At 46.2% G+C, this 71,732-nt stretch overlaps 1 protein-coding gene across 6 annotated transcripts; it reads right to left on the bottom strand.

Moving 5' to 3' along the window:
• Positions 1-39,191: 39,191 nt before the first annotated feature.
• Positions 39,192-69,185, bottom strand: SENP1 (SUMO specific peptidase 1). 6 transcript variants are annotated; one of them, XM_039513876.1, is made up of 19 exons: positions 69,042-69,185; positions 67,154-67,298; positions 66,718-66,767; positions 65,172-65,302; positions 63,941-64,025; positions 63,278-63,440; positions 61,011-61,170; positions 60,329-60,432; positions 59,986-60,236; positions 58,517-58,571; positions 56,831-56,869; positions 55,215-55,299; positions 53,758-53,910; positions 52,933-53,064; positions 51,864-52,067; positions 51,262-51,341; positions 41,116-41,200; positions 40,285-40,380; positions 39,192-39,504 (listed from the first exon to the last, which is right to left on the bottom strand). In XM_039513876.1, exons 2-19 carry the CDS (start codon positions 67,165-67,167, stop codon positions 39,442-39,444), a joined length of 1,950 nt encoding a protein of 649 aa, XP_039369810.1. In that variant the 5' UTR covers positions 67,168-67,298; positions 69,042-69,185; the 3' UTR covers positions 39,192-39,441. The 6 variants fall into 6 exon arrangements, 5 of the variants coding, with proteins under 5 accessions (XP_039369810.1, XP_039369811.1, XP_039369812.1 ...); XM_039513877.1 differs by having other exon boundaries at positions 63,941-64,010; XR_005591172.1 differs by lacking the exon at positions 39,192-39,504 and adding an exon at positions 47,567-47,633.
• Positions 69,186-71,732: the final 2,547 nt, after the last annotated feature.

Here is a 71,732-nt window from a genome sequence, read left to right as displayed (position 1 = left end):
CTATCCAGGGAATTGTCATTACGTTCCGGCAGGGAGACAAGCTGACGGACGGGGTCTCTGGGAAAAAGTCTATAAGGAGATAAGGATCTGGGCCTAACGGGAGGATTTTTGTCAGAGTTAGGCACCTAAATATCTTTAAGAATCCGGGTCTTAATCCTTCCCGGGATCCCACAAGATACAGGCTAAGTCGGAGATGCATGCAGGCTGATTTGTTGTTTGACAGTGTTTGCTCTGAAATGCTTTGGTTCTAGCACAATGACACTCCGCTTTCAAGAGGCCGTTTTGGTCACTGGTTACCACAGTCATTGCCCTGGAGGGACGAGAACTGCAGGGCCTGAGCCTACGTCGGACCAGCTGAGGCAATCACGGCCAGTGCCAGGGGACGGCAGCCCAGGCCCTGATCTGGGGGTGGGAATTGGGTGATTCCACCCTAAGCCAGGCGACGACTGGAGATCTGAGATGGGGGTACATCTAATGGGACCATGCAGGGCCAGTTCACTCTGGAATTGTAACAGGATGTTCTGTCCCTTCCCCCTACCCTGCATCTGCCTTGCCTGCTTGGGTTGTGTGCTCTTCGGGGACAGGGAGTTTGCAATAGAACCTTCTTCATGGCTGGTCCCTGGAGGCTACCGTAACACACACTGTGCTGGGGTGCTGCACAGATCCAGACCCTGCCCTCAGGAGCTCACCATCTAAACAGACAAGGGGGGGACGGGGACAGAAGCCCAGAGACTTGCCCCAGGTTAAGCAGCAGGCTAGGGGCAGAGCGAGGAATAGCACCCGGGTGGCTGGATGCTTAATCTGCTGCTAAGCTACACTGCACCTTAGTGTGAGCTCTTTGGGGCAGGGACTGTCTTTTTGGTCTGGGTTTGTACAGGGCCTAGCGCAATGGGGTCTTGGTCTATGTCTGGGGCTCCCAGGCACTAACACGACACAGCTAAATAACAATAGTAAAAGAACAGGTCAGGCTTGACAAAGCCCTGGCTGGGATGATTTAGTTGGGGATTGGTCCTGCTTTGAGCAGGGGGGTTGGACTAGATGACCTACTGAGGTCCCTTCCAACCCTGATATTCTATGATTCAATGAACAACGTACATGTAATTCCCTAGCCAGGGTGTGTTATATGTGCATGAGCCACAGAGGATCTGTCACAGCCCACGACGACGAAACCTGGCTCTTCGGGGCAGGCTGTAGCAGTACATACTGTTTGCACCAAAGATCCCCGGGTCACGTCCTGGTAGTAGCCAAGAGGGACAAGTGGAAACAGCCTCACTTTGCACAGGTGCACATGGCAACTCACCGAGCAAGGCAGGTGAGAATTAAACCTCAGTTGTGCAATGCACCAGCCAGCCTCTGGTCCAGCAGGAAGCTTAAGAACAATAGCAGTAGCAGCTGGGAACTGGCCTGGGTGTAGGGTTTGTTCCTGCATGGGGAAGGGTTTGTTTAACAGATCAGCTTGTGTTTGGGGATCTGTTTACAGCTCAGGCAGTAGGAAAGTTCTCATCCTTCTTTAGGTTTTTTGTTTGGTTGGTTTTTGTACAAAGGAAGGAAATCAAGTAGGGAACGGAGCTGGGTTTGCTTTGGGAGGGTCCACCCAGGTAAACTCATGGGCCGAACCAGAGAACTGGCTCTGTCCTGGCTCTGGAAGGTTATTGGGGGTGGGAGGAAGGGAGGGGCAGTATGGGAGGATTATAGTGGGGAGAGCAGCTGTGGGGGGGATTTGATTCCAACACTCCACTTTCGTCACCCTTAGAAAATCCCAAAATATCAGCATCACGAACCCCCCGAGGGAACAAGGAGCAGAAAATCTCCCCGTCAGACTGTGTTTGAACTAGAGTCTGTCACTTCCATTTCAGCTCTGGGAGTCTGCTTCTGCAACAGCTCCAGGCAGCTGCAGAGCATCCATGGAAAGCCAGGGACGCACACTGTACCCTTTGTTCCTTGGGAACCTTGTCAGTCTGCATGCTTGCTTTCCCTCTGACACCCGCGGCTGAGTAATGCCGAGAGGAAACAATGCCACGGGGTGAGGTTTTTCAAGAACACCCAAGTGATTTAGGGGCAAATGTCTCATTGTGCTCCTAAGTCACTTAAGCACTTGCAAATAAAAAACCCCACCCTTAGGAGCCTATGGGCTTGTCTGTAACCGCATAGGTGCACTGCTGTAGCATTTAAATGTTTGTTGGGGTTTTATTCAGGAAAAATGCCAATTTGTCTAAACCAAAACTTTCCCCAGAAGTGTGTCAGTTTTGATTAAACTTTTGTTGGGAAGATTTCTCAGGTCCAGAATGAAAGCTGCAGTCAAAGCTAGAAACCTAGCCCGTAGCTAAGTGGCTATTCCATGTACTGGGGATGGGGGAAACTCATGTTTAAATCTCTACGCTGCTAGATTTAGGCCTAGGACTTGAACTTGGGTCTCCCAGATGATCATAGAATATCAGTATTGGAAGGGACCTCAGGAGGTCATCTAGTCCAACCCCTGCTCAAAGCAGGACCAATCCCCAACTAAATCATCCCAGCCGGGGCTTTGTCAAGCCTGATCTTAAAAACCTCTAAGGAAGGAGATTCCACCACCTCCCTAGGGAACCCGTTCCAGCGCTTCACCCCCCTCCTAGTGAAAAAGTGATCCTAGCCACTGGGCTGTTGGAAAGCCTTTGTTTGAAGTGTCACTGGAATGGAAACAAATGTCAAAACCTCACCCTCTTTCACAAAACCGAAATTTTATTTTTCAGCCAGCCCAACGCAAAATCACTAATTGTTTTTTGAAAATCTGAGCCTGTCCCCTTGACTTGGAATGAACCTCAGGCTCCTAAGTGCCCCCGTCACAAAGCAGGATGTAGGCTCCTAAGTGACTTAAACACATTTGAAAATTTTACCCCAGATTGTTGACGGGACTTGGAAACTGTGGCCAGATTTTTCAGCAAGATTCGGAGCGTTGGGTGCAGAAGCTCTTAAAAATCTCCCTGCCCTGGGTATCACATCAGGAACTGCTGGGTGCTTGAAAAGCTGGCCATTATTAGGTGTCTAAATGAGAGCTGACCCCTATTCATAGATTGTAGGGCTGGAAGAGACCTTGAGAGGTCATTGAATCCAGTCCCCTGCACTCATAGCAGGACCAAATACTGTCTAGACCATCCCTGATAGCCATTTATCTAACCTACTCTTAAATATCTCCAGAGATGGCGATTCCACAACCTCCCTAGGCAATTTATTCCAGTGTTTAACCACCTTGACAGTTAGGAACATTTTCCTAATGTCCAGCCTAAATCTCTCTTGCTGCAGCTTAAGCCCATTGCTTCTTGTTCTATCCTGAGAGGCTAAGGTGAACAAGTTTTCTCCCTATTGGAAACTCCAGCCCCAGTTGTGGGTGCTGAGCAATTGGAGATCTGGTCTAGTATATCCCCTAACTCAAAAGATGCACAGGTGGAGGACTGGGAGGAGGTGGATGGGGTGGGAGGTTTATTACAAGCAGAATTCAGAACATAGGAACAGCGAAGCAGCTTCGCGCAGTAACAGTGGCTGATTGATTAGTGGTCCATGGCTAAGATCCTGCTACCTACTGGATTTGGAACTCAGCTATATTCAGACCTTGTCAAGAAGAGCCAGAAGTATTTATTTCCTCCTAGGATGGTTTGGGAAGATTGTGGCACAAAGATCACTGCTTGGTTGTTTTCTTTTTAATTTATTTCTTTGATTTCACTCCAATTCTTTCCAACTCCCAGATTATTTTGTCTGCAAATAAGAGAGAGTGTGAAAAATCTTCCCTTCCCTAGCCAGAATTCTGGAGAAAATATCTGAAGTGCCCTCTCCTTCCTGTTGTTAAACACCTCATATAATCATTTAATTGTGTTTTCTGTTGTTGTGGTTAATTCATATGTAATCAATGTGCAATGAATAGATTTAAGTTGTAGGTACAAGTGTGGGAATATGTAGGATAATATTAAAAAAGTATAAGATTGAGAAGCATATATTGTTGGTAAGATATTAAGTGTTCAGTAAGTACGGTAAGGCTGTGAAGTAAGGCTGAAAGGCCTGTCAAATTTCAGCTAAGCCATAAGTAGGCCTCAGGCCTGAAAGAAGTTAGGGTGACCAGACAGCAAGTGTGAAAAATCGGGACGGGGTGGGGGGTAATAGGAGCCTATATAAGAAAAAGACCCCAAAATCGGGACTGTCCCTATAAAATCGGGACATCTGGTCACCCTAAAAGAAGTTGACATGACTAGTTGATCCCAGGATAACCCTGTTCCAGTAAAGTTGCAAGATTACCATAAAAGATCTTTTAGACTCATAGACTCTAAGGTCAGAAGGGACCATCCTGATCAACTAGTCTGACCGCCTGCACGTCGCAGGCCACAGAACCTCATCCACCCACTCCTGTAATAGACTCTGAACCTCCGGCTGAGTTACTCAAGTCCTCAAATCATGATGTAAAGACTTCAGGTTACAGAGAATCCACCATTTACACTAGTTTAAACCTGCAAGTGACCCATGCTGCAGAGGAAGGCAAAAAAAAAAAAAAAACCCAGGGTCTCTGACCTGTGGGGGAATTCCTTCCAGCCCCCAAATACGGTAATAAGTGATGTTGTGGAAATGATGCCATAATGTGCCCGTCAATACCATCAGATGTCCAATTGTAACATCGTGGGAAATTCTGCAGTGACCACAAGTTACCATTGATGCCAATGTTAATGAAGATAAGGGGAACTAAGAGAATGGCCTACGAAAAGTGAGGCTTCCCAACATTTATGGGGTGTGGCAGTCCAGATAAGGGAAAGGGGTTGGATCCCTCATGCGTATGCATAAAGGTTCTGGGCATGAGCATAACAGGATAAGAGGGGGGGTCCCCATCATGAATAGGGAGGAGGAATCCATCAGGAGATGCTCCACAGATGACTACCTGTGGAGAGGTCCACTCATCACCATGGTACCCTAGGGATGTGAATGTGAAAACACCGATGCTGGACATTTTATGGTATTCCTCCATCTTCGCTTGGGTATCTATAACTGTGGCAGTAATTATCTGTGAGGTAAGGCTTTTAATAAAGGGAAGATTGATACCTATCGTTCCTTGTGTGTTCCTAGAATCTCCAGACCGAATGATATTTCTCGTAGTGTTTCTCACCCTGCTAATTCTGATACTATAGCCCAGGGGTTGGCAACCTTTCAGAAGTGGTGAGCCGAGTCTTCATTTATTCACTCTAATTTAAGGTTTCGTGTGCCAGTAATACATTTTAACATTTTTAGAAGGTCTCTTTCTATAAGTCTATAATATATAACTAAACTATTGTTGTATGTAAAGTAAATAAAGTTTTTAAAATTTTTAAGAAGCTTCATTTAAAATTAAATTAAAATGCAGAGCCCCCTGGACCAGTGGCCAGGACCTGGGCAGTGTGAGTGCCACTGAAAATCAGCTCACGTGCCGCCTTTGGCAGGCATCCCAGAGGTTGCTTACCCCAGCTGTAGCCCTTAGGGTGCATGAAACTTTGGCACACGTTACTATGGTTTGAGTTATCACTGGTAATATCAACTCCTTAATATTATAAAGGCTACATTTCCCACCTGGGCATGAGCCAACCTGTCTGCTTCATCCTCCAATCCATCTAGCATTAATTACTCATCTCGGATTTGGACTCGCAGGCTGCCTGGGCCCTACCCTTTGGAGAAAACTGCCTATGAGTCCCTGCGTGAAACCGTTGTGGGTTTTTAATTTAGTTGGATGGTCCAAAATAAGGCTGTCCGGAAAAACTCCTCTCTGAAAAAGCCTTCCCTGTTGTAAGCTTCCTAGTTCACATCCCAGAGAAGGACTTTCCCCCTGCACAGCATTAAGGATGCTCATGGCTCCTTGCAGTACCCTGCCCCAGTGCCTATCTTCTCTAGCAAGTCTTTAGACCCTGGTTCCTTCATGACTCCATTAGCATCAGGCTTGGGGTCCTACTGCTGCCTCCATCAGATCCCAGGGCCATACTCCTATGCACCTCTACCCTGGACGCCCGCATGTTTCCACTAGTACCGCAACCTAGGACTCTAAAAGCCCCCTCAGAGCTGTACCAATCTCCTGTGCCACCCTAGAACCCGGCTGTCCCCTCAGGACGTCCCTAGTCCATCCTGTAGGGCTGCAGCCCCAGATCCACCACCCCCCACCCCCACTTCTCTAGAAGGGTCAATGGCCAGGCAAGACACTCTGCTGATTAGGGACCTAGACCTGGGTTCTGTTCCTGACTCTGCCACTGAGCTGCTGCATGACTTTGAACAAGTGCATTTCCCTCTCACCTGGCTTGCCTGGTTGTCAGCTCTTCTCAGCTCGGCCTGTAATGGGGCTCCACTCATCACAGGGGCATCTCCTCAGGGCTGGGGATTAGCTTACACCCGCTCACCCCATGTTCCCTCTCTCCCTGTGACTCCAGGTGCAGCATCTTCATGATTCGGCCCTCCGGCCAGGTCACTATATAGTCCTTCTGGAATAACAAAGTCCCACCAGACAAGATGTCCGGACACTGTCCGTCTTCCATTCCAAGTCTCCAGGGCCTATGCCACTTTCCCAGTGGCTGGTAGAGGAGCCCAGGTCCACCCTCTACATTGGGTTACTGCCCAGGTACCCTATAGCCAGCAGCCAAGCTCTCCCCAGTCCTACTCCTTGCTTCTGTTCCCCTTGGCTTCTTCCCACCCAGGCCTTCTTCACTGTAAGTCCTCTGGGTTCACCCTTCTTTCAGGGCTGGGATCCCAGGGCTTATTCTCTCCCCTGTTCCACCTCACCACCTCTCTGCTCCCAGAGGGTGACAGCAAACTCCCTCCCTGCAGCCCTCTTCTGCTCTCACCTTCCTGGCTTCATACTAATCCTACTGCCCCAGCTGGTCTACATGGCCAGTTAAGCCTGGATCTCCCATCAGGTGCAGCCAGGTACCATAACTGGCCTCTTGGGCCCACATTAACCTCTTCAGGGCCTGTGTGGTGTACCCACCCTACTACATGTTTGCACAGCACCTGGTACAACCGGGGCCCAAACTCAGACAGGGGCCATTAGATGCTACTGTAATACTAACACCCATGATGGCCACCCCTAGTTCTTCCATGGCCCCGCCACAGATTAAACTGCTCTGAGACCAAAGGTGTTTTAGAAAGATTTCAGCTAAACCCATGGAAGAACAGATGGATAATTAGTTCACATGGGGAACTAATCCAGTATTCCTTATTTTACTAGATTCGTAGAGTTTAAAGCCAGAAGGGACTACACAGTCATTTAGTCTGCCCTCCTTTACATCACAAGCCATTAAACTTTCATCCCAGCTACCCCGATATTGAGCCCAATGGTTTGGTTATAGCTATGCCAGTCAAGTTCCTTGCATAGACAAGGCTGAAGAGGCTATTTCTTCCATCTCTTCCACGTTCCTTCTGAAACATCTAGCACAGGCTATCATCAGAGAGAATCTACTGGGCTAGACGGACCATTGGTCTGACCCAGTACGGTGGATTCTCCATCTCTGGAAGTCTCTGGAAGTCTTCGAATCAAGACTGGATACTTTGCTTGAAGAGCTGCTAAATAACACAAGTTAGCGGGCTCAAGCAGGAGAAACTGGTTGAAAATCTATGGCCTGTTTTATCCAGGACGTCAGACTAGAATGATCCAATGGTCCCTTCTGGCCTTGAAATCTACAAATCTAGTAAAAAATCTGTCTAAGCAGAGCTCAAGGGGGGCTGCTGGCTACATATGTGTGGTCTCCTTCATTCCTGCTTTTGACTTTATTTAGAATCGTGGGCCTGATTCTGGTCTGCCTCATGTTGTTTTTACTCCAGCCTAACTCCCCTGATTTCAGCAGAGTTAATCCCAATTTACATTGGTCTCAGAGAAAGCAGGATCCAGCCCTATGCATTTCAGTGGTGAAGGCAAAAATAGGGGACAAGGACGTTTGTGTTCAAAGGGAAGTATAAATACACACACTGCAAACTAGGGCTAAAGGAACCCACTTGAGGTTAAACAAACTGCCGGGCTGGAAATAGAAGACCTGATTCATCACTGTGTTAGCTCCAGTTCTGTCTGTCTCCTGCTAGGGCCCACCTCACTGTAGGATCTGAACATCTCAAAATCAATAATGGCTAAAACTCACCAGACTCCTGAGAATAAGGGAATGGGTTTTAGGCCCAGGGTAGATGAATACGGCTGGTTGGGGATTTACTGACAAAATGGTTCTTCGTCGGAAAATGTTGGTATGTCGAAACTGAATTTTTTCACGGGCACGTTCCAGTTTCAACTCAACTTTTGTTGGGAAAGGTTTCTCAGCTGTAGGATGGCATTTCTGGCCAAAAGCAAAAAGAGGGTGAGTAACCCCAGGGAAGCCAATCGCCCCGTGGCGAGGGCATGCGCGTGGGATGTAGGAGTGCCAGGTAGTTTTTGCTCTACCCAATTCAGACCTGGAATCTGAATCCCGTGAGTTCCCTAACCACGGGTGTATCAGCTGTTCCGGGGCGGGTCTCTCGGTCGCTCCTGTTGGAGTGCTCCCGCTTGGGATAAATAACGAAATATTCATTGGGCCAGAAAGAGAGAGAGGCCGACTCGGCAGCCCCAGGGCTATGGCCCTCCCTGTGATGTTGGAGCCCTAGGTGCAAATAGTGGCTCAGATATTCTCCCCCGTTCCAGGGGGGTGCCTCGCCTATTCCGGCGTGGGTCTCACTCATTGCTTTTTTTTTTTTTTTTTTTGGCAACAAACGTCAAAGTGTCTCCGTTTCATCCTGATGCAGAATAGGAAACATTCTGAAATCTCAAAAATTGTCACAGGACCGAAAACCCACTTCCCGCCCGGCTGTGTAGATTACACGCTCCCAGAGAAAGCCTGTGGCTGAGTCAAGAAATAAACCCAGGTTCCTTGAGCCCCAGTGCACTACCCACTAGACCTGCCTTCCTATCCATTCTATACTATTGGCGCTCATTTGCTATCTGTGTAGCCACAGCACCGCGCAGCGGTGAATCCGGCCCCGGGAACAGGGAGGGGACCATGAAAAGCTGTAGAGTCAGCAAAGGCTGCAGGGAAGAAATAGGGGAGGTTCCCAGCTGGCCTTTGTTTGGGGGAAGACATTAAGCTGCCCTCATGTTAGTGGGGAGAGGGGCAGTGGAGACCAGCTGGCCGCGGGGGCTGGATCAGGGAAGAGGCTGGTAAATGAGAGGATAATCAGGACCAACTAGTCTGATCGCCAGATGTTCTGGACACCCTCAGTTCCCTCCACAGCTGATGGGAGGAGAAGACACTCAGCACCTATGGGAATCAGGCTGGATTTGAATGGGAATCGGGAGCCCAAACCCCTTATGCGCTATTGAAAATCTCAGCCGATGTCTGTAGGAGTGTTTTACTGGGTGTGTCCTGGCCCCTGGGTATGCTCTGTATAAGGGAACCTAACTATCACAGGGGCCATTCATTGCAAGCAAAGACAGGGAGCTGCCTGCAGGACGGGCCAGAGTCCTGCCTCGTAACCAACACGCCTGCTGAATGGCAGAGAGCGCAAACATTCCGCTAGCTGGAATAACATTGGAAGAAGCGACTCCACGTTGTTATTGGAGAATCAGGGTGGGAGTGAGGTCGGAATCGCACATCTGCCCTGGCATGTAAACAGCAGCGCTGTGTGATCCTGCTAAATAAGTCCCTGAATCGGATTTGCTCGGAGGAAGGGCAAGGCACCGTGCCCAGTTCTTCCTAGCCAGCCAGACATGGAAGCCTCTACTTGCTGCAAAGTCGGTATTCAATACCTGCTGAGGGCAGCCGCAGGAAAGGGTACGAGAACCTATGCGCCTCTGCTAAGCAATGCTTTTCCTATCGGTGGGATTGAACCCTCCATCTAAACCTGCACCCGTATTCTCTTAGCGCAAAGATGCTGGGCCATGCACAGCAGAACACACCTAAAGACATCAGCTGAGATTTTCAATAGCATCTTAGAGATTTGGATACCCAGGGCCCATTCAGATAGGACTTGAGTGGTGCCTGGGCCTTGGGCGAATTTCCCCCGTCTTACACACCTGCGATAGTCAAGGCCATGTGCTTTCTGTGCTGCTGCCGCTGTGGAGTGTGGTGTATTGAAAACTGTGTAAAAAATTGCAGGTTGTCACTTTAAATCCTAAGGGTTTTCCTGGTCCTGCTTGCAGGCTAGTGGGGACTCCGTAGAGAAGCGTGGGGTCTGGAGTTTTCAGCAGTCAGCCTAGAGCAAGGTGGTTAAGTTGTGCTGCTCTGCCTTAGGGAGCAGCCTGCTTTGTCCCTCTCTGGTTTTGTTTCTGGTGTGTTAAGGTTCTGGATTTTAAGAAATAAAGTAATGTTACATTGCTCTTGAGAAAAGAGTATTTTATGTTTGTATCAAACTTCTGTTTGTATGCCCTGAATATAACATGGAGTTTATTACAGAAAACCCCCTTCACCAGGGAATTGTGCTCAAAGTTTCATTTAAAAACAAAACTGGCCAGATTCTGATCTCGCTTTCCCAGTTTTAGACCATAAAAAAATGTGTATGTGTCTCCAACATTGGGACTTTTAAGGATGTCTCCAGTTCCTTGCTGAGACCAAAAGTCACTGAGCTAAATATATACAAATAATACCTAACTCTTATATAGTTCTTTTCATCCATGGATCTCAAAGCACTTTACCACAGAGGTAAGTATCATTATCCCCTATAGATGGGGAAACAGGCACAGAGCAAGGCTGTGACTTGTGCAAAGTCACCCAACAGGTCAGTGTCAGAAATGGGAAAAGCAGCCTTCCCTCTTGAGTCACAGTCCAGTGCTCTAACTACTGTATAACACTGCCTCAATGTAAGTTTCACCAATAATTTAAAAAATAATAATCTCCAAATTCCTCTGATCTACATTTGAATACTATTCATTATTAGCACGACAGTCACAACTAGAGGCCTCAGCTAAGACCTGGGGCCCATTGTGTCAGGTGCTGTACAGACCTGACAGAGACAGTCCCTGCCCCAAAGAGTAAGGCTGATCAAAAATTTTCCACTGAAACTGGGTTTTGAGAGAAAGTTGGGTTTTCCATTAAATGAAATTATTTTGTGAAAATCACCTGCCTTCCGTAGAAAGCGTCATTTTTTCACAGAAACATTTGGGCCCCAAACCAAAAGTTTTCAGTCCAAAACTGAAGATGAGTCCTAATGCGGGGGCAGATTATCCCACATCGGCCTGCAGCAGGGTTCTTACACCTTCCTCTGCAGCATCTGGTTCGAGACACTGTCGGGGGCAGGACACTATTTTAGAGCTTGTCTACATGGGACACGCCGGAAAGTTAATCCCAATTAATTTTCCAAAGTGGATTACTTAAACCACATTAGACCCTAGTGTGAACACTCTTTTTTCAGAATTGGGGCTTATCTACCTGGCGCTATGGTGTGGCCTAGGGGAGTATGAGTTCTAGTGCACTTTAACTGCTCCTTGTAGCCCCTATTGGCATGGACTAAAAGGTACCCGTTTCTTACAGGACTATGCTAACACACACTAGGTACCTTTAAGAGCGTGCCAGCAGGGTCTCCATGGGGCAGTGAGAACGCAACACGTTAGAGAACTCTAGAAATCACACCCTTGTAGTCCACACCACAGCGCTATGTAGACAAGCCCTTCAAGCGACCTTAATTCAGTTTCAGAAGTGAATTAAGCTACACCGAATCCCGGCCACCTATATGCTGAATGAGAGCATCCTCACAGGGGTTTAATGTGATTTAACTAATCCACCTTAAATTCACACCCTCAGTTAATTCGGATTAATTTTCCCCAAGTGTCCCCATGTAGACAAACCCATCCAGCACAGAGCTAAGATGCAATGAGTTCCTTTGTGTCCCTAGTGGCGAGCTCAACGTGTTTTGGGCTCTCAGTTCCACTGGTAGAACGGCTCCCAGGGGAAGCACCCACTCCCTGCTATTCCCATGCAGCTCAAGTGGCAGGTGTCACCTTCAGCTCCGCCTAGTGGTGGGACGCCAGCCCTTGCCTTGGCAGATTGCCTGAATTCAGCACAGAGAGTATTACTCTTCAGGGAGCCGAAGAACTAAAAAAAGGACGTCCCCCCCCCCCCCGATGGTTGGATGTTTGAAATACTGAGCTATTCACTCTCTTCTCTGAGCTCCACTTCCAGTCCCTTTAAAATGCCATTTCCAAAGGCCACCTATTTGTGGTGGAAAAGGGCCAGATAACTGGCAGCTGGAATGCTCCCAAGGCCCAGACTGTGGTGTCCTGACCGAGCACCGCTCGCCCCATGAGTTCACACAAAGGCGCCTTCTGTGTCTCTACAGCACAGGCTAAAGAATGCTGCAAAATGCGTACAAGCCAGGGCCACGGCGGAGCCAGCTCGCGGAGGGTCCCGCGGCTTTAACGGTGACTGGGCTAATTCGAAACAAATACTGCTGCATGACGCAGCAAGATTCTGGAGGGTGAGAAGACAGTGTCTGGGGTATGGGGGAGGAGAGCTGACAGGGTAGGGGTAAGGAGAGCAGGATGGATTTACTGGCATATTGGAACGTGCCGGCTGCATAAAGCAGGGAAGGTGCACCGCTACAGGTTGGGGATTGAGTGGCTAGGCAGCAGTTCTGCAGAAAAGGACCTGGGGATTACAGTGGATGAGAAGCTGGATATGAGTCAGCAGTTGCCAAGAAGGCCAACGGCATATTGGGCTGTATTAGTAGGGGCATTGCCAGCAGATCGAAGGAAGTGATTATTCCCCTCTATTCGGCACTGGTGAGGCCACACCTGGAATATTGCATCCAGTTTTGGGCCCCCCACTACAGAAGGGATGTGGACAAATTGGAGAGAGTCCAGCGGAGGGCAATGAAAATGATTAGGGGGCTGGGGCACATGGAGAGGAGAGGCTGAGGGAACTGGGCTTCTTTAGTCTGCAGAAGAGAAGAGTGAGGGGGGATTTGATAGCAGCCTTCAACTACCTGAAGGGGGGTTCCAAAGAGGATGGAGCTCGGCTGTTCTCAGTGGTGGCAGATGACAGAACAAGGCGCAATGGTCTCAAGTTGCAGTGGGGGAGGTCTAGGCTGGATATTAGGAAACACTATTTCACTAGGAGGGTGGTGAAGCACTGGAATGGGTTCCCTAGGGAGGTGGTGGAATCTCCATCCTTAGAGGTTTTTAAGGCCCGGCTTGACAGAGCCCTGGCTGGGATGATTTAGTTGGGGTTGGTCCTGCTTTGAGCAGGGGGTTGGACTAGATGACCTCCTGAGGTCCCTTCCAACCCTGAGATTCTATGATTCTAAGGTGTTTGCACCATGGCAAATCAGTTCCTGTTTGCGCAGTAGATGAACCTGGTAGGACCAGAGGTCACAGAGAGGGAGAGATGCGCTCAATGACCATGCAAGGAGCAGAGAGGAAGGTCACACGCTTCACTCGGAGCACAAAGATAGCATTTCTCCCCGGAGCGTGGCCATGTGCCGGAGCTATTTTGTGCTTGTAGGAGACGCTCTGGCACAACAGGGTGGGAAGAGGCAACAATGACTAAGCCACCTTTGTGCCACCTGAAGCCAGGGTTGGCTGGGGCCGGTGCAGCCCCGGTGTAGATTAGAGCAGATATGGGCGGCTATTGGGCTCCTGCCCAGCCCAGAATCTCCATAGCTCCACTGTGGAAACACCCTGCTTGGCTCCCTACAAATTTGGACTCATTAAGGATGCAATGCTAATCCCTGCAGCCCTATACCTTGTCCCTCACGGTGCCTACATAGACCAGAAGGCAGGTGCGCCGCACTTTCTGAAAATCAGGTCCCTTTAAGGCACTTGAAATCAGGTGTCCAGAAATTCAGGCACCCAATGACTTTCCCACTCTGAAAATCTTAGCCACTCTGTTTAAAACTAGGCCCCGCCAGGAATCCTGAGGCCTGAAATACCCACAGTGGTGTCTTCTGCTCTTTACACAGCAACAGTATTATAAAAGAGCCGCATACGCACAAGTGAGCCCAGACATCTGTGTTTACTAAGCATACACAACATGCCAGGACCAGCTACGTATACATGCTACTGCTTTGCTGGCTTCTGCAGCAAGGGAGATTTAGGTTAGATATTAGGAAAAACTTTCTAACTCTCAGAGGAGTTCAGCTCTGGAATAGCCTGTGGAATCCCCGTCATTGGAGGTTTTTAAGAACAGATAAACCCTGGTCAGGGATGGTCTAGGTTTACTTGGTCCTGCCTCAGGGCAGGGGACTTGATGACCTCTCGAGGTCCCTTCCAGCCCTACACTTCTATGAAAATTCAGAACACGGTGAGCGCCACTCAAGGGCTCACAAATTATTTAAAGGGATACTACCCAATTCCCATATTAACCCAACCGGCCTGGCCTCCACTTAAGACTTAGGTTGATACTCAAGGATGTGAAAAATCCATACCTGTGTGACATAACTATGCCAACCTAGTGTAGATGCAGCTAGGTCAATGGAAGGATGCTTCTGTCGACCTAGTTACCAGTGCTCAGGGAGATGGAGTTCCTACAGCAATAGGCGTAGGATATCTCCACACTATGGGGTTATGCTGGCATAGCCGTGGTGATGTAGCTATGCTACTATAGTTCCCATAATGTAGACGTAGTCTTACAGACGAGGAATTCTTGTTTTCTAGGGTACAAGAGTGTTTATTGGTTGTGTCTACACCAGAGAAATATGGTGTAATAACCAGAGTTGGTTTAAATTTTTCATGTAAACTTTTTTTGGACAAAAAATGTGGGTTTTCCCCCCCCCAATCAAAATAAACCAAATTGTCCAGAAGCTGGAAATTTGTCAGTATAAATGTTGAGGTTTTTGTTTAAAAAAAATAAAAATCAGGTTTTGGTTTGGGACACTTTTTTTTTAAACCCAAAACAGTATTTTGAAAACTGAACCTTTTTTGGTTTTCAGATAATGGAAAATTCCCCCTCACTCCCGACCAAGAACAATGGAGACGCTCCACCCCTCCCTCTGCTGAAAGCACATGAGTAATCTGTTCCCACTCCCACCACCCTTCAGAGCAATGGCAGCTGCTGGGTGCTGAGTGCTTTAAAAAAATCTGACCACGGGCCTTGAGATTCTCAACCCTGAGTCCCGCCACTGGACCACGCTACTGTCCTGAGAAGAGCAATTGCTCTACTGTCTCTGTTTTCCTGTTATTTTTGTCTTGCACCAAGACAGTACCGTGATAGGGTGGAGGGATGGGTGGTAATCCCAGTTTTCCCATGGGCTAACAGACTTAGGAAAAATAAGGAGCATTGTCCACAGCTAAAGCTGGTTGGAAAATGTTTGTCAAAACAAATTTTCCACTTGAAAATGCCATTTAGGCTAAGCTGGCATTTTTCTCTGAAATTTTATTGATTTTGATGAAATTTCATTTTAAAAAATATTTTGAAGCTCTTGAAACATCCCAGAATTACTTTTGTTTCTAAACGTGTTGCATTTTCTATGAAAAAAGTAATACAAAAAGGTCTCCGTTGAAATGAAATGTTTCAAATGTATCAAAACAGAAGATTTCAAGTGACCCAATGTGATTTGATTCGATTTTTTTTTTTAAATTTGTTTCATGAAAAATTTAGAAATTTTGGCTTCGGGATCTAACAAAATCTCAAACTTTTTTTACAAGAGGGAAAATCTGTTTTCCAGCCAGCTCTAACCCCGGCATTAGCTTTACGACCTATCCCTGGTTTGGCTTTCTCACTGATGAGTTATTAGCCTGGCTCCTCCCTCCAATAGGTGCAGGATTTTCCTCCTCTCCAGCCCTGCAGCCTAGACCAGCTGTTTGGAATGTGATCAAATAAGTCAGCAGGACGGTGAGTCCTAATGAACCCCCATCGCTACAACCTGAACCAATTAGGAGCAAGTTGCATTGCCTTGGCAAATCTATGGGGTTTGGATATTTTCTACATCAGACCCCCGGAGGCAGCCCTGCAGATTTTGAGGGGTCTGGGATCCTGGCCAGGCATGACACTTTGCAGCGGCCTGGGGAGAGGACTTGAGCTGAAATTATAAGGTTGCGCAATCCATGAAGAAAGCCAAGGGGGAAATAATTAGGAATAATTACAATCAAAAGCTCCCTGGAGTGTGTATAGTTCCTTATTGGAAAACAAACACAGGGATCAAGTTAGATCCAGGTAAAATACTGTTTCACTAACATAATGGATGTGACATGAACCAAGAGAAGCAGAATTTCCCAGGGCCAAACTATCTATTATTATGGTGGTATCAAGAGGCACCAACTGAGATCAGGGCTCCATTGTGCCAGGTGCTGCCAAGACACAAGGCAACTGCCCCAAAGAGCTTGTGCTGTAAATGGACATGGCCAATGGAGGGGAAGTAACTCACCCAAGCTCACACATCAGCACTGGGATGAGAATCCAAGACTCCTCAATCCCAGCCTGTTGCCCCATCCAGTAGACCACCGCCTGTAACTCCATGATGTCACTGTGCTACCATCGTCCCTGGGGGTTCATGTGGGCGGAGCCATGGAACCCCTCCCATCGCCGCCTCAAGCACCGCATGGCGGGCCCTGCTGGCTCTGGCTGTTGTACAGGTATCGCAGGTGTTGCTCCCCACAGGTGTGCCGCAGAAGAGGCCTCCACAGAGCCCAGGTTGTTTTACCAGTCGGTTCTTCCCTTCTCTCTGTGAGTCTGTAAGCGAAGCGACGGTTTTCGTTGGTGGAAGTTCCTACCTGACCAGGCTGGAACAGATCTGCAGGGACGTGGCCTTCGGGCTGCTCACAGGTTCCATCGGGTTATTCAAGCTCATGTCCCATCCCTCAGCCAGGCTCGTGCTCCCTCGCCCAAAACTGAATCGCTGCCAAGTGCCCCAGCCTGCCAGATGGCGTCTCCCTACGCACACAAACACACACCTTCCTACCCACACGTATCGCACACAGCTGCATGTGCACACACAGGGCCACCTACCTAGCCTCAGATGCACACTGCACATCTACACACCCACCCACACGCACACACTCACCCTCCCTTCGTTCATGCACAATGCCCAGCCTCCCAAAACCAAAACGACCCAGCTGAATACATTTCCTTCCATCTCCCTCACAGAAAGCACCTGCGAGCGGTGAAGGAGCAGGAGAAAAGTCCGGCCGGCAGGCGGATTGTTCCTGACAGTTAAAACCCTTAAATCAGGGGCTTAGGAAAAAGTGCCCTGACAATAGGGCTGAGTGCACTCACGCAAGGACGCCTAACAACTGCAAACCTCGGTGAGGACATTGCAGAGCCCAGAAGGACGGTCTCACGCGAAGGATTCTAATCCCTCTCTGTGGCGACATCTGCTCCAGCAACACACTGACCTGTACCTCCATAGGACAGCCTCTGAGCACCTCACAATCTTCCATGTATTACCAGCCTCCCACCCCTGGGAGGTGGGGAAATGGTGTTATCCCTATTCTACCAGGCACAGACACCCCCGTTGGGGCACCCAAGATCACACAGGAAGTGTCGGGGAGAGCAGGGAATTGGACCCCCGTCCCCTGAGTTGCAGGCTAATGCCCCAACCACTTGGAAATCCCACCTCTCTGGCACTACAGCAGCTCTCTAGGGAGGGTGTGGCAGCTCCTTCCCTGGAGGTTATCAAAAGGAAGCCAGATTGGCTGGCTTAGACACAAGAAGGAGGGATAGCTCAGTAGTTTGAGCCTTGGCCTGCTAAACCCAGCATTGTGAGCTCAATCCTTGAGGGGGCCACTTAGGGATCGGGAGCAAAATCAGTACTTCTGCTAGTGAAGGCAGGGGGGCTGGACTGGATGTCCTTTCAGGGCCCCTTCCAGCTCTATGAGATTGGTAAATCCTGCATTTTGGCAGGGGGTTAGACATGACCCTTGCAGTCCCTGCTAACCCTATGACACTCCAACCACTAGCACACATGCTATAGGGAACAGCCCTGCAGTGCTCCATGGCCCAGATGTACAGCACCTGACGTCTGTTTGGTATGTGTAACAGCCTTGCCTGCACTCAGTCCCTCCAGTGCTAATCCATGGCAGCTTGAGGGAAAGTTCTAAGGTCCAGATCTTTAATGGTCGTCTAGGCTCCTAACGTCCAAAGAAATCAGTGGACGTTAGGAAATAAATACATTACCTTGAGGAGCTGGGTGTAAGTCCTCCTAGCTGGGAGCTGTAGCAGACTTGTGTCCTCTGTGGATCAAATACGGGGCCGGGGAGGACAAGAAGCTGCAGAGGGGTTAGAATTTGTTTGCAAAGTGCAGACCCGTGTATGGACCGGGGCAATTTTGTGGATGCACCAATAGAGACCAGGTAGTAGAAAAGTTTGAAATTTACCCCTGATTGGTTAAGAAATTGAGCACCTCCAATTATTTTTGTTACCCTGCTGCTTCCCCCGAAGCAGGTTGGAGTGGGTGTGTTTCCTTCACCCGATACAGCTTGTCTTTTAGACTAGGAGCTCTTGGGAGCAGAGACAGTTATTTTCTGACCCAGCTGGCCTCTGGGAGCCACCACAATTTAAATGTTCAGGTCTTCTCTCTCTTACATGCTCTCCAGTGGGCTCCCTTAGCGTCTTCCCTTGTGGACTTCTCTAGCACGTCAGCTGGGCTTGGGACAGGTTTCCCTAACCCATCCAGTGTTGCCAACACTAGTGATTTTCTCAGCTGCATTTGGGAGATTTCTCAAAGCCCCAGCTCCTGGACTCCTGGGATTATGCAAGACTCCCAGCTTTCCTTTAAAAATAGGAAGTTTTTAGCCCTTGTGGTTGCAGAGGAGAGCTTGGAAACGCAACTCCTAAAGGTTAAAAAAAAATATAGGACGCCCCTCCCCAAAAAAATCATTATACAATATATTTTTTAAAAACTCATGGTTTTTAAATGCCTAGTCTTTACAGCGCTGTATCATTTGTATTATAGAGGCACCTAGAGGCCTTATTATGCGGGTCCCTGCACAGACATTCCCTGCCCCCAAAGACCTTTCAATCTACACAGTGGAGAGGCAGGGAAACTGAGGCACACAGCAGGAAGAGAACCCAGGTCTCCTATGTCTGTGCCTTTCCTACTAGACCACATTGCCTATTAGTTTGCGGTTAGCTAGCATCTGTGAGCAAATGACAAGTGGCTTGCACTGAATTCATACAGAGCTGACCAGCGGAGGAGAAATACCTCTGGAAAAAATCAAGTTCTGGCCAAAGAGCTGAATGACCTCTTGATCCTTACAGGGGACAGTTGGGGAGGAGAAATGGATCTATCAGGTGATCCTGCATTCCGGGCATTCCAGATGGTGGGGACGGGGGTCTGGAAATGCCATGCCTGTGCAGTTATCTCACCATTGCTCAAAGAGGCACTGTGGTGTGACATGCCAAGAAAAGGGCTCTGAGACAGAGGGGCTACTGTCCCGCAGCCCCTGAAAGTCAAGACGCAGCTAATTAAGGCCCCAAGAGGTTCTGTAATGCAGAAGGAATGGGAAGCGCGCCGTCTGCTTTTCGCATTCCTCACTAGCCCTGGCTAACATCTGGGGGTGGGGGTGGAAGGTAACGTATGGGGCGGGGGGGAAGGCTGTGAGAACTGAGGATGAAATGGAAGCAGTGCCCTCTCCAAGGTTTGTTTTTCTTTTCTTTTCTATTTTTTTTTAGTCAAAGGCAAATTTCTCTCCCAAAGCTTGCCAGGTCTCGAAAAAGCCTTTAGATCTGGGAAGAGTGATCGTAATGAAGACAGATTAGCTGCGTTATTACACAGTAGGGTGCGAGGAAGGAACAGTTTCAGTTGGCCTTGGAAATAATGACTCCTTGGGGATCGCTCTCCTCCCCCACCGCCCCCGGCCTAGGTACCATGGGAACAGCACACGTATTCCATTGGCTGAGATCCCAATGGGAAAAAGGAGAAGCGTTCCCATCCCTCTCCATCCTGCCCCCACTTCAGAGTTCTCAGATTCAGGGATCTGGGTGGAAAGCTGATGCACTTCTCAGTGCTGGGATGGATAAGACTCAGAGGGGGCCAGGGATGGGGGTCGGGGGCCTTAAAATATTTGGAAAGGGAGGGGGGCTTTGTAGGGGGAGTCTGAACAGGTGTCCCCTGGAAACCTAAAGCCCTCCCTAAGTTGGTCAGTCTCAACAAGGTTTGGGAAGGTTTAAAGACAGAGGCACTCCTAATGGAGCTCAGAGCTGGGAGCTGGGCTCTTGCAAAAACCTGGTCTCAGCTGTGAGGTCTGAGAACTTGAAAGAATAGTCCAGGGCTCTTTTTAAAGTCCAGCCCCAGGGGACCAAATATTAGCATGTCTCCCAATCTTAGCAGAATCACTGTGCTTCCTGCAGCTGATTTTTAAAGGCCTGCTCCAAAGCTTCCCATTGACCCCCGTGGGTTAGAGATCAGGCCCCAAATACATGTCACGTTATTTTATAGATTCCGAGGCCAGAGTAGACAATTGTGATCATCTAGTTTGACCTCCTGCATCACGCAAGCCAGAGAAGTTCCCCAAAATAATTCCTAGGGCAGATCTTCTAGAAAAAACAGCCACTCTTGATTTAAAAATTGTCAGTGATGGAGAATCCATCCCGACCCTTGGGAAATTGTTCCAGTGGTTAATTACTCTCAAAAACTGACGCGTTATTTCTGGTCTGAGTTTGCCTAGCTTCAGCTTCCAGCCATTGGATCGTGTCAGCCCTTCCTTAATTAACAAACAGTGGAAGCAGCTAGTCCTTAGCAAGAACAAGAAAAAGCTCTCCAGCAATGTTCAGTATGGGAAGCTCAGACAAGTTTGAGAGCACAAAAACCCCAAAGCACCTCAACGTTTACTTAGAAAATGTCTTTTCTCCCCTGCTGTTCCGATCATTCCAAACTGGCTGAACGCGTGTTGGTCCAGCTTCCAAAATAAATTGATCTCTGGGCTGAGCTGCAGGTTGGAAAATTTTAGCCCGGAGAGGTACAGGCTCCAGAAAATTATGAGCCGCTGAAATCAGGAGATTATCATGAAAGACCTGACGTGACCTCCATGACACTACGTGACCTCCACCCATTCCACGCCTGTTGTAATAGCTATTGGGAAAGTGTTTGTTCCATAGACACACATCATTTTAGAAGAGGACTGCGAGTAAGTGACTCTGTTTTATTCTCTTTAGGTTCTTACACAGTACTCTTCTGAGCACCTGCCCGTCATGCATTAAGAAGCACAGCTAATGCCCCAGGGAGAGAAGTGTGCACGGGGAGGCGGCGGTTTGGTTTGGAATTGTTTAATAACATGTGCACGCAGGTTGCTCCATGTTTATGTTGGGAAAGGCAGGTCAAAGCAATGCACTTTGCACTTGAAGCAGAAAGTGGGGAGGTCTGTGATGGTTCTGGGGGAGCTCATTCCACTGTCTGTGACTGCCCCCTCCTGAGAAACTTCTGTCTCCTGCACACATGGGATTCACTTTTATTGTGGAGAGCTCCATGGTGGCAGAGGAGTGGAGTTGTCAACCAACCACACACTTCATCCTGGAGTGTTAGTCTCTTTTAAGGACCCTGAGCTCAGGCCATGGAGTGTCTTGAAGATCAGGAGCAAGGGGGGGCCAGGGTAGGAAGCAGGGAACAGGTGGGATGCGCTTGTAGTAGCCGGTGTTGCTGAGGCACCTGGAGTTTCCTAAGAACTGATGGTTGCATACCCATGTATCATGCATTGCAATAGTCTAGTGGTTTTCAACCTGTGCCCTGTGGGTCCGCAGACTCTGTCTATAATTTACCAAAGGGGTCTGGCACCTCCAGTCCAAATTTTTTAGAGGGCTGCAAATGAAAAAAGGTTGAAAGCCCCTGCTCTAGTCCAGCTGAGAGGGGACAAAGGCATGAATAATCGAGGTCAAGCCCATTAATGACTCAGTATAGTTGCTACATCCTCCTGGCCACGTGTGATCCAATTAACCTTTATTTAAAGTAATGAAGGCATTAATAGGGCCCCAATTACCATCCCATCCCAGCATTTCACAATCTTGAATGCATTTATCCTCCCAAGGAGGAGGGTACAAGACGGGAAGCCTCCTGATTCATACTGAGAAAGCAGGGCAATCGGCTAGTTATCTCAGGTGCATGTACACGAACGCAAGCAGTCTGGGAAAGAAACAGGAAGCATAGGAAGTCCTGGCACAATCAAGGAATTTTGATATGATTGGAATAACAGAAAATTGGTGGGGCAGTTCACATGACTGGAGCACTGTCGTGGATGGGTATAAACTGTTCAGGAAGGACAGGCACGGGAGGAGTTGCACTGTATGTAAGAGAGGGGTACGACTGCTCAGAGCTTCAGTTTGAAACCGGAGAAAAGCCTGTTGAGAGTCTTTGGGTTAAGTTTAGAGGCGAGAGCAACAAGGGTGATGTCATGGTGGGCGTGTGCTATAGACCACCAGATCAGAAGGATGAGGTAGACGAGGCTTTCTTCAAACAACTAACTGAAGTCTTCAGATCACAGGCCCTGGTTCTAATGGGGGACTTCAATCACCCTGACATCTGCGGGGAGAGCAGTACAGCAGTGCACAGACAATCCAGGAAGTTTCTGGAGAGTGTTGAGGACAACTTCCTGGTACAAGTGCTGGAGGAACCAACTAGGGGGCCGTGCTCCTCTTCACCTGCTGCTTACAAACAGGGAAGAAGGGAAGTAGAAGTGGGTGGCAACCTAGGCAATAACAGTGACCATGAGATGGTTGAGTTCAGGATCCTGACAAAAGGAAGAAAGGAGTGTAGCAGAATACGGACCCTGGACTTCAGAAAAGCAGACTTTGACTCCCTCAGGGAACTGATGGGTAGGATCCCCTGGGAGGCTAATATGAGGGGGCAAGGAGTCCAGGAAAGTTGGCTACATTGTAAAGACGCCTTATTGAGGGCACAGGAACAAACCATCCTGATGTGCAGAAAGAATAGGAAATATGGCAGGCGACCAGCTTGGCTTAACAGTGAAATCTTCGGTGAGCTTAAACTCAAAAAGGAAGCTTACAAGAAGTGGAAATTTGGACCGATGACTAGGGAGGAGTATAAAAATATTGCTCGAGCATGCAGGGGTGTAATCAGGAAGGCCAAGGCACAACTGGAATTGCAGCTGGCAAGGGATGTGAAGGGTAACATGAAGGGTTTCTACAGGTATGTTAGCAACAAGAAGGTGGTCAGGGAAAGTGTAGGACCCTTACTGAATGGGGGAGGCAACCTAGTGACACATGATGTGGAAAAAGCTGAAGTACTCAATGCTTTTTTTGCCTCGGTCTTCACAGACAAAGTCAGCTCCCAGACTGCTGCACTGGGCAGCACAGTATGGGGAGGAGGTGAGCAGCCCTCAGTGGTGAAAGAACAGGCTAAGGAATATTTAGAAAAGCTGGAAATGCACAAGTCCATGGGTCCAGATCTAATGCATCCAAGGGTGCTGAGGGAGTTGGCTGATGTGATTGCAGAGCCATTGGCCATTAAAATTCGTGGCAATCAGGGGAGGTCCCAGATGACTGGAAAAAAGGCAAATGTAGTGCCCATATTTTAAAAAGGGAAGAAAGAGAACCCGGGGAACTACAGACCAGCCAGCCTTACTTCAGTCCCCAGCAAAATCATGGAGCAGGTCCTCAAGGAATCCATTTTGAAGCACTTGGAGGAGAGGAAGGAGATCAGGAACAGTCAACATGGATTCACCAAGGGCAAGCCATGCCTGACCAACCTGGTTGCCTTCTATGATGAGATAACTGGCTCAGTTGATATGGGAAAAGTGGTGGATGTGATAATATCTTGACTTTAGCAAAGCTCTTGATACGGTCTCCCAAAGTATTCTTGCCAGCAAGTTAAAGAAGTATGGATTGGATGAATGGACTATAAGGAGGCTAGAAAGCTGGCTAGATTGTTGGGCTCAACAGGTAGTGATCAATGGCTCGATGTCTAACTGGCAGCCGGTATCAAGCGGAGTGCCCCAGGGGTCAGTGCTGGGGCCAGTTTTGTTCAACATCTTTATTAATGATCTGGATGATGGGATGGATTGCACCCTCAGCAAGTTCACAGATGACACTAAGCTGGGGGAAGAGGTAGAAACGCTGGAGGGTAGGGACAGGGTCCAGAGTGACCTAGACAAATTGGAGGATTGGGCCAAAATAAATCTGATGAGGTTCAACAAGGACAAGTGCAGAGTCCTGCACTTAGGAAGGAAGAATCCCATGCACCGCTACAGGCTGGGGACCGACTGGCTAAGCAGCAGTTCTGCAGAAAAGGACCTGGGGATTACAGTGGATGAGAAGCTGGATTTGACTCAGCAGTGTGCCCTTGTTGCCAAGAAGGCCAATGGCATATTGGGCTGTATTAGTAGGAGCATTGCCAGAAGATCGAGGGAAGTGATTATTCCCCTCTATTCGGCACTGGTGAGGCCACACCTGAAGTATTGTGTTCAGTTTTGGTCCCCCCACTACAGAAGGGATGTGGACAAATTGGAGAGAGTCCAGCGGCAGGCAATTAAAATGATTAGGGGGCTGGGGCACATGACTTAAGGGGAGAGGCTGAGGGAACTGGGCTTGTTTAGTCTGCAGAAGAGAAGAGTAAAGGGGGGATTTAAAGTAAATCTTTAAATAGTAAAGCCCTGGCTGCGATGATTTAGTTGGAGTTGGTCCTGCTTTGAGCAGGGGGTTGGACTAGATGACCTCCTGAGGTCCCTTCCAACTCTGATATTCTATGACTCTATTTGTAGTACTCTGGCGCAATCAGAGCTAGAGCAGGTCCGGCTCCTTTAGTGACAATTTGCACCTCTAGCTCAAAGTGTAGACGTCCCCAGAATCACACAGGAAGTCTGTGTCGAATAAGGGCATTAAACCTGAGTCTCTCTTCAGTGCTTGGCTAGTGTCTGAGTCTATGAACTATCCCTATTGGTAGTGAGTGATCAGAACAATTCCTAAAGTTCATGGTGGATTCTCCATCATTGGCAATTTTTAAATCAAGATTGGATGATTTTCTCTGAAATTTGCTCTAGGAATTATTTGGGGGCAGCTCTCTGGCCTGTGCTAGGCAGGAGGTCAGCCTAGATGACCACAGGGGTCCTTTTTGGCCTTGGAATCTATGAATCTAATGGCCACTCATCTCAATCTTTATCACACCAAGATCCCCCTTTTCCACGCTGGATCTTCCCTGCCCCTCTTCTATGGCAACATGGGAAGGGTGGTCATGACCCCATAGCACCTGTTCGTGAGCCCAAGTTAGGAATCCCTGTAGTAGATGATAGAAATGGTGCGTCTCTCTCTTCATACCTCCATTTTCCAAGGGATCCTTTCAGACACAGGGCATCTGTGTCTCTCCTGACTCAATAAATCTACAATTTAGTTTATAAGAACTCAACCAATTATTTAGCTATTGGAAAATATGGAAAGGTTTATGTTTTTTTTAAAGTTTACCTAACAATATGAATGCCAATTGCAACATACAGCTGCTCCCTGCTCCGCATAAAGGTAATTTTTGTCTGATTTTTTTTCCAAGCAGACCTTGGTTAATGTTGTGTGTCCTTGAGCAGACTCACTGTTTGTTTCATCAGTAACAAACCCTGGTGCATGGGGAGACAAGTAGCTTTTGGAAACTGGTTGATAAGCTGAAGTCAGGACTTTTAACGGTATGTTTGGTAGGTGCTGCTTCCTGTTCTTAACTGGATCATTTGCAGTGCTGCTGCTGTATCTTCTGCAGCCATCTCTGCAGGAACGGCAGATAATATGAAATCCATGCTGCATTGGCACAGAGACAACTTTGATTGTGCCATCTTCTTGGAGAGCCCATTCTTTCTTGTCCCATCAAGGTAAGTTAGGAGAGACATCAGTATTGTTGCATGAGAAGAGCAATCTAAACTCCAGCAAACTTTGCAATCTATTTTGTACAATGGAACTTTATGAATCCAAAAGAGAGACTCCCCTACCCACCCACCCATCCCCAGAGTATTTTAACAATAGTTTTAACCTCCGTCCTCTCCTTGCAGTTGTGAGTGGATGATGCCTTCTGGAAACTTCCCTCCACTCACAGTTTGTTGTCCAGGTTGGAAAAGGCAAGTCACTCTGCTGTCCCCTAAACAAAGGGCTGCCCTAGGAGTGATTTCAGCTTTGATTTTTGGGGAGTGAGGCCCGCACCAGAAGCCTCCCAGTAAACAGTTGCTTCAGCCCCAGGCACCTTACTGCTGCCACCTTCCTCAGCTCAGCTGCTGCCTTGCCTCCAAAGAAACCTTTTTATCTGGTACCAATAACTCTGCCTTTTTCTCCAGCTTGTCCCAGGTTCCCCTGACCAGCTATGTTTGTCATCACTCCCAGTCAGGGTGACCCCACGTCCCAAGCACATTTGCTCTAGATTTTGTGTCTCTTCATTTCCCAACAGGGGCAATAGCATTTTCTTGCCCCTGAACTCAAAACTTTACGGTATTTTAACCAAAATGCCCCCAAACGGTCACATAAGTGAAATGCAAATGAAGCCAAGCCCCTTCAGTCATTTCCCCTTGCTCACCAACAGATGGCAGCAGGGTCCTCTCTCCCCTATGAAGCCTTTGTCCCTCTGGCATTTGCTAGCAATTCTGGGCTGCTCTTCTCCCCGTTCACCAACAGGTGTCAACACTGAGCTTCCTTCTCTCCAGGGCTTCGGGCTACAGGACTTATATCAGCACCTAGAAAGACAATTAGAGGGAGAGAACAGGAGTACTTGTGGCACCTTAAAGACTAACAAATTTATTTTAGCATGAGCGTTTGTGAGCTACAGCTCACTTCTTCGGATGCATAGAATGGAACACACAGACAGGAGATATTTATACATACAGAGAACATGAAAAGGTGGAAGAATGCATAACAACAGGAAAAGTCTAATCAATTGAGATGAGCTATCAATATAATTAGAGAGAGAGATTCAGAGACAGATGTTCGCCTTCCCTGACACCTGATCCTTTCAACACTCTCTTCCTCCTTCAGTTTATCTCAGTGTCCAGGCCTGGTCCCAAGCTGAAGGGCTAAATGTAGCATGCTGGGTGTTTAAACGATCAGGGAGTATCGTGTCCAGTTCTGGGCACCACATTTCCGGAACGATGTGAACAAATTGGAGAAAGTTCAGAGAAGAGCAACAAAAATGATTAAAGGTCTAGAAAACACAACCTATGAGGGAAGATTGAAAAACCTGGGTTTGTTTAGTCTGGGGAAGAGATGACTGAGGGAGGACATGATAACAGTTTTCAAGTACATAAAAGGCTGTTATAAGGAGGAGGGAGAAAAATTGTTCTCCTGAACCTCTGAGGATAGGACAAGCAGCAATGGTTGGACATTAGGAAAAACTTCCTGACTGTCAGGGTGGTGAAGCGCTGGAATAAGTTGCCTAGGGAGGTTGTGGAATCTCCATCATTGGAAATTTTTAAGAACAGGTAAGACAAACATCTGTCAGGAATGGTCTAGATATTATTTAGTCCGGCCTCGAGTGGACTAGATGACCTCTCAAGGTCTCTTCCAGTCCTACACTTCTATAATTCTAAATACAATCCCTGCACCCTTATGTGACACCCTAAGGGTGAGCAGTATTATAAGGCTGTTCACTCAGGCCTATTTGGTCTCAGGGTGTGACTACTAAAGACTGGACCTCCCAGCAGTGTTCAGGGTCGGGATAGGTAGCGAGGAGTCCAGGATGAGGAAATATGGGAAAGTGGAGCAGGAATTTGGGACCAGGAATCACAACCAGAAGCAAAAGAGACCAGAAGGGGACACATAGAGAGGTGAATAAAGGTTTGTTCCTGTCCTACTTCTCCACAGAAAGCTGGAGATGTTGTATTTACACAGCAAATTGAGAAGGAAGCCAAAAGATTGGCTGCCCTCCTCCAACCCAATATCCGCCACCGGGCACAGGCTTCGAAGCACTTTATAAAGGTGCCGTGTTCATGGGGTTGTTGGGAATGAGACCTGAGTCTGGCCTGGCAACCAGCTGCCCCTGTATTTGATTATACCTGGTCAAGGTAAATATTGGCTCCATTTGGCTATTCCAGGAGACAGGTAGCAAAGCTGGAACCTGTTTTGGAAACTGGAGGTGCCAGCTTGAAGGGCATTGCTCTGAGGAGACATTGTGTCAGTAAAAATACAGCTCTCAGTGAAGGGGCAATGAGAATCTCCCGGTCCTATAGAATCCATCAGGGGAAGGGACTTTTCCAAAAATGTGTATGTTCTATTTCAATTCAACATGCCCCCCAAAAACACCTTTTGAAAAGTAGGAGCTGGTCAGAAAATGGTACGTTATTTCTGGGGAAAATTTGCAAAGAATTGAAAATGGGGAAGGGGTTCGGGGGTGGGGCTTTGTGGAAATGTTTAGGTTGATTAAAAAACAATGCCGACGTATTTTCATTTTTTTTGTGCCCCAGCTGAAAAGCGCTCGGTTTTCATCGACAACCTGTGAAAAAAAGTCCAAACGACATGAACATTTTCCCAGGACACTTCTTTTGTTGAGAGAAAAGGGCCATTTTTATGGGGAGGGGGGAATATTGGTGGGAAACGTTTGCCCCACTGCATGGCAAAGGAAATTAACTTCGTGCGGACGAAGCATGCTTGGCTTGAGCTACTCCATAAGGCACAGCTCCACGCCATCCTGCCTCGGAACAGATCAACAAACTGCTTTCACTGACCCCGCGTTGCCTTTGAAGACGTGACTCCTGAGCGGCACTGGTGTCCGTGAGCGGCGCGCCAGCCCAGTGTATCCAATGGAGAGATCTGTAAGAAGGTCTAGCTAAAGTGCTTGCCCCTCCCCCCACAAGCACCTCTCAGTCTCAGAACCACCATTGAACAGCTGGGAAACTGAGGCACAGAGAGGCTAAGTAACTTACCCAGGGAATCCATAGCAGCCCAGGGTCTTGAACCCAGGTGTGAGATTCCTTCCTCCACTTTCTATAGAGGCCAGCCCAGACTATGCTATTCACTCACGTTCAGCCTCATGAATGTGATTGTTGGCTTATGGGCCAGGATCTGCTTTTCAAGAGGCTGCTGGGTAGATCTGCCTAGCGAGTGCACCACACCTAGCATTCCTTTCGATTCCCTAGCGGATGCAGGAGGCTGCATTTCCTCAGCCGCTTTCACTCTCTCTGGGCACGTCTCATTTGTGTAATGTCCCGAGTCAGCTGGTTATTTCTGAGGCAGAGAGTTCCACCCTTCTCCCCGGCCAAGCTTTAGCCCTGCAGACCAGATACAACTGTTTCCATGGTGCTGAACCGTCTTCTCCCGTTCCAATTCTGAATGGTCACATGACTTGGGTTGCAAGCTCGTTGGGCCATGAACCATAGTTCTTCGCGTGTCTCTACAGCATGGAGCACAGTGGGCCCTTGATTTTTCATTGGTGGCCTCCAGGCGCTGCTGCAGTATTACTGTAATGGTGATTACGCTCAGGTACCTCGTGCTGGGTGATCTTATTAAAGGCTAGACAGACAGACAGACATGGAGAATATTAGACTCATAGACTTTAAGGCCAGAAGGGACCATCATGATCAAGTCTGACCTCCTGCACATCACAGGCCACTCCTGTAATAGACCCCTAACCTTTGCCCGAGTCACTCAAGTCCTCAAATCATGGTTTAATGACTTCAAGTTACAGAGAATCCACCATTTCCACTAGTTTAAACCTGCAGGTGACCCATGCCCCATGCTGCAGAGGAAGACGAAAAACCCCACAGGATCTCTGCCAATCTGACCCATGGGAATATTCCTTCCCAACCCCAAATCTGGTGATCAGTTAGACCCTGGGCATGCGGGCAAGACCCACCAGCCAGACACCGGGGAAAGAAATCTCTGTGGTAACTCAGGGGCTTCCCCATCTAGTGTCCCATCATGGGTTATTGAGGGAGGGATAGTGGAGTGGTTTGTGCATTGGTCTGCTAAACCCAGGGTTGTGAGCTCAATCCTTGACTTTTATCCTTAACTTAAATAACTCCTCTCCCTCCCTGGTATTTCCTGTGAGATCTTGGGCAAGTCATTTGATCGCTCAGAGCCCCAGATGTGCAAAGGGGATGATATTATTTCCATTGCCTACTTCAATTGTCAGCTCCTCAGGGCAGGGACTGCCCCTCTCTCTATGTGAATGTACAGCACCTAGCAAAATGGGGCACCAACCTCGCTGGGTGGGGTATCAGCCAAAAGTTGACTACCACTTACAACTACAACAGCAGCACCATCATTTTTCTCTGGAAAACGTTGGGATGCCTAGTAATGCCAAAGGCAGTGCTGAAGAAATTATGCTGTCTCAATGCCATAATAATGATGCTGTCTGAAACCACTTGCTAGGGAAATACTTGAATCCCATGGAGTCTCGCACAGCCGTCTGCAGGGAACAGAATGCATTTCTCCCTGGGTGTCCTGTCCTGTGTTCCTTGGGTGCAGCATCAATCAGTGCCGGATTAAGGAATTTTGGGGCCCTGTGCAGTATGGAAATCAGGGTCCCCTCCAATTTTGCCCCACTACCCCTCCATCATGGGGAGGGAAGAGGTGGCTGGGCCAAATCCGAGCGAGTGGCATTGTGACTTGGCCCACGGCAGCCACAGCATCGCTCAGTTCGGCCCCCTGAGGTAGGATCCTCATGCATCAAGTGCACATTGATGCGAGGCCCAGATTAAGCAAGCAGTCGGCTCTGCCACTCCCTCATTAACCTCCCATCTATCCAGCCCCCTGAACGCCTCTTCTGCACAGCTAGCACCGTGCTGACCCTGCAGATTAGAGCAAGTCATGTGCACAATCACAGACGCGAAGGGACCTCAAGAGATCATTTAGCTCAGCCCCCTAGCTCAGACCTGACAGGCCTGTATCGAACCTGTTCTTAAAACATTCTAATGGTGGAGATTCCACAACCTCCTTAGGTAACCGTGTCAACTTGGTATGGTGAAATCCTCGTGGTACCAGGGTCTACACAGGAGATGCTACGATGAGCAATATGGGGACATGTATAGGGCACTGGACTCTGGGACAGCTGTAGGAATAACCAGTTTTTCGGTTTATTCGCCAAATGGAAAAAATTGAGGGGAAAAAAATCATTTCCGGTCAACCTGAAATGAATCTTTTTTGGTGAACTGAAAAAGTTTGTTTCAGGTCAAATGAAATGTTGAGTTTGACCCCAAGCAAAATGTTTCATTTCGTTATTTGAGGGTGTTTGTTTGTTTTTTGGTTAACCTTTTAAAAAAAATAACATGGAAGTAAACTTCAGAACACCAATGCATTTCAAAGCAAAAAGTCAAACCATTTTGTTTTGAAAACGTCCACACTAAACGTTTTGACTTTTTTTTGTTTTCAGTTGGTTGGTTTTGAATGAAATAATTTGGCCAATTTCACATGAATTTGCTAAAGGTTTGTCAACCCAAATCTGCATTTTTCCATGAAAAAAAGTTGCGCCTGAAGCATTTCATCCAGCTCTGCTCTGATCTGGGTTCTGTTCCTGGGTTTGCAAGTGACCTGCTCTGAGGCCTCTGGTAGCACTGTGTTAAGCAACTTGGTTGTTAAAAATTGCATTTAAACATGGTCTGGCCTTAAAGTCTATAACTATGGTAAAATTTCCTAATATGGCCAATACCTTGGTAGGGCTCATTAAAACTGAAATGCACCTTTGACATGGCTGGTCACTCAGTCTCATTATTTAGTTTCAATTCATACACACATTCCATGAAAAGGTGTGTCTGTCTTTTGCCCAAGGCACTTCTTGCCACAGTTTAAATAAACAGTTATACAAATAAATTCCTCCAGAGACCCAGATCTAACCGGCCAACTGCAGGTTCTTATTTTGTCATTTTTCAAGCTAACTTTTTTAATGAAACAGAAGAACGTTGCAGTGCTTCCAACTCTAGTGATTTTAATCATGTGATGCTCGGTGTTTTTCTTAAAGCCCCAGCTCCTGGAGTCACGGGATGACCTCAGACTATCGGCTTACTTATCAAACTATAAGAGCATCTAGCCTTTCCGGTCGCAGAGAGGAGCTAGAAAATGTGAAGACTTCCACTTCAAAACCCAGAAGGCACCATAAAAAAAAGCTCTTTAGTCATTTTAAGATCTCACGATTGTTAAGCTGGTCTCATGATTGATGGGGGCGGCCTGATCGCTTGTGGCTGGTCATTTTTGAACACTTAAGGTTGGCATTCCTGGGGTCGATGGAAGACTCTGCTGCACGGGTCAGTCTCCGACGACACTACCAGAAGTCCTTCCAGGGCCACCCGGCCTTCCTGTAGGCCACACAATCAAAGGCCTCCCAGTTTCTAACCTGTCAATTTTGCCCCCCTGTGGTGAATTGCACCACCCTAACGAGGGCTCTCTCTTAATGGACCTGCAGCTGCTTTTATTTTTATTGCAGTGTGAGCCTCCACCAGCCAGCAATGACAGAGCCAATGCCAGGGGAGCTTGCTGAGCTAAACATCTCAGCCACTACACCTTGTGCTAACAGACTAAGCCCCAGCACTGACACACCAATAACAGACTTGTTCTCAACGCATCAAGAACTGATGACTAGTCAAAGTTCCCCCCCAAGCCAATGGCTCACTGGACTGACATGGAAAAGGCATGTCAGTTTCACGTCCAGCAGCACACAAGGGAGAGATGGACCGGGCAGCATGTCCCACCACCTTTGACTGGGGTCAGGGACCCATTTGGTAGCTGGGTAAACCGGAGGTGACCCTTCAGCGTGAGATCAAGCGAGACTCAAACCCACAAGCGTCAGGATTGTGGTCAAGCCCCCGTAACCGCTCAGCTACCAACTGGGCAAAACTTTCTAGAGGAATCGTTTCTTCGATTAAAACAATGCTCTTCTGGTGGACCCGGAACTATCCACAAAGGTGACATGAATCGTTTTGGCCAGTCACAAAATGGCTGGGGGAGGAAGAGATGGTGCTGCCCCCAGACCCACTGCTGCCTTATAACTTTTAGGCCAGAGGTTAGGGCCTCACAAACCCTACAGAGGACCCCTGTTCAACCCCCTCTCCTAGAACAAACACAAGCTTCTTCCGAGTCACTGAAAATGATGAACCAATTCAGATCTGGTTCAGCGTGAACTGATTTGATTTATTGACTTCGTTTTTGGACCTGTCACCAGACAGACAGATCAGTTATTTGCTCAGCTCTGCTGTGAACATGCAATGGCCAGGGAGTGACATAGGAACCTCATCCTGAGTATCTGAGATGCACAACAGTTCACATTTTGAATAAGTCTCTGCTTATCTGATGGCCGACACTGGGGATTGAACCAAGGACCTAAAAATTGTGAACTCCAGTAGGTTGAGCTGAAGAAAAAGTACCTACAGCTAGTAGCTGGAACAGATCACAGCCTCTGTAGATCTGGGGACTATTGACATATAAGTCACCCTATTTGTGCCCCTGGAGGTGCCTAAATTCATTTCAAATATATGAACCATGGAAGATACAGTCCCCTGCTTCTGGGACCAAACTATTGCAAATGGCAGCAGCAGAAAGAGATGAATGGAACATTGTGCCTTCAGCTGGGAGGCAGCTCAATAGGTATTTACAGACGCTGCTTGCGTGTGTGTGTTTGTACAGAGTTTAAAAGATGCAAATAACTGGCCTGTTGGAAACACTGGGTAAAATTTCACTCATGTCTAGAAATAAGGATGCAGGAAGGAGCAAAAGTCAACATGACCTGAAAAAGCCCAGACAGGGATGGGCAGGCAGGCTGGGTGACATGATTTATTCTGTTCATAAGGCAGGAGGGTGGGTAGGAAGAAAAGCTGAATGCATATTTCATGGGCACGGAGAGATGCCAGCCTGCATGCCGGTATCTGGATGGAGCTTCTTTAGGTTACAAGCGAATCTTTGCAAGCGTGCAAAAAAAAAGGCACAAGCGGCCTTTGCCACGTCAGTTTGCTATTGGTTGTTAGGAGCCCACGAGCCAATGAAAATAAAATAGACTCTTATTTGTTTTGTTAGCAACACCCTGGAAGAGGCTCTTTCAGACCCAGGCTTTGGGGAGGCCAAATCTATCCATGACTAATAGTCATTCTGGCCCTACCTGGGATCAGAGGCACCATCATGCTACGAAGTGAGAGACAGTCCTTGCCCCAAAGAGCTTACAGCCTAGATAGGCAAGACAGGGAGAAGGGTGGGAGGAGAAACACAGGGAAGCCTGATCCTCAGTGGTATTTAGGTGCTTAATTCCCCGATTTCAGCTCCTAAGTACCCTGGAGGATCTGGGCTGAAGTGACTTGCCCATGGTCCTGGAGCAGAGGCAGGAATTCAACCCAGGTCTCCTAAATCCTAGTCCAGTGCTGCAGCCATCGAACAAGGCTGCCTGAGAATTGGAGAAAGCAGACCATGAAAATGCAGCGTGCGCTCACATGACCTTAGCACTGCCCCCTAGTGGCACTAAGAGGCAGAGACAAGAGGGAAACAATACCATCTAAACCCGAGCCACAAACACAAAAGTAGCTGAAGTGTGTGATTAGTGGCTGGGGCTATTATGGGGCAGAGTTAAAGCCGGCTGAGCGCTCTCACTGCATTTCCACACCTGGATTTCGTTTAGGTTTAACCTTAAACCAGAGTGTCCTTGATCTGAGGAAGAATCACCATAGCCCTGTAATGTATTTGACCTTAAATTACCAATATGTGCTCTCAACTGCACCTTAATGCGTCTTTTGTAGGGGAATTTGTTAGGCCCCAGAACACGCGCGCACACAACCCCTTTGCTTGTTTGGTGTCGATAGTCACCAACATACTTACCTTTTTAAAGGGTCCAGCTCACAAACCCACAAAGGAAGCACCACAAGGCACAACTTATCACAGCGCCTCTCGTGTTTGTTTAAACAAGGAGCAACGTAAAGGCCAGGGAGAGGTCTCCTCTGCAAGTCGGAAGCCAGTACATCACTTTGACATTCTACTGTGGGGCGGGGGATCTGCTCTTATTTTGCATACGGATGTGGGATATGCAGGGCTAGAGTGGGCATGGGCCCACGTTTGTTTGTTCGCTCATGCTTCAGGGTTTCAGCTGACCGCCTGGGTCAGGAAGGGATTTCCCCAACCCTACCTCAGTACATTCTGGGTGATGGCTTTGTTTAACTCCTTCCTCTGAAACCAGGATGGCCACAGCTGGAGCTAGGACATCTCATACAATCATAGAATCTCAGGGTTGGAAGGGACCTCAGGAGGTCATCTAGTCCAACCCCCTGCTTAAAGCAGAACCAATCCCCAGACAGATTTTTGTCCCATATCCCTAAGTAGCCCCCTCAAGAACTGAACTCACAACCCTGGGTTTAATAGGCCAATGCTCAAACCACTGAGCTATCCCTCTTGGACGAGGGGATGCAGGCAGGACTCTGAGGTGGCACCGAGCATTCCCTCTGTCAGCTGTGCGGCTGGCTGGTTTTTGCTCATGCGCTCAGGGTCTAATTCGTCACCAGATGAGGTCGGGAAGGAGTTTTCCCCAGATCAGATTGGCAGTGCCCTTGTGGGGTTTTCACCTTCCTCTGCAGCATGCAGGTGTGGGTCACGTGCCAGGATTATCTGGGTGTCTCTCACTTAATTCTTTCCCTGCCATTGCAGGGGCTTGGGTACCGGTGCACCTCAATCGCCCTAGTCTCTGCCCATAATGGTCTAGTCTCCTGGGTGCTGTAATACTTTAGTCTAATTTTCAGTGGCTGGGTTTAGTGTGCGGGTGCTGGTGGGGGCCTGTCCTGTAGAGGTCAGGCAGGATGACCGGGTAGCTCTGTGACTCCATTTCCAGATTGTCAGAGACTTGTTTTGAAGTAACCTTCTCTTTACCTTTTTAAAAAAAGTTACTTAAGTACCTTAAGTGACTGATGCATCGTTATCAGCTGATTTTTTTTCTGGGACAGTCCAGCTGTTTAAAAGTTGTGCTAAGAATTGCTATGCGGCACTTTCGTTCCCACCCGCCATTGGGAATTAGCACCGTAAGCCAGGCTGGGATTCCTGGTGGGGTTTACAAGGGCTATAAGAAATGAGGACGCACAGAGTTCAATGGTTAGGGCACTGGCCAGGACCTTGGAAAACCCAGATTGTTTGTTTGTATGGCAGTAGCACCTAAGAGCCCTAGTCACAGGCCAGGATCCCATTATGCTAGGCGCTGTACAAACACAAAATAAAAAGATGGTCTGTGGAGCTTCCAATCTAAAGATGAGAGACAACAGAGGGATACGGACCAGCCGACAGAGGAATGCAAGGAAACGACAGGGGTCACAGTGGTAGGCTGGGGTCCTTCATCTATCTTTTCTCTATGCAGTTTGTAAATTCTTTGCAGTAGGGACTACGATATATTGGTACCGTCTAGTGCGACAGGGACCCTGATCCTGCTGGGGGTCTCGAGGTACTGTAAGCCACCCTATGGTGCCTGTGAGGGAAGGGGACACTTAAAAGCAGTGTAATACATGCACCAGGTTAAACCTGCTGACACTGCAGCAGTTTGGATGGTTAGGTATGATCACCCAGCAGACTTCTACAACCGCTTACCCGCACGCCCCACAAGCAGCTCCAGGGAAGTCAGTGTCGTGTCGTCAGGTGCAGATGTCTTTGCAGAAGCCGGGTGAGAGCCACCAGGAGCGGGAGCCCATCTGTACTGTTTCTGTCAGCTAAAAGCACAGTTGCTTTGGTGCCAGATCCACATGTCTAGGAAGTAAAGGGCACGTACATATACAAGGTCTCAAGGGATTAAAATCCAACTAGAATTCCAAAGAATAAACCACCCTTCTCTCTCTTTCTCTCCTGGATTTACTGACGCAGGAGTTAATGACATTACTTGGTGTCAGCTGTTTAGGTCTCCACCCTACGCCCCTGTCAAGACACCTGATTGTTACATTATACTGCAAGATCAGATTAAAGAGGCCTTAACGGGGCTTTAAAGGTGGGTAGAAATGGCCTTTAAGACTATAACCTATGTATGGTCCTCCCCCGCTAATGCAGAACTGGTGTAAGATGGGCCTTGCTCCCAACCCCTGGAAGGGGGGATAACCAGAGTGCACTACAGCTTTTCCTCTGCTTCCAAGGGACCATGGGAAGCCAAAGTTAAATTAGAGCAACCTGGAGGCTGCTCTAAGTTACACTGGGAAGGAAGGTGGGTGCACACAAGGCAGGAACCTTCATAGTCTCTGGACTGGGTGGCTTAAATGCAGGAATGAGGTTACTGAGAATCAGGCCCAAAGCATCTTAAAGTACAACTCACACAGGTGGTGTGCCAGAGGCAAAACGGCAGCGTTTACATGATACCATAATAATGGGGATGTGCCCCAGATGGAAGCAAGTCCACAGATAGTTCATAGAAACCAGCTGAACCAGAGCCAATCATTTAAAATGTCTGAAAAGGAAAGAACCTTCAAGCCGGAAGCTGGGAATCCTCCAAAAGCATATTTTATCATGAAATGCGTCTTTCCTCTTAGGGCCCCGGGTGAAGAAAGCTGTGGGGAAAAACTAAAACTAGTCAGTGTAGACAGCTTATTGAAAGGGATATTTATTTCAAAATACAAAAAAAAATGTATTAAGTCGATTTGCCATCCATACATATGAACAGTTTGTTAGAGAAAAAACGTTGGAGTCCCTTGGTTATTAGGACAGACAGTTTCACAGACCGTTTTATTTAACAGCGAAACTTTACAAAAAATACAGTTTCCGTTTTCAGATCTTTACTTGCCGTCCAAGATTTAAAAAAGGTACTAAATGAGCTTGGTATAAAACACACACAGACAAAGGAAGTTACAAACCAGTCTATGAAGAACACAACCTAGTCGGGGCAAATTTTGTACAAAACTACTGCTTATACAGGTACAGGAAAAAAAGGTATAAAATATTCCCTATTCGGAGACAAAATACAAAAGCACATTATTGAATTCTTTACTTGATCATTAAAAAGGTACATACGTTGGAGAGAGAAACTAGGGTTGGTGGTTTGGGAAACTGTAGTCAACCCCCACCCACCACCCACCCCCACTCCCTGACACCACCACCACCCCCCCCAAAAAAAAACAAAAAACCCACCACCAGGCTTCAAAATAAATTAGACAGCTGTCTGAATGCATCAGCAAAAACAAAGGCTGAGATTTTCAAATGATAGTAAGGGAGTCAAACACCCAGGGGAAAGTTTTCAGAAATACCTAAATGCCCAAATCCCATTGACTTTCAACAGGCTTAAGTGCTTCTAAAAAATTTTATTTCTAATTCCCCACTGAACATCAATGGGATTTTGGTGCCTAATTCCCTTAGGTTCCTTTGACAATCTCAACCTGAATGTACCTAAAAAAGATGCCTCTGGAAGCACGTTTTAACCTCAATCAAGAGCCTGGATAACACACCACAGCGTTGCACCTTGTGTCATCATTTATACCTAGGCAAAATGTTACCAAGCAGCGAGGGGAGAATGCAGATAAGGGGGTGTTTCGCACCCACGCTGCTCAGCTGTAAATGCATGCCCATGAATGAAGGTGACTGGCGAGAATCAAACCCATGGTCTCTTGGTAGGACTTTAAAAGTCAAGGAAGCAGGAAAACAGCTGCAGAACAAGATACATATTAAATTGTTTGTTCTTTGTTGCTCTGGGAAACACTTGTAATATATAAATATAAGAAACAATCATAATCAATACGTTTATACTAACCTACAAGAAGTTGTATTTGTACCTGAATTCCATAAACAACATATGTTAAAAAACGGGAGACTTGTTTTCCTTGGTCAGAAAAATGATGCTGCAGAAGCGGCACCTGAGCCAAACAAATCCATCCCCATGGATCATCTGACTCCTGGCTGCTTAAAAATGTGCTCGCAAAAGAAACTATCTTGTCATTTTCCTGTCAGCTCTACAAGAAGCAAACGCCATATCCTATTCTGTCTCAGACACCACAGGCGCGATTGATAGGTAGGCGCTGATTTCAGGGGACAGGAGGCCAAGCTTGCCATTGGCAGGAAAAAATGCTGGCTTTGAAAGAGAGCAGAGTTCATATGGGAGTCGCTAGCAGGACAGATACAAAGAACCAATGAGTCCTTGTTAGAATCACTATTTCTGACCATCAACCCAAAGGGCTTACGTTTTTCTGTCCAGTTCCTACCAGCTGCAAGCATATCTATTTGCCGGCAATCAACAGAGCCGCGGTTTCCTATGTGCTGGTATCTAACAGGGTTTCTTCTAACGTCAGCCCACAAAGCTTCCATCCCCAAGTATTCCCATTCCATAAAATCCCACCCTCACCCACCAAGAAGCTTAAGAGTTAAGTTCTTCTGCTCACAGTGGGAATGCTGAAACCCATGCCATTGCCTTCCCCTTCCCTGAAATCTAGACACCTGTAAGTGTAGAGCAATCAGCCCTGTGAAACGGACAGCGAGAGTTTCTAGAAGCAGAAAATAAATTCCTTGAGTGTCCAAAGTTGTTTGTAAAAATAGGTTTCAAAATACAAAAAAAAACCCCAAGAAAAAAGGCGAGTGTGCTTCTGACAGTTCCCATCATGCACTGGTCCATGAGCGGAGTTCATAAAAACTCTTATTGAGTCATTTAAGATTTCTTTGATTGGAAACCAGTGCAAGTCCCATGTCTGTTGGAGTGGAGGTTGCTGATTGCTGAGAGGGGCGAGTCTGGACGCTTTTGACAGACTCTCTCAAGGATCCAGCTTTTGGCACAGTGTCATCATAACAGCTTGCGATGGAGGATCTCCCAGGCCATCCGCTTGCGGAAGTAGGGCATGTGTTGCTTGGGGGGAATGGAGAGAGAGAGAGAAAAAACACACACACATTAACGTCCCTTTTCCTAATAGATGGTTTCTACGCCCGATCGCCACAGAGTGCGCATTAATTACAGATGTGCCTGTTCCCCGTGAAATGGAACCAAGTGCCTGAATTGAAATTCAGTGGGATGTGAGCACCTAACTCCTTTAAGCTACTGTGAAAATCTCTGCATGTGAGCAGAGATGAAACCGTGATCGTTATGTTCTTTTCAAGCCAATCTACTATTAACCACTTAAAAGGTACAAAAGAGAGTTTACACTGGGAGGGGATGGGGGTGCTTTTGGTGGCACAAATTTGTATGGCCAGTAGAAATCCTCTGTGCCACTGGAGTCCCAGTAAGGGCTACTCTGAGGACTTCAGTGATGCACACCTTGCCCTTTGCACAAGAGTGAGCTTTGTAAAGAGAACAGCACAGCTAGCAACAAATAGGGAGCAAGGGGGACCCTCTAAAATAGATACTGATGAAGGGGAAAACAAAATCTGAAGATAAACAAATGTGTCATCCAGTCCTACGGATCCTGGGGTGTTAAGGGACCTAATGAATGATTGTGCTAAGTGTGGAAAATGATTAGAAGCCGTGGACAACTGAGAAAGAAGCAGAAGATCCGGAAAATAAAGACATTTTGTGTCTATTGGCAACATTGTTATTGACCATCCTACTATCGTTCCGTGTGAGCCAACCCGCTGCCAATGGGACCCTGCGTTAGTCCCGCCACGTACACCACCATGTCAGTGTCCAGCTTACCTGGGTGAAATTGATCGGTCTGTCTTTGGTAATGCAGTCGGCATATTTGCAGGCAAACATTCCACAGTCGCTGCCATTCATTTGTTGAGGGATTTCCTTTAACAATAAAAACAAGCCCTGAGCCTCTAGATTTCGATGAGACCAAAACTCCCCTTAACTTTAGCAAATGCCCCACAGATAAAGGGCCACAAGCAATGAAGCGGGTAAGAAAACCCCAGGGTGTCTCCATGTTCTTGAGATTTAGGGAGTTGGGGCAAAACGAAGCTTTGAAACAGATGGGCCAACAGTAGCCTGGGCAAATGGGGATTAAAAAAAAAATAAAGTGTGGAGCAACCCACGCTGGGAAGCAACTGAAATGAGGAGACTGATGGTGCATCATGGACTCCAGGTAGTCGTGCCTATCTAGGCACCCTAAGGTCTGAGGACCTCAGTCATTCGTGAACTTGTCTTGACAACACCCCTGTAGAGAAGCGGGGAGGATTAGCCTCATTTTACAGCTGGGGAATGGAGGCAGAGAGAGCAGTGACTTGCTTTAGGCCACATAAAAAGGCTGTAGCAGAACCAGGAACAGAACCTGGGTCCTTCTAACTCCCATTCCACTGCCTTAACCACACGACCATCCTTCTTCCCTGGTGGGATGGAAGCGCTATGCATGGAGAGCGAACCCTCTTGGGGCTGCTGCTGACTCATCTTGGAGAAAAGCAGCTTTCCCATGCACGACTATCAGGTCATAGTGAGAGATTAACAATGGGGAATGATTAGGCCACGACACAATTTGTGCAGCTCTCTCGGTCCCCTCCTATGGGCTCTAGCTGCACGAGACCAACGTACCTGACTCTTCTTGCTGAGCAATAACCAGTTGTTAGCATCAAATTCTTTCCGTTTTTTGTCAAGACTTTCCTGTTTTAAGTATTGCCTGCAGGAAACAAGGGACAGAGAATGTGCTTAGAGAGGGGAAAAACCAACAAACAAAAAACCAATTGTTTTTAATTCACAGTTAACCTAAAACTTCCATCTCCAATTAATTCTGAGAACTGGGCTTCAGAAGCTTAATATTTTCTTCTCTCCCCCTTGGCAGTTCTTGCCTTCTTAACACAGAATTTTAAAGTTCTGGGCAATCTAAGGGAGGACTGAGCAGAGCTCTGAAACTCATCCCCAAAATATCCACTGTCAAAGCCACAAAACTGTCAGCAGAAATCTCCTGATTAATCAAGGAGTGACTCATGATATGGAAGAGCCAAAATAGCCACCGGCTTGGCTGGAAAGGCTCCTGCAAAATGAGCTTTAGGTTTGGAGACTGAATTCACTTCTCCGGTATCTAGAGCTTCCTGTAGATTGTTGCCTCTCACATTTTGCTGTCTTCATTCATCATCTCCTCCTCCCACTTTAATTTGCTAACCTCAGTGAATGTGGACAACAGCAATTTGTTGCATGTCTGTAGATGTTACACAGTAGCCTGGACACTAAACTTTGAAGGACACTACGTAACTTGCTAACTCTGCAATGTTTCTTCCAGACCTCTTCACCCAGGGTTCCATTCTGTCATTGATACAACGTTTGATCTTCTTCTTACCAATATGGAGGGACCGACAGAGTGAGTGAGTGAGTGTGTGTGTGTAATAGGAAAGCTTAAAACTAGTGGCCATGAATTATTTGAATGCAACATAGTAATGCCGGGAGGGAAGGGGAGGGGCAGGGGTGCTTCGTGCAATGCAATGTTGCAAGGATATTAGATTTCAAGGCAGCATCTTTTGGGAATTAAGCAAATCACACTCAGTCCAACAGTGGGAAAATGGGACATCTGAAAAACACCAAAATTAAGGTGCATCAGACCACAAAAGCCATCGAGAGAATGCAAAAAAACAAGAAGTAGCCAAAGTAACTCCAAAGACGTGCAGGGAAAAAATGAATTTGCACTAGAAAAAAAGAGGAGAGAATCCAACAAGAATATATCAGCTATATTAGCTAAAGCAGCAGGGGAATCAGGGCAGCAGAATGAGCTACCTGCTGGCCAAAGGGGAACAGACAGGGCTTTTACAAATCCATTGGGAGGAAAGGAATACTGGAAACGACGTAGATGCATTACTAAGTCAGGACAACTCCTATAGAGAAGTCCAGAGAGGCCAAGCTATAAAATTGCTCTATAAAATCTGTCTACAACATGAGAAATAATATTTTCAGAGTTTAAGGACCAAGGGGACCATCAGATCAACTATCCTGACCTTCGGTATATCACAGGCTATTCATTTTCACCCAAATACTCCTACATTAAGCCCAAAGTCTTTAGTTAGACCAAAGCATTTCAGTCCTCAGGAGACTAAGCTGTGTACCACATGCAGAGACTAGGAGAGACTGAGGTGCCATCGATGCCCAAGACCCCTGCAATGGCAAGAACTGATTGGGTGAGATATGCCCAGAGGATCTCATGTAAACCATGCCCCATGCTTTGAAGTATGCAACCCCCACAGTTCTCTGCCAATCTGACTGCAGGGAAATTCCTTGAAGACTTCTATCTTGATGACACAAAATGTAAAGGAAAATAGGAAAACAATCCATTCAAGAGAGCAAGCCCAGGTGAAGTGCAGCCTAGGGTGACCAAGGAATAGGCTCGTGAATTTATTCACAAGGTGGCCCTCACTTCTGAGCAATCACTGAGATCAGGGCAGGTGCCTGAGGACTGGAAAAGGGCAAGTGTGGTACCAGTGAAATAACAGAAAATCTGTTGCTTAGTTATTTCTGTTCTGGAAAGGACCTCTGCCCCAGTCAGACATTTGGGCTGCGCCTCTCTTCACACAACTCAGACCTCTCTTTGAAGGCCACACCTCAAAACAATCCCTCTCCAGGCAAGTGTTTCCACACTGCATTGAAACCTGAAATGTCTTATCAGTAGATTTATTATAAACCTCTTATGCAAGCTGTAGGCATGGACTCCAAAGAGGCCATCACAAAAATCACCTGAAGAACTAATCTTGGTTGGGTGGACTGGGGGTGAGGTCACTCCTAAAAAGGGAAATCAGATTTTCGGTTCTGGATCTTGATCTCATCCCCAGCCCCAAGCAAGTGGAGCGCAACTAGCGGTATGGAAACACTGGCAGGGCGGGAAGAGAGAAGAATGTTCAAAGAATGCAATTTCCCCCTTCCCTAAAGATTAGTATTTTGGGACTGCTCCGGGGATGACCAGGTGCTGACGGATGACCAGGGGCCAGCTTTGCAGGTTGGTCTCCTCAGTAGTAGCTAAGGCACTTTCTGCTCAGGATGCTGGGGCGGGTTGACAGGGCTCCGATCCATTCTGGAATGGGTTTATCAGAAGCTGTGCAAGCCATGATAATGCAGAGCTCTGCCTGGCGTGGGAGGATTCCGATGCTCCACCAAGCCCAGGTGTTAAGGCTGCACAGTGATGAACAAATGATATTTCCCCTCAGCTGTTCGGTTCTCCTAAGCTAAATTTGTACTGCTCTTCTGCAGTCTAGCACATGCCAGGCTTTCCCTTTCAGCTACCTTGGACAGACCAACTAGTTTCCTGTAAGGTAGGGAATGCAGACTTAAATCTTGGTTACAAAGGACTCTGAACTCTAAAGAAAAATGCTGTCCCGTTGGAAGGTCCCATAGGGCTTGCGTCTTCTCAAAGCAGAAATTTCAGGGATTCTTCTTGCCGTGGTGGTTTTGATCAGGAAGCATAGAAAGGAAATAAGAGATTAAATACCATGGGCTTGAATGGATGGGACACAGAAGCCAGTAGCACAGTGGGAAGATCCCATCCAGAAACATGGGCTTGGTTGTCAGTTTGGACAGAGGTGCCAGCCCCAGGAAATGTGATCCGGTGCAGACTTGCCTAAGCCAGAGTTGATGACACATGGCAAGACACGAAGTGCAATGGTAGGATGCTTGAGGCCCAGCTCAAGGCCACCCTATAAAGAAGTCCATAAGAGCAGGGGTCAATCATTCCATCTTGGCACTAGTAGGAGAATTTTCCCATAATCCTACAGGTGTGGAGAAGCAGAGCTTCACCATCCAGTTTTACCTTCACACACACACACACACACACACCCCTCCCTCCATACCTTCTCTCTTGTACAGAGATAACCTCATGGGCAAGGCTGCACCTAAGAGAGTTTCAAGGATTCCTCTTAGATGCCTGGAAACAGTCTCAACATAAAGGAAGGTGAGGAAGCCAGCCAGTAATTCTGTCCCCTGGCTGGAGGGAAAAGGAAAGCAGATAGCAGAATTCTTCCTTTGCAAACCCCATTGGAAAATCCTGCCAATGGACATCAGCCTCAAGACAAGCAGCATAGATGGGGCTCTTCCATCCATGGTGAATGTAGTCAAGGTCAGAGAGACTCCAGGGCATCAGCTTCCTAGAGATAAGAACAGTCAGGTTGTCTATCCCCGATTTCCAGGATCATCTGTGGAAAGAACAAGACCCGGGGCAGTCCCAAAACATGACCGCTGTGCCAGAAGTATTTCTTCAAGGAGTTACAAGAAACTGGAATCTACATGCTGAAATGATGGCAAATTCTGTCACGGGCAGAAAGTCACTTAAGCTTCTATCAGAACAATCTACACAAGATGGGCACTGAATATAAAAGCGGAGTAGCTAAGCTGACAGCAGGTAGATAACTTGGAACAGCCCTGAATGAGGACTGGGAGCTAATCCATCCTTCCTTCACCGACGTGTCCATTCCTGGTGATCGCTGGTCTGTTTCCTTGGAGAAAAGGCAGTCTGGATGCAAACAGGGTCTGGTGGGGGCAGTCTAGCTCCCTGGATATCAGCTGGAATTAGATTGTTCCGAGCAATATATTTTCTACCAGTGTCTGCTGGCATGGGGCGGGGAGATGGAGAAGCCTCAATAATCTATCTAGACTCCAAGCCCGTTCACTTGGCTAAGCAAGGACAATGGCTTCTAAGTAGGGGTCTCCTCACCCTTCACTTATTCCAGCTGGCTGACTCAGCCAGGCTGTGAGGAAAGGATGGTGTCAAATACATGAGAGGAGGTTGCAAGGTGGTGCGGTTCTGGAGAAGAGCCTTCTCTTACTGGAGATTTTTTTTAAATCTCCAAGTTTTGGCCCCAGACAAGGAAAGAGGTTGAATGGGCGGGGACAGGCAAATTGCTCACAACTAGCCCTAAACTCTCAAAAAAAAGGTCTGTAAACAGGAAGCAGGGAGAGCTGAGCCCCCACCCTGTACAGCCGGCCTGAGGAAGAGAATCTTGTGAGAGAATGTCTGGAGGTGCGGCAGAGCCCCCGTGCAGAAGTCCGAGCTTCCCACAGTATATACTGGCAGATAGGTGCAGCCCAATCCTATGGTGCTGGGGGGAAAATGTCAGGATCTAGGGAAAACAAGAACTTGTCCCTGTCTCTTATTCTTTGGTGCTTTGTATCTTTCACTGCACTACACAAGCACTTTCAGGATTTTTTTTTTTTTAAAAGAAGAAATCATACCAGTCTCCACATCTAAGTTCAATCCCTAGTAAAATAATGGCATAACCACAGAGAATGCTGACCTGCACACACTCTAAAGAGAATACCACTCAGAACAATAAATATCAGATTTATAGAGAATGCACCATGCGAGATCAACTGGAATGGATTTCAGAATGAGACCTCAGTTCTGCAACTGGATCTACGTGGGTGAACCACGAGTCTCTGGGCAGGCCTGGGGAGCCAAGAGCAGGATCAAGGTGTAGCAGGTAAAGGAAATGCAGCAAAGGTATAAACACAGCATATGAGCTCTAGTGAAGAACTAGATTCAGCGGCTCACGTAATCTAGAAATTTAGATCTAGAGTCATTGCAAACCATATTACTGCAATGCTGGGGCTGAGAGGGTAAATGCACAAAGGCCAGGAAATTCTAGATTATGGTTTCTAGAACAGCACGGGAATTAACAGCAACATACATATCATTAACAGTGACCATCTCTTATGCTGTTTTTCAGAAGTATCCCTTGGTGATTTACAGTCTCAACATATAAGGACCACTCACGGCACCACATGAATGTAGCCACAATAAACAAACATGGCAACAATTGTGCCTAAGCAACAACCGAAAACAAGTTTTTAGGGAGAGAAAGAAAGATGCATCTCTCCAATTGAAACTGCATGAGGAAATTTATGGAGGCAGAAATTTAATTTTCCCAGGTTGCATTTGGTCATGACATTGGGATTGAAAGGGATAAATCAAATCGATATAGTCAGGTGGTTTTTTAAAAATAGTATAGCTAAGAGTCTTCAGCTCCTAAATAGCCTCCTCCCCCCAATAAATTTCGGTGGATTTATAATCTAAAATTCAAAATATTTTTTCCCTCCAAGACCTTCACAAACAGAAGAAACTGACTGATTCTGCAGGTAAAACATTGAAACCGATGACAAATTTGCTGCTACAGGCACACGGTTAAAAAAACTGAAAAACCAAGGAAAATGTTCCCCTATCTTTCAAGTTCTGGGCATTCTTAGATGAGACTTGTAACCACAAGTAAAAAGATTTAATAAGTATGATTTTTAAGTCGTCCCTTTAACACTCCTATTCTTGAGAAAATGATACTGAGATTTGTAATGACCATAAGAGGTTAGGACCTTAGTTTTACATCTGGTGGCTAGTCTACACAAAAAGTGCTACTGATGCAGCTGTGCCACTATAGTGTGTCTGGTGAAGATGCTCTATGCTGATAGGAGAGACCTCTCCTGCTGGCATCATAATAACCGCTTCCGTGAGAGGCGGTAGCTATGTCGGTGGGAGAAGCTCCCCCGCCAACATAGCACTGTCCATATCAGTGCAACTTACGAAGCTCGGGGTGTGGCTTATTCACACACCTGAGTGACATCAGTTATGCCGACATAAGAGGTAGTGTGTACAAGCCCTGAGTCAAAACACAAAATCTGCTAGTATAGCACAGGTCACTTTGCTACCAGGAACTGGATTTATGAAGAGGGATATAATCAAAAAACAACAACTGAATAACCAGCATCACCTTCTTGGAGGATCTCCCATCCAAATACTGAGCAGACCCAACCCTACCTCGCTTGCAAGGTCTCATGCACAGCTACCATGACATTCACATACTCCAGACCCCCAAACAGCAGCGTAGAGCACAACTGCCATGACATTCACCCAGCTAGAGAAAGCTGGGGAATCATTATTCATTCCTAGCCATGTGACCTTCAGCAAATCACCAACCCGCTCTATGCCTGAAAATCATCCCCATCAGTAAAATGGGGCTAAAAATCATTTAAAAACTCACCACCTTCAGGAAGCTCTAAAGATTGAAAGCATGAAAGGGTCACTAACCATGAATAGGACCTCCGTCCCCTCTTCCCGGTGTGATCCTCCCAGTGCATTCAACCAAAAAAGCCTCCTAAAAGGAAACAAAGGGAAAAGCAATTATGGCACGGGCAAGAATGAGCTGTAATCGCAGGTTGCTACTGTCGATTCCAACTGTGCTGTTAGCCAATAGGCTGAAATCTTGGGTCTCGATCTCAAATCCCACCTATCCCATTAGCCAATAGGCCAAAATCCAAGGCCACTATGCTGTAGTTTAACAGTTTTGTTACCTAGCGATCTAAAGGGCGGGTCCTCTCAGCCCAAACCCTAAATGCACTGCTAGGCAGAACCTCCTGAATTATGTGTGTATCAGAGGGGTAGCCGTGTTAGTCTGGATCTGTAAAAGCAGCAAAGAATCCTGTGACACCTTATAGACTAAGGTCTGTTAGTCTATAAGGTGCCACAGGATTCTTTGCTGCTTTTACTGAATTATTTGATCACATCTCAATTGTAGCGTTATTTACCGGATGTTGGTGACTTCTTGCTATTGCAACAGCAGTAAGTCTGAGACCCCTGTATTCTAAGCCCATTCTAAGTCCATTTTCAGAGGTTTTACATTTTTCTCATAATTCTTCCTCTCACGGATTTGTCTCATTCACATTGGAAATAAGGTGTACATTTTTAACCATGAGATCAATCAATCACTGGAACAATTTACCAGGGTCATGGTGGATTTTCCATCAATGACAGTTTTTAAATGAAGACTGGATGTTTTGCTACAAGGTCTGCTCTAGGAATTATTTTGGGGAAGTTCTCTGGCCTGTGCTATCAGACTAAATGTTCACAATGGTCTCTTCTGGACTTGGAATCTATAAATCTCTCAGCCTAGCTGCTTAGAAATGGAAGAGAAGCCATGGAGCTATTTTTGTAGTGAGTGAAGTGATTCTGGTATATGGAACTGAGAGAGCACTTGGAGATCTTAAGGGATGAACGGTGCTAATTATAATCAATATTATATTGAAAGTGATTCCTACCTAGGCATTTATATTTCACGTCCATATTTCATTTACATAACATTTACATTAATTTAGAATATTGCCGACTGTTCCAATTCTAAATATGACTCGCTCAGTGCAAACAGAGAGAAACCAAAAAGGGTTTCAGAAAAAACACAGAACATATCCCCTGCAATACCGGAGCACATCACTTGAGTGTGCTGTGACTCTAAAGAGAGATTTAGCTACCAGACCAATTTAACCCTAGAATAAGAAATACTTTACGTGACATAGGAGCCTGAGTCCTATTTTCAAAAGTTTTTTGAGTCTAAGTCCCACTGATTTTAAATGAGACTTGAGGACCTCTGCACCTCGATGACTTCTGAAAATAGGACTTGGAAACCTTTGAAAGTTTTGCCCATTTTGTATGCTGCTGCATTTATAACCCTACTCTAACGAACTAGCTTCTCGGTCTGGGAAATTGCAGGGGCTGCTTCAAACTGGATGGCTTTGTCTCATTTCTTTTCTTGACTTTGCAATACTTCAGATGAAAGCTCCTTTCAACTCTCCAGACTTTTGGGCAAGCATGTTCACACTGAAGGCTCCACATATATCCTAGAGTCGTGCTCATGGGCATGAAGGCAGGACCTGATTTTCAGCACGAGTCAGAGAGAGAAAATATCTTAGTCCCAATCCAGGTTGGTAACAGTAGCTAAGGCACGTTCATGCCTTGAGCTTCATCAGGGACATAAATGACATGCGCAGACTTTCATCAGGAGCTCTGGTGCTCCGCACAAGACAAAACACCCACCACCTAGGTCATCATGGTCACCATTCACTATGTCTTAATGATCCTCTTGGGAGAGTGATATGTTTCGTGTTTTTTGGGAGGTGGAGGGAAATCGGGAGGAATGCGTCAGTCTGTAATGGAGGTGCTAGGTTACCAAGCTGTTTGCCATGGACAGGCCAAGGTAAGGACATGGGCACTAGGTTTGCAAAATCCAGAGGGGAAACACCAGGTTCCTTCCTGGAGGAGATATCAACAGGTGCCATCTCTCAAAGAGGTGGATGTTGGATTCTTGACCAGAATCCATCTCTGATCTGAAAAATCAGTCCTGCCTTCTTTCTTTTAGAGAAGATTGTGATGGATTGACAATATCCTGTAATATCCAGAGCAAACTTAATGGAGTTAAGATTAAGTTTATTGAATTAAATTAAACCTTACTGAATTAGTGTTTTTGGAGGTCATTGTATTACAAATGCAAATGTTTATGTACTATTGTGTGATTTTACAGAACTTCTGTAGCAGAAAGACAAGATTGCATTAATCTCTGGAAGGCATGAGGAAGTCTAAAGGTCTTTTTGGAACAATACATGAGAAGTGGACTATCTTGAGGTGAGGAGAATACAAAATTTCCCACTCCAAAGCCAACCTTTTGAAAATATACCACAGGGAAGAGAGATCCTTTGCATACTACCTGCTCCTGGAAACTCCTCTTCAAAGACCTCTGAAGTGTATAAAAAGCAACTATGTTATGAGTGTGCTTGTTTGGAGCTGAGTCTCTGATGAACTGGTGTGGAGGAAAATGGCCTAAGGCCTAAACTTTGGCTAAACTTTGGTCAAGTGAATTGTATGTATGGTCAGATGAACTGTATGTGTGGCCTGGAGGAAGGAGGAAAGGTGGGGGGTAAAAGGAGAAGGGCAGACAGAAACGACAAAAGCAGAACTAACTGTAGAAATTATAAAAGCAGAACTAACCTTTTGTAACAGCTTATGATTAATAGCTGCCAGGTGACAGAGCAAGAAACCGCAAAGGGCAAAAGTAAGGAAAAACAGAAAGGGCTTGCTTTGCTTTATTCCTTATATGGATGGAAAACTTTAAGGAAGTATATGTAATTTTTGTGGTTTTATCCTATATAAGCTCTCGCATTTTATCTGTCGGGGGGGGGGTTCGGCTGCCTTGGCTGACACCCCCATGCATGCGTGTTTGATTGATCAATAAAAGGTACCTCAGGCTGTCTGATCCAAAATCAACCGTGTGGTCAATTTTCCACAAGGATGCCCCTAAGGAAGGATATTAAAAGACTGCACCTGACAGGCCTATATGGGGGCTGGGCCAGTGGTTCCATTCCCTGGACATAGAGAATCGCACTGTGCAATAGTGGTGCACTGATGGACCTCTTATCTAGTCCATCAGTGCACCACTATGTGGGTGCACCTCTTATCTAGTGCACCCACATAGTTCTATTTCATCACCTTTCTGTTCAACACGAGTGGTGCTTAGAGAAGATAGCGAGGCAGTGGGCTACAATGTCTTCAGTAGACAGATGTCACAGCTCCGTGCGTTTATTTCCTTAGGCCCAGATGTGGCAGAAGCTCAGATTCCCCAGTGTCAAGTAGAGGCTGGGTTTTGGGATGAGAGTTAGCGAGGTTAGGCCAACCCCACATAAAACAGAAGTTACACAGTGGGGAAACCACTGGAAGAAATGGTGGTAACACCTGCTCCCTCAGCTAAGAGGGTGTGCCATTGACCAAAACACGGTGGGAGTGGGCTCCTGCTGTATCCTTAGCTGCTTCTGGATGTTCAGCTACTAGCTGTGGAAGAGCACAGCTTTCCATCTAGTCTCGGAATCTTAAATTTCTCGTGTGTTACTTCATCATTTAGTTAGGAATATTTGTAACATTTAAACAAAACAGTGACACTCAAATACAGATCGGCTACTCACAACAGTATCCTGCAGGCTTCGTTGTTTATGCCACCCATGGAATCGTAATAGGTGATGGTTTTCTTCCTGAAGTCTATAACCTACATAAAGAGAAAGACTTGTTAATAATACAGTAAACAAAGTGACTTCCTCTTTCCCAGGAAAGAGGTGTCTCGGAGGGACCACGGAGTTGTGCAGATACAGCAGAGGGCTTAATTTGGCCCACAGAACCCTTTATTACTGGTAATCATGAATCAGAGTGAAAAACCTTGACTGGCTGTCAGAGCGTAGGATGAGTATGTGGGATCAATGGGGTGAAATCTCTTTATTCAAAAAATTAGCAAATCTGATATGAATCCCAGCAAGGCAAAAATGAGGTCATCTCATTTTTACAGAGACACTTTTAGGTTAGAATCATGCTTTAAAAATGACACATATTTTGTGGCTCTCCATAGAATTCCTGATCTTTAGCCATGAATGTGAATTTCTCAGGGCATATCTGCCTGGTGCACAAACCACAAAAGAGATGGGGAAGTTTCCAGCTTGAACACAAATGAATTCATGCTGCATCTGTTCCAGCTAGTCATTCTTTTTAATACAACATTAAACAAATTAATACTCACGGCTAGGCACCAATGGACTCCAAGATGAATAGGCACCAAGAGAACATCCACAGAGAAAACATCTACTTTTTTTGTCCACCGTTTCACTGCTTGGTACCCAGCAGTTTTTAATTTAGTAAAAAAGAAGGTATTAAACGCATGAACTGTCGGCAACCCCTTCTCTTTGCTTCGCTCCATCAGCAAATTCATGTAGAAATTAATTATCTGGGAGGGAAAAGCATCCATGTGTATCAGTGTTATACTGCTGGTAACTTTACAATAATTACTTTGCATGCACATGAAAAAGTGAGTTCTCTGAGCAAAAGAATATTTCTAAAAATGGATTTCAGAATTAATTTTAATTACTTGGATTTTGACATTTGGGCCCTAAGCACTACTAAGTAGTAGTTATTTCTTCAGAGTTCCTACAGTGTAGCTATAGGTACCCGTTCTGCACTATGGACAACTATCGCTTAAGTTAAAATTTAGCAAAAGAGCAAAAGCTGCCCCATTCAGATTATCCACCATCATCCCACTCCTTCCCCAGTAGCCTTAGAGAAGGGGGGGGGGGGGCAGGCAGAGAGAATGGTGACAAGTTTACTCACTTTAACTTACTACTAGAGCAGGGGGAAAAAAATGTTGAATAGTAAGTTGCTGAAAAATGAATTTTTTGGACCAAAGAAACTAGTTTCAAATTCGGGTCAAATGTGGTGGATTTTTTTTTCCAGCCAAAACTGAAGGAAAAAAAAAAATCAGAAACGTTGATTGGAATTGACATTTGAAGTTTCATTGGATCCAAACTTTTTTGGGGGGCCACTACACTGAAAAGTTAATTATGTGCTCGGCTCTACTTACTACCCAGGTCTGTTTGCATGCAGTAAACTAGGGTGTGAATTTAAAGCGCAGCAGCTATTCTGCCCTAACTCTCCATGTGGACACACACAGTGTGCACTACAAGGGCCCTCGGACAGTTTAGCTAAGGGCACTCAGTGTGCATTAAGAGTTTGTGCGGAGAGTAGCTACTGCTTCCCCCAGAATCTTTTCACTTTTAGAAGTAAGGAACCCGCAGTCGCGTTGGTGAAGGAGTTACCTCATCGTTAAGCCAGTTCAGGTTGTTCAGGGTCTGAATGTCTTTCCGGGTTATCGTTAACCGGAAAGCTTCACTCAGGACCTCATCCTGGTTTCCATTGCGGAATACACTCTTGATTTCCTTCTCCATTTCCTACAGAGAACACAATTGTGATGGGAACAAAAAGGAGCTTCTGATACTCCAGGCCCATAAACTCAGGCATTCTAGCTCTCTAAACTGGTAAAGAGATTTCCCTTTCCAAAGGGGAAAGGGAAAGGCTTGGTCCTATGACACCTCCAACAAGCAAAAAGATCCTGGAATGCCGAGCTCAGGAATCTGGCACAAAAACTATGTGGAGGCAAGGCCCAAGTTAAGAACAGGCCACCAGACATCTCTGAATGATGCGACAGTGACACTGCAGAAGCACAATGAGGATTTGGGTGTCTGGTTAGTTAATCCCACTGGAACAATACAAAACTGGCTTGAAGCAATGGCAGTAGGAACAATACTGGGCAGAGACTGTCCATGTGGAAACTTCTCTGTTCTTTGGCTTCATTGGGATTCACGGATTTTAGGGCCAGAAAGGAGCCTGACCTTCTGTATCACAGAGGCCAGAGAACCTCATCCATCAAGGCGCCAGCCTCAAGTCTAATTCCTGTATGAGCTATAGCATATCTTTTAGAAAAACACCCCGCCTTGCTTTACTTAACAAACAGCTTTTAGAGTACTATTTTCCCTTCCTCCCCATGGTATTTTGATTCAATTTCAAGATCAACATCTGACACACAGAGTGCTTCTCCAAGACTTGCTAATTGCCTCAAGTGTTGTTAATCTATGCAGATCTACCTCTGTGATTTCAGGGAATTCGTCTTCGTTATCAGTTGATTTAGCATTCTCTTTCTCTTCTGGGAGAACTGTGACAGGAATCTCTTTCTCAAGAGGCACTCGAAGATTCAAATCCACTGGGTCCTGTATCAAATGTTCCTGCTCCTGCAATCTCTGAAAGAGAGATCTTTAGGTCAGCATAAGAGCCGAGGATTTTTGTAGCACCTTCTGGGTGTCAGGCGCCCAATTCCCAACCAGCGACTTGGACACAGGGACTCATTTTAGAGCTGAAGCTTCTCGTAAAAAGTCAAAAGGAGCAATGTAGTGGGTGAGTCCGTGCACTGAAGGCCCTAATCCCCAAACCATTACAGTCAATCATAGAATCATAGAATATCAGGGTTGGAAGGGACCTCAGGAGGTATCTAGTCCAACCCTCTGTTCAAAGCAGGACCAATTCCCAACTAAATCATCCGAGCCAGGGCTTTGTCAAGCCTGATCTTAAAACCTCTAAGGAAGGAGATTCCACCACCTCCCTAGGGAACCCATTCCAGTGCTTCATCACTCTCTGAGTGAAAAAGTTTTTCCAAATATCCAACCTAAACCTCCCCCACTGCAACTTGAGACCATTACTCCTTGTTCTGTCATCTGCTACCACTGAAAACAGTCTAGATCCATCCTCTTTGGAACCCCCTTTCAGGTAGTTGAAAGCAGCTATCAAATCCCACCTCATTCTTCTCTTCTGCAGACTAAACAATCCCAGTTCCCTCAGCCTCTCCTCATAAGTCATGTGCTCCAGCCCCCTAATCATTTTTGTTGCCCTCTGCTGGACTCTTTCCTATTTTTCCACATCCTTCTTGTAGCGTGGGGCCCAAAACTGGACACAATACTCCAGATGAGGCCTCACCAATGTTGAATAGAGGGGAATGATCACATCCCTCGATCTGCGGGCAATGCCCCTACTTATACAGCCCAAAATGCCGTTAGCCTTCTTGGCAACAAGGGCACACTGTTGACTCATATCCAGTTTCTCGTCCACTGTAACCCCTAGGTCCTTTTCTGCAGAACTGCTGCCAAGCCATTCGGTCCCTAGTCTGTAACAATGGGAGGCGTGCTTCGGTTCACGCCCTTAAGCCTTTGGCTGTGGAGGAAGCAATAAAGCCAATAATGCCAGCTGGCTAGGCAGGCAGGGGCTAGAGAGAGATGGGTAGTGTTTGCCCTAGACAATAATGGCCTCAAAAAGGAAAAAGGGAAGTGGAAGGATTTTGTTTGTTGGTTCCTCATGACCCCTTCTGATTTACATTTTAATGTGCAATCCCATTTATTTAGCAGACATTTATTTGTGATCCCCAGACCAGCAGCATATCCACTGGCCCACGCTACTTCCAACTCTATATATTTTAAGCCACCAACTATGTGGAGAAACCGGAATGCAGCTTTAGACCCTAATGCTCAATGCTAGACATGGCCAAATGTTTTACCTGGCTCTGCAGCTGCAATGCCAAAGCTTTCTGCTCTTCTATTTGACGCAATCTCTCACGGGCTCGTGAATCGTAGACGCTGGTTCTAGAAAACAAAGTCATTGGTACAAACAGCATATTTGTTTCAGGTGTTAAAGAGGACCAAAAAAGGAAAACAGGTCATATTAAACCATCTACAGCCACGGGCTTAGCTTCTTGTCTACATTAACAAATTATCTGTGCACAGCTCTGGCACTACCGAACATACTTTGTATTACACCTCTACCCCGTTATAACGCCACGCAATATAACACGAATTCGGATATAACGCGGTAAAGCAGCGCTCCGGGGGGATGGGGCTGCACACTCCGGCGGATCAAATCAAGTTCGATATAACGTGGTAAGATTTTTTGGCTCCTGAGGACAGCGTTATATCGAGGCAGAGGTGTATCTGCCATTCACGTTTACTTGGGTGGCGTAAACCGTTCATATTCTGGTAGCAGTAAAGGGGTTATGGATACCAAGTACCTGAAATACTGAGAATTGTTCACCTGCTGTTACTTGCTGTGCCCGTTTCCACCAGCACAGAACACTGGGAAGCTCCACAGTGCAGATTTCAGGCAGGTGGCGAACAATAAGAAGTTTCTATCGCAGCACCTCTCAGAAAGACAGCTGTGTCCTCTCCGAGCCCACCTGTCTCACTACAGCCCAAGAACTTCCAGAGAGGGAGCAGTGGTGGTTTGGTTTGGTTTTTCAAGGCAAAAATGGGATGAATCAGGTTTTATCTAACAGAAAGAGAACCACAGTACGGCCCAGAGCCAAGCAAAGCAATGGGAATCAGTGTCAATACAGCACTTAACACGTGGCTTAATCCTGCAAAGTGCCGAGCCCTGATCCAGCAAAGTACTTCAATACGTGCTTGACTTTACAGTATGTGAGTGTTCCCACTGAAGCCAGTCCACATGCACACTGTAGCCTGTCACCTGCTTCCCTGTTATAAGCTGGAAATATTCTGTAGGCATCACAGAGGAAGTGAACCTTATGAACGAAGCTGAAGGAGGATAAATACTGGGAAAAGTTTGTACCATGCTTAAGGGGATGACATGGGAGAAAGCACAGAGGTGCTTGAGGGAAAAGCAGCCGAACAGGTAGAAAAAGCTGGTAGAAAGGTAGCTGTCAATGCTGTGATAGATCTGATAGGCTGGGAGGAGCTAAACTGCAAAGCAGCTTAAGGCAAAGGTCAAGAAGCTTGTATGCAAGGTGTGAAAGATAGAGCCGGGGATGGATTCTATGACAGAGGAGATATGATTGAAGCTAGGAAGAGGGCAAGATTCTGAATAGACTGAAGGGAGGCAAGATTGCAATAGTCAAGACATGAGACAAGACATCAGATAAGGGCCTGGATGAGAATTTAGCCATCTGGACGGGGGGCGGGGGCCAGATATACGAAGTTATTTAGGTAGCTAAAGATGCAGACAAGTTTGTTTGTAAATCACATTAGGTACCTATCTGCATCTTTAGGTGCCTACATACCTTGTAAAACTGGTCTAGATCTTAGAGCTGTTAGGTCATTTGCTGACCTTCTGAATAAAAACAAACCGAAGCAAACGAAAAGAATCAAAATGTGAAGAACTTACAATTCTTTGATCCACAATTCTGCCTGGAAGAAAGGGAGGCTAAAAGAGGGGGGGAAAACAAGACAAAATGTGAATATTGCCTCTACATGGACAGTAGACAAATGTTTTAATTGCTCACATAACAAACAACTGAAATCTGAGAATGCCACGACCCCTTGGATGAAAAGTGAAAAATTTAAGACCATCTTTAAAGTTAAGGTTCAAGTCAATTACATGCACATCAACCCAGTTATGAGAGGAAAGGAAAGTTCAACATCATAACATGATCAATCAACATGAGAACATGACTGCTGCGCCATAGAAGTATCAACAGAAATAGGAAAGCACATAAGTTCCTACGGCAACCTGAATTATTTCTCAGAGGACAAATATTTTCCCCCTAGTTTATTTTAAAACTAACTTCAGCATCAAAGTAACCTTCACCATCAAATGAAAGTTTAATATAGCATTAGCCAAAATTATCGGGTTAGTGGGCCTTTTAGTTGCAATCTGTAATAGAAATAATAACAACAGTAGTACACTTAAAAGTCAGACCAGCATAGTTATGTCAGTTAGAGATGTGATTTTTTACCAACATAGCTATGTACATCCCAGTGTAGATAAACCTACACCAACCTCAGAATGTCTTTGCCAGTTCGGGGAGCTGGCATAAACTATATCAGCGAAAGCACTTTTACCCCAGTACAGCTGTCACTCTACTAGAAAGGTTTTGCAAGTTTAATTATGCCAGCAAAACTATTAAGAGTAGCCCTGGCCTTGATTTTCCAACAGGGACTGCTAAGCACTTTGGAAAATCTGACCCTTAAGATTCTGTGCTTAAGATTTTATACTCTGCATAGAAACCATTTCTACATTTAACTTTCTGCCAGGATATCAGCTACGATACAAGCTGTGGGAAATAGGGGGAAGTCAGTTACATGGAAAATATCAAGCCTACAGGGGGAAAAAAAACAGTGGGAGCGAAAACTAAAAAGGTCACAGTGCGGTGCCATTATGAAGACAGACAATATGCTATTTAAAAATGTATATGTAGGGAAATTGCTTGTAGAACTAGGTAGGTGACAGTACTGTTTGGCACATCACTAGAATTTTGCCACCTGGAATGGTCCTCCCAGTCCCATATATATCAATTTAAGAAGTGAAGAGAGAGACTAGAGGAAATTAAAAGAGGTGAGAAAGATGATACAAGGATCAGTGCATCAGACACTAAGGAGAGAATGGGGGAGATTTAATTCATGTAGATTCAAGTGCAGACTCAGAGACAATGCCACAGTCTAGAAATAGCTTCCAGGAAAGGTTTCCACTGAAGGGAATTATCCACAATCGCAGAAGAAAATGACATAAGGAGCAATGGCCTGAGCTAAGCAGAGAACTGTTTAGTGTAGATTTTAGGAAACAGTACTCCCAGAGCAACTGGGCAAACTCCAAAGGGAGGTACTCCAGGCACCATCACTGCAGACTCAGGGACATGCTAGATGTCAGTGGAAGCAGTGGAGGGAGGTACCCTGCATCATGGAGGTGATCAGAATATATGACTAACCTAGTCTTATGGAAAAGATAATCAAAGTGCAGAATCTGCGCAAGTTGGCAGGGACAGAGCAAAGAAAACAGCCAATTAACCAGAGGAAGGAAGATATTTTGAGGGTAATTACCACCCTTTTTATATGCTCCATTTTACAAACTTACCTTGGAGTCGGCGTTCTGGAATCTTTTATCTTGAGCACAATGACCGAGTCTGATCCTACTCAGAGCAAAAAAAAAAAAAAAAAAAAGAATATTCATCAAACCCTGACTAGTTTTTACTATACTCCCTATGCAAATTTCTGTACCTTACGCCCCAGTCTCATACTTAAAACAGGTTTTCAGTCTGGATTCAAAATTCTGATCTTCATTTTAAACTTCAGACTGGGATGTTCAAAGGAATCTAAGGGAAGCAGATGCCTGATTCGGGTGCCTAATTCCCTTAGGTTCCTTTGAAAGCTCAGCTTTCAAGATATTTCTATAATCTAAAATTTAATGTAAGATTACAACTCATTTGTGTTATCCTAGAAGATATTAGTGTTGAAAACTAACAGTCTCAAACCATAAAAATAATCTAAAATAATACATAAAATTGTAACAGGCAGAGGAAGTATGAACGGCTTGAAAGAGGAGAGAACAGAACAGAGGAGACTAGAACAACAACAAAGGGAAATAAGATAAGCAGCAAGAAGGGAAAGAAAGAAGTAAGCTGTATATTTGCTGTACTGTATTGCTGTATTTGATGCAATAGCTGCTGCTGTGTGTTTAAACTGACCAGATGCACAGAGTATTTGGAATGAACCTGGAAGAGTTGTTATTTAACAGGTTCTCTAGATACATTTGTATTGAAATTACCACATTTGGGACCTGTGATTTTGATGCCAAGGACAATGCAATTTCATAACCCCCTATTTATTATTAATTTATCCGGCTTTAAACTTTAACCAATAGGTCAGGGAATAGGATGGTGATAGAACGCCTCAATTTCTCTCTTTCCCTGCACTTCCCGACTTATAGCCCATCTATCAGAAGAGAAGATTCCACATGCATTATTGTTTGCAACATGCTTTGAGTCCCATGGATTAAGAGTGCCACAGAACGGCAAATTTGATTAGAAGTGTAGGCAGTGCCAGCTAAAACTGGCTGTCAAACACTTTCCATTATATGCTCATTTTCGAACAGCCATCTGAAACATACATCTTTGGGGTTCGAAACGGAATCTATTTGTGACCTTCACTATAGCAATCGCTACCAACGACCACAATGATACGCTGATGTTGCCATCGACCTTGTAGGCATTTTGAACAAGGAAGCAATTTAACCTGTCTTCAAACATTTGCTGCTCCTACAATTCAGCAAAGCCGCTACATGGACAGCAAATCAGGACCTACCTCCCCTCTCCCACTAGGGGAATAAATTAGATCGAAGTCTGTCTGTGAACCGCAAGCAAAACTTGGGATGAAAGCGAGCAATGAGCATTGGTTTAAAATGTTACTCAAACCATTATTTGTTACATGTATTGCAGTAGCGCCTAAGGGCCCCATTGTGCTTGGCGCTGGGAGGGGGGCGGGGAAATACAGAATAAAAAGGTGATCTCTGACCCATACATTTAGTTGATCTCAATGTATTTTTACCTTCAGGCTGGGTGTTGGATGCTGGTGGATTATCTTGCTGATGCTGAGTGCAGGTATTATCGGACTCAAAAGTAACATTTGAGGGATAACTGGATACAGGGTACGGTGGTGGCTTGTGTGATGGCTGCTCCTGTGTTCCCAGAACACTAGCTGACTGGCTGCCTGGAGCGAGGCTGTACGTTTCAAATGGTTTTGCATTCTTGCATGGGGTTTCTTTCACTACGTTTTTACTGGAACTCAAACATCTGGGCCTACACACAAACAGAAGATTAAAGCTCCCAGAGAAGAAGAATTGGCACCATGGTACTGACTCTCAGTTGGGGAGGGTATTTCATATACTCACAGGTGGAGGGGGAAAAGCGAGGCTGGCTTGGATGTTGAGAACTGTTTTCCTGTGACCATCTGAAGCAGCTGCCTGTAGATCTCTCGCTCTTCCTCTCGAACTGTCTGTAGAGAAATAACCAGACACTTCACCACTGCCCTAAGACTCAAGTCAGGCTTAACAAATACAAACATTATCAATAACAGTAAGCGAGCAGGAGCAGAGACAGACACTGTGGATTATATACACTCTGCTAGAGCAGACACCCGTCCACCAGGGGTCTCGGGAACATACAGAACGTAAGCTCCACAGGATCAGAGAGCTACCAGGGCTAGACTGATTATAGAGCTTGCCAACTCCACAGTAGCAAGGCTGCAGTCCGAACTTCTGCCTAATGGAAACGGACAGTACATCAGAGGCAGGCACTACTCCATCTATAAAGGGGAACGTTGACTCTAGTCTTCAAAGTGCACAGGAACCCTTTCTCAACTTCTTCACATCTCACAAGGCTGAATCAGGTCTCTTGAGATTTCAAGCGGAAGTTGCCCCCATCCGGCCCACTCCAGTTGCAGCAGGATTTTGAAAGGGGTCTGGGTTGGAGTTCAGGAAGAAAGCAGCACTTGAACATCCCAGACAGCAGCATACAGTCCTATCCAACAGAAGATCTTGTATTCAAACTTAAGTCTCCCCTGCTTGTTCTTACCTCTTCTGCAGTGCTGACGAATCTCCTCTGGGTTTTCTTGGGGCTCAGAAGGCTGCGACGGCACGAGGGACTTGTAACGGGCTTGATTGGAAATGTTTTTTCATATGCGGATACGTGACAATGATGGTTTGACTTCCCTACAAAACTATTTGACGTTCCACTGTGGAAAGAGGACAGAACGTTAGTCTACAAAATAAGCATTACAATCACAGACATGTATACATTTTCCCAGAAACCTCCTCAAAGAGCCAGGGGAAAAAGGAGACCGATGCAGGGCTGGAGCAACCCTTTTATTCTCTCTCTGGATTCCTGTATGGAGCAAGAATACAACAGAAACTCTCCCCCCAGATAGGTCAGGGAGCAAGGACAGCCTAGGGACACAGCAGGAAACTAGATTCTCCACTCTTCTCTCCAATGACCTGAGAAGGTGTTTAGATATGCAGAGACTACATTACACTGCTGCCAATGGCATGTGCACATAAAGGGGGACGGGAGGGCTGGCCTCCGTTTGGGAGTGTTGATCCCAGGCCCACTCAAAAGATCCTTGTGAACATCATCAGGTATGCAGCAAAACCCTTAGAACTTTTAATGATTTTTTTTTTTTAATATTGAGCCATCTTCTTTAAAGGGGGATCAGTCAGAAACTGGCATTTTGTTTGAAATTAAAAACAATCTAAAATTAACAGGAACACACACACACACACTCTCTCTCTCTCTCAAGCTGAATTTACACATGTACAATTCAAAAGTCTGGCCCCCAGATGGCACAATGATCCCGATTAAAACACAATTTCGAAAGTTAAGACGGATGAGATCTTAGCTTGAGATGGCAATGATTTTATATTAAGAAGTCATATATTTCAAGAGAGAATAGGCCAGATCCTGAGCTGGCGTAAAACGTCATAGCTCCACTAAAGCCAACAGAGCTACAATGATTTACACTAGCTGAGCATCTGGCCCTGTATTTTTAGTATCAGTTTCTACAGAGTCTTACTGCAAAGCTCTAATTTATTACCACCTAACTTGGTTTGTAGTATATCAGTTTTTTCCATTCTTATCCAGGTGCTCACCACACACGATCATTTTCAAGGTACGGTTGCTATGTGTATTTTCTTTTTATTGCGGAGAAGGATATTTCACACAGGGAGCAACAAGCTGAATGCTGTGTCTCTAGTTTCTGGGTATTCAGTGGAGTCCCAGCATCCCTGAGATTGAAACTTACCTTTCATTGAGCAGTCAATGAAAAACTTCCATCTATCAGTGTCTCCATTGCTATTGGTCAGAGAAGCAGAATTAACAGTTGCTTCACTGGTCTTGTTCTCACCTAGTCATATTTTTTTCCATTTCTCTCATCTCAGGCTCCAGAGAGTACAGTAATTCATGAACTCACTTTGCAATATAGTATATCTCACCTTGCAGATATAGTTTCAATAGCTGCTCTATAGGAATTCCCATCTGTTCACAGTACTAAGTTTTTGTACTGGCATAGCTTTGTTAGGGATGTGCTTTTCTAAACCAATATAAATATACCAGTACAACCCCTAGCATGGACATATGTATACCAGTATAAAGCTGTCTTCTATGGGAATAAGGTATACTGGCATAAATACCTCCATTCTAAAGGGGGTTGTACTGTTTTAACTAGATTGATATAGTGAAAGTGCCACAACTTGTGTGTTCAGATAAGGTCTAAAAAGGAATTTTTAAACGCACTCAAAGTTGGCTTAAACCTGGTTCCCTTCTGAGTCTCTCTTACTCCCCCACCCTGCTCCCGCCTTTTCCCCCAATTGGCTGCCAGGTGACTATGGAATGGCAAAAAATAACCATAGCACAATCATGGAGAATGTTTCTCCAGCTATTATTTGATTGAGACTTTAAGGATCTCTGTGATGGGCCCCTCCCCCCAAAAGGCTATGTTTTATGCAAACTTTCTGAGGATGACAAATTATACAGCTGAGGCGATAAGATTTTCAGATATATCTACCATGTATGCAAGATAACAGCTTGAGCCCAGGAGGCCCTTGGCCTCTATGAGGATGCAAAAGCAGAGTCACATTAGACACCAAATCATCACTCATTCAATGCTATACTGAACTTTGTTAAGATATTGAAAGATTTGGGATTGTTTATCAAAGGCTTTTAAAAGATGTCATGCTGTTTGGGTGTCAGAGGGGGCAGTAAAAACTCCACAACACACAATTTCAATGACTGGTTTCTAATGAGGACCCCGTGGAAGAGTGTTAAAGATGGAGCAGAACCATACCCACCTTGGAGTTTTACGAGTGTCGAGATACAAGTTTCGACTCACTCTAGGTTTCTGTAACATAGAACCCAGGGTGGGTACCAAACCCCTCCCCTGTCCGTTGGCACTTGGTCCAAACGTTCTCAATTCTCCCGACACCCGGTAATAACTCTCAGAGGATGGAATTTCTGCCAGGAGAGAAATATTAAACAGTAAATAAAGAGTCCACATGTTCAGCTCCAACTATAAAGCATTAAACACTAAAGGACCTCAGGTATAACTTGACTTCATTGGGACTGTCTACATGTGTAAGAATCCAACCACATGGAACAGCTTGCAGGATCAGGGCCTTAAAGATGCATTTAGAAATACCCACACTCCCCATGCCCCGCTCAAAAAAAAAAAAAAAAAAACTTGCACAACCCAAATGGCTGTAGAGATTTTATTCTAACTTTCCAAAAACATAATTCAGTCCTGGGGTGAGAAAATGGGATATTCAAAGGAACCTGGTCCTAACTCCCTTTTGAAATCTCAGCCTAAGACAATATTTGAGAAAATGTTATGCATGACAAAGCAGGAAGTGCCAGCTTAGCCGGAGCTAAGTGTTTTAACGCAATGCTATAATTTCTGAGCACTTAGGAAGACACTTGCTGTGTAACTGAACTGACTCCAAGTAAGCATGTTTTACCTGAGTAGTAACTTGGACTGAATGATGCACTTCCCGTGGAGCATGTAAAAGATCTCTCCAAACTGCCAAACTTGTTTGGTAAAAACTACACAAAAAGAGAATCAAAATGATTAACTGTTAAGGTTATTATTTAAAGAAAAATGACACCGGGGCATAACCAATAAAGCTACGCTACTCTAATATCTTCTGCAAGTTACTAATCTATGACTGTGATCATAGGATGAGTTGCAATAGTATGTCAACACGGCAAATTTTCGAGATGCCCCAATCCACCACCAGCAGCCTTGCAAAATTCTCCCCTTCTGGGGTGAATTTTTTTTTTTATTTTATTTTTTTAGATGCCAGTAAAACATTAAGTTTATCATCACCACAATATGGGACAGGAAACCAGATTTCGTACCTAAGCTGGTAAATTTTCATAACTATCTTGCAAGTGCCCGGTTGTCTCAAAAGTAAGCGTATGCAATTTTGTGTAGCTTCCATAAGATATATGGGAGAGTGTATACACACACAAGGGTGTAGCGTCCACAAAATATATATTTGTGTGTATCCATAGACGTGTGCAGCTTCTACAGATTGTACATGTAGCTTTCACATGATATATTAATATTAGCGTGTGTGCGCACACATGCAAGCGTGGCTTTCTACATTGATCAGCAAACACAGACTGTACACTGGTGCAAGAGATTTTTTTTTTTTGTTATATTTTCAAAAGGCCTCAGATGCTACTATAAAACAAATACTAAAAAGGTTGCAATTTCAAATGTGTATGATTTTAGAATTCAAAGACTATTCTGCATCACTGTATTATCATTTATATTGTGGTAGCACCCCAGGACCCCAGTCACAGATCAGGGCCCACTGTGCTAAGTGTTGCAGAAACACAACAAAAAGACAGCCCCTACCACAAGGAGTTTACAATCTGAGTGGGAGACAAGAGACCACAAGTGGATAGATGTATGGACAGGGAGAGCACAAGAACATAATGAGAAGAAAACAGTCAACATGAACAGCAGCTGTCACAGCACATCAGTTGCCTAATTACTGTCAAATGTCTTGTACGCATCACAGCAGAAAAGAGTTTGAAGGAGGGGTTTTGTTTTGAAACTGGCTCATCAGAAGATTAAAAGTAAGTTTGACCAACAGAAATATTCAGTCAAAATGATGCATTTCAGCAACTCGAATTGACGGATGTGAAGTTGTAAATGAATAAAGAGAAATGATCCCAAACCTTGTCATCAGACAGTGAAAGCTGATCCCCTGGAATAGCAGTCTGTTGTAGAGGAAAGGCCTTGAATATCGAGTTATGATTAGCCAACGTTGCATCACCAGCTTCCATCCTCATAGGATCAGCAATCTCATCTGAGAAAACACAGCTCTGTATTCAATTCTCACAAAGGGCTCTCCATGAAGCAGGCATTTCCATGAAATCTCACTTTAAAAGAGTTTCTGTCCAGCTAATGCCAATGAATGGTTTAGTAAAAACATCTGAACATACTGCAAAAGGCAAGGAGAAACAGTAACCCCAAAACAAAGGCATAGTCCTTTTACTTCTACCTAGAAAACATCCCCTCATGTCACGGAAACACCTGAATGTTTTGTATCCTTCTTTGCTTCTAATCCTCAGAGATCATTCATCCCTCCTTCATAAATGATACAAAAACAGTAAAGAAGCCAATAAAAGTTTTATAATGATGATAAAATAATAATTAAAAAAACCACCCAGCTCCTATGTAATTTTCACCAGCAGATGATAAAATTGTTAGATAGATAAGAACCATCTACGTGCCAGAATATGAGAAGCAGCCCGATCTAGTCGGTAGGGCACGGAATTGGGAATCAAGACAATGGGGTTCTATTCCCGGCTCTGCCACTGCCCTGCTGTGTGATCTGTGCCTTTGTATCCCCTCCTACCCTTTGATTGTAAGAGCTGATTCTCTGCCCTAAAGTGTTTACAATCTCAATAGAAATGATAATGTGTTTGTCCGGTGTCTAGGACAATGGGGTCCTAACCTTTGTTGGGACCTCTAGGCACTACTGAAATACTAATATTAATTAAAGGATGTAAATGCCAAGAAGGGAGAGGAGTTATTTAGGATGATAAATGGGGCTATAACTAGAGGAAATTAAGGGACAGAAAATTTAGGTTATCTGGAAACCCCCTTAGCAGCAAGCAATCTACTGACTGTGGAACAGTCTCACACATGAAGCAATGGAAGCCTCACTGATTAAGACATTTAGTCCTGATCTTGCACTATCCCAGGTATTTTAATATCCTTGTTATATTTATGGGCATGAGTCTCCTCTCATTTATATCCTCTTATACTACCAATTTCAGTACACTTACTCCCAATTTATACTAATGTAACTGACAGCAGAATCTGGCCCTTTTTTCCCTCTCAAGTTTGCTACAGCACAGAATTGATATTGATCCTTCAATACAATTTAAACAGCATGAGGAATAAACAAACACGTGACTGAAAGTGCTATATCATTCGTATCAAGCCTGCTCCTAGTTCATACCAAAAGCTAGAGGCAGCAGAAGGGCCTGGAAATGAGATTCAGCTTACTGTGCATTTTGCTTCTTCAGTAAAAATGCAAGAACATTTTAGCTGCAAGTTTCTTTTACACAGATATAAGCCCAGGCAAAACACACACAATTCCAGAGGCTGGGTGTGTCAAGGCAGCACTCAGATACCCTAGAGTTTGGTCCTGTACACACCTAGAGACAGCGCACCCTCTCTAACACAGTTTAGCAGAAATGCACATACACTTACCCATTTCCAGACTGCTCACATCACTGATGCTGACGACAAACTCAAGGGGACTGAAAAGGAAGAGAAAGAAAACATTTACAGACAATTCACACAACACAAGAGACCTCAAATAGCCAAATCAAGTATGAACCCAATGTCCAAGCAGACACTAGCTTTCCCTGAATGAAAAGAACACAGGGACAGCAGGAGAGATGGAACTTGCTACCCAAAGGTTTTAGAGCTTCCATCTCAGTCTGTTACGCTGTGCACCCATTTTTCTGCACTAAATGTTGGCAGCTGCCCATCTTTTCTACATGCCTGGGACTGCACCCCCCCTTCATTCCTGGGAGAGTCCCATTTCTCATCTGGTCTGCCAGACACCCAGTTGACTGGTGAGTTACCTACCACTATATAAACGCCGATAGAATGCTTCTGAAATGCAACAAATTACACTCACATCACCAACGACATAGGCCATCGGGCTCTCTAGCCCACAGGTATGCACGCTCCCCTCTGACAGAAGCGCCTCTGCTCCCCAGTGCAGCATGGAATAAGATTGGCCACGGAACCAGTGCTGGAGGATTTGATCTCCCATCTATTTGCTTTGAAAGAATGGACAGGTCTAGTACTTGAAAGGGAGACCTGCAGTTAGCTGCTGCAAGGTTCAATAAGTGATATTCTTGTTGCCTCAGAGTCAGAAATATCCACAAACACCCAGCTAAAGGGGGTTCCTGAGCCATAAAACTGAGCTCCTGATCACATATAGTCTTGAAGTTCCTACAGTACTTTTTGTAAGAGAAGATCCAGAGGCTTACACCCCTGCAGTGACAGTAAGCACCACATTAGGGCTTTTCTCCTTTAGCTCTTGTAAACAGAAAGCTTCCAACAGAAGGAACTTTTTCCCTTTTCCCTTTAGTAAAAGGCAAGGAGATTACAATATTTTCCTTTCCTCCTGTTTATTCTGTACAAAGCACAATATGGATGGTGTTTGGTTTCTTTGGCTGGGATGGAGGCATGGAGGACACTAGGTGGTTTTAGGAGTTATGGAGGAACTACGGGGAGGATTTACAGGAGGGCTATATCGGGGGATGATGGAGATTAAGGGGTGAGATCAAGAGGTAAATTGGTGAGCGGGAAGTATTAGGGGTTACAAAGTGGAACTAGGGATTTCAGTAGCTGGGGGTGACACATACCAAGGTTGTTAGGAGCATGGGGGACACAGAGGAATGTTAGCAGATGGGATGCATACGCACCAGGACAGGGAGCATTGGGACTACGGCGGGGATAACAGAGGGAGATGTTACTATGGAAGGGAGAAAGACATGAGGAGATGTTAGGAGTTATGGTGGGGGAACAGAAGGTATGTTAGCAAGTGGGGAAGGAAACACACATGACAAGGGGTAAGAGGTTAGATAGAGGGGAACACTAAGAATTATATGGGGTTACTGTATGTGGGGGGGAGAACAAGGGGATAGGTCAGTGGAAGGAAAGGAGATCCACAGCAGCTTTCAGGCTTAGATAAGGGAGAAACACACCGGGTGCCTGACAGGGGGATAGTGGCAGGTGCAGCAGACAATAACTATTAGAGGTTACAGATGGAGATACAGGAGAGATGTTGGCAAGCCGGAGAGGGAGACACAAGGGGTATGTGTGTTTGGGGTCCCATGGGGAAAAGAGGAGAGACACAGGCATCTGACAGGGCAGGGAGGGAGCACACAGAAATCTGACAGAAGGATGTTAGCAGGTGGTGGGACACAAGGAATTATTGGGGGTAAAGGTTATGGGGGGTAGGGAGCACCACAGGGTCATGAGGTCTCAGAAGGGTATCAGCAGGCGGTGGAAGTAGCAGTGAAGGGGGGCGTTGGGGACACATTGGGGGAAGGGGTCAGACAGCCTGACAGGGGAATTGCAGGTGGGGAGGGATCACAGTGGGAGGCACTGAGGGGTCACAGCTACGGGGGGGGGACACCCAGGAGAGGCAGCACAGCACCAGCAGTGGTGGGGGCCTCTGGGGGAGACACCGCCAGGGTCTGAGGGGAGGCTGCCCGCCGGGAAGGCGGGGGGCACACCAAGGGTCACGGTGTCCGGCGGGGTGGAAGCCGAGGGAATGGGGCGGGGACATGATGGGAGGCACTCGGGGTACGGAGAGTTACCGGGGGCCCGGGGGGGGTTGGGGGAGGGGCACGGCGGGGTCAGGCGGAGGAGGGGGCCCTGGGGGGGGCGGGCTCTGAAAGACCCGGGGGTCCCTCACGGCCCGGGCCGGGAGCTGGGGGAGGGGAGGGGCACCGGGACCGAGGTCTCGGGGTGGGGGGGGGGCGCACCGGGAGCGGGCAGGACGCTCTTACCGGAAGCGGAACCAGGCGGAGCGCGCGGGCCCCTCACCCCAAACCCCGGCAACCAGGCGACCGGAAACCAGGCGGGCTGTAGCGGAAGTGATCGTTGGGCGAGCGCCTGGGCGCGGGGCAGGTCGGGAAACGCGCGGTCAGCGTCACTCCCGGGGAGGGGATGGGATGGGATGAGGCGGGGCGGGGCAGGGGTGGGGGGCTGTGCGCTGGGGGGAGGGGTCACAGGGGGGGGCTGTGCGCTCGGGAGGAGGGGTCACAGCAGGGGATGGGGCGGGGCAGGAGGAGGGGCTGTGCGCTCGGGGGGGAGGGGTCACAGCAGGGGGGGGCTGTGCGCTAGGGAGGGGTCACAGCAGGGGATGACCTGCTTTAATAAATGATCCTGCTCTCTCCAGCTGGGAGTGGGCCAGCCCTGCTGCTTTTCAGAAACCCACTTCTGCTGAAACTACCTTAAAATATATTTCAGCTGGAGCGGTTGGTGAAAATGACCCTTTCTGTGAAGCTTGCTGAGGCAGCATGGCCTGGTACATGTAGGATGCCGGACTGGGATTTGGTTTGGCCAGCAAACTTTTAAATCAAAACAAACCGAAAAAATTCAGTCAGCTGCAGAAAACTGTGTGTTTACCTTTATCCCAGTGGTGAGGGTACTTGCCTGTACATGGTAAAGCCAGGGGTGAATCCCTACTCTTGCAGCAGAACTTGAACTCAAATCTCCCCCCACGTAGGTGAGCAGCCCAACCGCCAGGCTGTAGCCTAGTCTGGTCTCAAGCTCTCCTGTTGAAGGTCTTCTACTCTGTATAAAATATATATAAATAAATATACAAATAAATCCCTTAGTCTCTAAGGTGCCACAAGGACTCCTGTTCTTTTTGCGGATACAGACTAACATGGCTGCTACTCTGAAACCTATAAAAATACAGTTCCACACTGCTTAGCTTGGTGATTTAGGCACTCACCTGGGAGGTAGGAGATGTGGATTCAAATCTTCTGCCTGCCTGATTCAGAAGAAGGATTTAAATCCACATCTCCTACTTCCAGGCGAGTGCCTTAATCACCAGACTAAAGTGTCTCTTTGGCTTTATAAGACTAACAACAAATCAACCAGGGCAAATTCACATATAGTTTTGGGTCCATCAAAACTGCGTTTTTCAGCAAATAAACTATTCATCTGAAAAATGTCACCCTGCTCTACTTGGGATATCTGGTTTTATTCCCAGCTCTGCCACTGACTTGCTGTGTGACCTGGGGCAAGTCACTTGTCTCTGGGCCTCTCTTTCTCTTCCCACCTTTTGTCTGTCTTGTCTATTTCAATTGCAAGCTCTTTGAGGCAGGGACTGTCTCTTACTATATTTTCAAACTTAGCACAATGGGACTCTGGCTGCTGTCTATATTTCCCTATGGCAGGTCTCTTGGGTCTACCATATTACAAATAATAACACAAGGCAGTCTCATTGAGGAGTAGAACAAGAGAGGCTGTGGACCTGCTTTCTCTTTTTGAAGCTGCAATATTATCTCCAGGCATTGATACATACAGTCTTTGGCATCAGGCCATATATACTATCTTGGGAGCTACTGTTTCCCTTGGGTGTTTTTGAACTAGTCTTTCCCTATTCCATGTAACCTTTCCCATCATCCTGTGGGCATGTTTATCTTGCCATGTGTTGTGTGATTCGCATTGTGTTGCTCACTGAATAGAAGTAATTTTGTTTGACGGCGCCTACTCTCAACCCTGACTTGGCATTCAAAATGTGTTTGTGTTTGAGGTTGTATTCTGGCTTTGATGAGTGACACTACAAGACCCAGCCGTCATCCAGCGTTTGTCGTCTTATATTTAAAACCTACCTCACAGGAGTAAGTAGAAGATTTGTGTTACTTCTTGGCCATGAAAGGACTCATATCCATTGCTTGTGTACATGCAAGATTACAGCATTCCTCTTGAACTTGTCAGCCTCGCTAATGATGCTGCACCCTTGGATATTGCCATTCACTACAGAGCACTTCCGTTAGATAATAATCATTGTATTGGGATGCTGTCCCCACCTCCCTGTGATTTCTGGTTGCTTAGCCATGCCCACGAATCAGTTGGGTTAATTATTTGTCTTCACATCCTTCAGAAATCCTTAGCTCAACCAGAAGTAATACCATTAGCTCGGGGCTTCTTTTCATGGAATGAATGGAGAACTCCCAACTCCCACTGGAGTAGCCTTTTTGGTAGTTCATGCAGAATGCGATCCTGCTGTTCGTTCAAATCGTGATGGTGCTTTCTGCAGTGAGAATCCAAGAGAGGCCATTCTGTTTGTAACTTTAATTCGCTGAGCAGTTGAAATGAACCATTTATAACTGAAATAAAGTAAATTTTATAGGCCCGGTGTTGTTATTTTTCTGCACTTGGGGCAGGAACGGTGTGGGTGGGTGGAGGGGGTTTAAGGTAGATTGAAGCCACTTTGGCATTCCCTGTATTCTGTGGCTGTGCCTGGCCTGACTCCTGGTGTAAGTCAGAGAAACTGGAGGGCTGTCCTGACTCTACTTCCTAGGGGCTGGTGCGGTGCACTCTGCCTACACCCCTTATCCACTTCCTATGCTGTGGGCTAATGGTAGAGCTGTCGTAGAGCCTTTATCCTTGTTCTGAATCAGCCACAGTCGCCCTCTGTGCAGAGGGTGCTCTCGGGAAGTGGGGACATTTATACCCACTTC

Source organism: Mauremys reevesii, linkage group 25 (assembly GCF_016161935.1).
Source record: "Mauremys reevesii isolate NIE-2019 linkage group 25, ASM1616193v1, whole genome shotgun sequence".
NCBI classification, from domain to species: Eukaryota; Metazoa; Chordata; order Testudines; family Geoemydidae; genus Mauremys; species Mauremys reevesii.
This window is presented reverse-complemented; position numbering and strand designations above follow the sequence as displayed.

Excerpts from the sequence above, each read along its gene's own strand:
- SENP1 (XM_039513876.1), bottom strand. Across the intron at positions 56,870-58,516 it reads TCCAGAACGCCGACTCCAAG|CCTCCCTTTCTTCCAGGCAG; the intron begins GTAAGTTTGTAA and ends CCCCTCTTTTAG. Across the intron at positions 51,342-51,863 it reads GAGTCCATTGGTGCCTAGCC|GTTATAGACTTCAGGAAGAA; the intron begins GTGAGTATTAAT and ends CTCTTTATGTAG.